Genomic DNA, 72089 nt, shown 5'->3' on the forward strand with positions numbered 1-72089 from the left:
ACAATATGGGGGTAATAGGGGCACAACAATATAAATAGGGGGTATAACTACAATAGTAATGGGGTAATCACTAGTATTATAGGGACCCAACATGCCCCTCTCCTTCAAAAAAGTGTTGTCCTCAACGCTTGAGTAGTTCTGGATACTTCTGCATAAAATTCTCATCCTCCCATGTGGAATCTTCAGCGGATAAGTTCTTCCACTTGATAAGATACTCTGAAATTGATCGATTTCGTAGCTGTCGAGTTCTTGTTTCTGTGACTGCTTCCGGTTCCAATATAATTTTTCCTTCCTCGTCAAGTTCTGGCAATATTGTTTGAATTGGGAGCTTGTCACCTATAACCTTCTTTAAACATGAAACATGGAAAACTGGGTGCAATCGAGAAGCTGCAGGAAGCTCCAATTTGTATGCCATAGTACCAATCTTTTGCAACACCTTGTACGGACCATAATACTTTGGTGATAATTTATTATCCTTCTTAGCTTGCTTTAGGGACATTTGCTTATATGGTTGTAGCCGTAGGAATACCCAATCACCTACATCAAAACTTCTTTCACTGCGATGTTGATCTGCCTGTTGTTTCATTCTATTTTGTGCCAACACGAGGTTATCCTTTAAGAGTTGGAGGACTTGTTGTTGATGTTCGATGTGATGTTCCACTGCCTGAACCTTAGAATTTTCTCTTAAATATGATGTGATGGATGGTGGTTGATACCCATAAAGTGCCATAAATGGGGTCATTTTTGTTGCTGTATGGAAGGAAGTGTTATACCACCATTCAGCCAGAGGCAACCATTTGACCCATTGTGTCTGTTTATCAGATACAAAGCAACGAAGATATCCTTCCAAACATTTGTTTACTATCTCAGTTTGCCCATCAGATTGAGGATGATAAGATGAGCTATGAGCTAACTGAGTACCAAGACAAGAAAATAATTCTGTCCAAAAATTTCCAGTGAAAATGGGATCTCTGTCACTTACAATAATCTTTGGGTTTCCATGTAGCTTTTGAACTGTTTCCATAAATGCAGTAGAAACTGTACTGGCTTTAAATGGATGTGATAATGCACAAAAGTGTGCATACTTGGTAAGTCTGTCAACTACCACCATGATGACACTCTTTCCCTCAGACTTGGGTAAACCTGTGATAAAATCCATTGAAACCTCCTCCCAACGTTGGCTTGGAATGGATAAAGGTTGTAATAGACCCGGTGTCTTAATTGTTTCAACTTTATTTTGTTGGCAAACCAAACATTCCGCCACAAACTTTTGAATATCTGATTTAAGGCCATCCCAAAAAAATTCCTTCTTAACCCTGTGGTAAGTTTTTAAAAATCCTGAGTGCCCTCCTAAGGGAGAAGTGTGCAATTCCATAAGAATCTTTTGTTTTAGCTGGGAATTCTTACAGAGGTATAAGCGATCTTTGTACCATAACGAATCATTTTGCCAGCTAAATGTATCAGAAGTACTGGAATCTTGTTGTAGCTTTCGAATAAGTGCCCACACTTCTTCGTCATTCTTCCATTCCTCCCTTGCTTCGTTTATCCAATCTGGTTGGATAATAGAAATGGCACACAACAATGCTTCCACATCCTCATCCTTTCTTGAGAGTGCATCTGCCACCACATTTTGCTTCCCTTTTTTGTAGATGATTTCAAAGTCATAACCCAACATCTTTGTGACCCACTTTTGTTGCTCTTCAGAGGATAATCTTTGTTCTAAAAAGTATTTAAGGCTATCATGATCCGTTTTTACCTTGAAGTGTCTTCCCATTAGGTAGGGTCGCCATTTCTTAAGTGCATGGAGTATTGCCAACATTTCCTTCTCATAAATAGCTTTGCTTAAAAACTTTCCCTTGATTGGACGACTTTCAAAAGCAATGGGTCTTTCATCTTGCATTAGAACAGCACCAATTCCATTTCCTGAAGCATCACATTCCACAATAAAGGTTTTTGTGAAGTCCGGTGTAGCTAAGACCGGTGCTTGGCACATTGCCTCTTTAAGATGTTCAAAGGCCTTTGTTGCTTCCGGAGTCCATGAAAATGAATCTTTCTTCAATAATGTTGTTAGAGGTGCTGCTATTCTCCCATAATTCTTAACAAACTTGCGATAATACCCTGTCAACCCAAGAAATCCTCGCAGATGCTTTATGGATGTGGGGATTTTCCATTCCTTAATGGCTTTAATTTTGCTAGGGTCTACCTTAACTCCTTCATGAGATACAATATGACCCAAATATTCCACCTCCTGGACTCCAAAGAAACATTTGGATCTTTTTGCATATAATTGTTTCTCCTCCAATAGTTGTAGCACCCTGTCAACATGTTCAACATGATCCTTCCAAGACTTGCTGTAGATTAGTATATCATCAAAAAATACTAACACAAATTTTCTAAGGAATGGTTTGAAAATTGAATTCATCAAACCTTGAAATGTTGAAGGTGCATTGGTAAGGCCAAAAGGCATGACCAAAAATTCATAATGACCCTCATGAGTTCTAAATGCTGTTTTCGGAATGTCTTCAATCTTCATTCTGATTTGATGATATCCCGAACGAAGATCCAACTTGGTGAAGTAAATTGATCCATGCAATTCATCCAGTAATTCATCAATGACAGGAATGGGGAACTTATCTTTAATAGTGAGCTTGTTGAGCTCCCTATAATCTGGACACATGCGCCATGATCCATCCTTCTTGTGCACCAATACTACTGGAGCTGAGAAAGAACTTTGACTCGGTTGAATTATACCAGCCTCTAGCATTTCTGCAACCATACGTTCAATTTCACTTTTTTGGACATAGGGATATCTGTACGGCCTGATGTTTGGAGGAACACTTCCTGGAATCAGATGAATAGCATGATCATGATCACGCATAGGTGGGAGACCTTTGGGAGTCTCAAATACCTTGGAATGATTGTCCAGGACTTTTTGGAGATCTGGAGAAATAGATGATTCCAATGTGGAAACATCTAGCGAACATAATTGTGCAATTACACCTCTTTGCTCCTTTTTTAGAAGCTTTGTCATACCATTAGAGCTGATTATCTTTCCTGGTTTCCCTGCAATACCCCTTAATTCAACTTCCTTTCCTTCCACAGAAAATTTCATGAAAAGTTCTTGAAAATTAAAAGCTATTGTACCCAAGGATTGTAGCCATTGGACTCCTAGTACAACATCAGCACCTCCCATTGGAATGGAAAGCATTGGGCTAGTCAATACATATTCTCCCATGGATAGCTTGATATTATGGCACTTTCCAGAACAATTTATTGTTCCTCCATTTGCAATCATCACTTGACACTCTGGTGCTGGATATAGGAAGCAATTCAATTCTTTTGCTACCCTACAATGAATAAAATTGTGGGTGCTTCCTGAATCAATCAACACTATTACCTTTTTCTTCTTGATTTGTCCTTCTATCTTGATGGTTTGAGGAGTGGTAATTCCCGCCAATGCATTACAAGATATGGTCGGATTTATTTGTTCTTCATCTAGGCTTTGTTCCTGGAATATATCCTCTTCTTTTGACCTTTCTTGCTCCTTTTCTTCTTCCTCTTCACAATCTATGTAGAATAATTTCTTCTCAGCACACTTATGACCTTTTGTGTATTTGCTATCACAATTGTAACAAAGCCCTTTTGCTCTTTTTTCTTCCAATTGTTGTGGTGTCAACCTTGTAGGTTGTGGAAGACTATGGGCAACAACACTTCCGTCTTTATAGTTGTGAATGGTATGCTTCCTAGTTGCCATAATTTTGCTTTCCATTTTTCTTGCTAACCTGAATGCCTTCTCTAATGAATCAGGTTCCCAAAGGCGCACATCATGTTGGATATTATCCTTTAAAGACCCTATGAACACATCAATCCTATGCTCCTCTGGAATATCTTTTACCCTTATGTTCAATTTTTGGAACTCCTCAATGTGCTCCATTATTGAACCCTTTTGTTTGAGACTTATCAATTGGCTAAAAAAAGTGTTGCTTTTTGTATCCTCATAATGTGCTATCAATTCTTCCGTAAAAATTGCCCAAGTGATAAATTGTTTACGAGAACAAAGCCATTGATACCATACAAACTGATTTGGTTCCAAATATAAAGTTGCCATACGTACCTTTTGTGTGTTTTGCACATTATTGAGATCGAAGAATTGCTCCATCTGTAATATCCATGTGGCGGGATCCTTGCCATCAAACTTCCTCATATCGATTTTTGGAACATGGTGAGTCTTCGATCCAACATTAGAGTCTATGGAATCATGATTAACATTTCTTTTGTTCTCATCATGAGTTTCCTTTACTACCTTTTCACCATTAGTGACCCTTTCTTGTAGCAACTTCTTCAATTCTTCCATGTTTGTCTTCAAATCTATCTTCAAATTTGCCATCGAATCCTCCATCTTAGCTTCCATTCCCTTTATCTTAGATTCCACGCCATTTACCTTAGATTCCACGCCACTTATCTTAGCTTCTGTTAGCTTTTGTGAGCGTGACATTTGTTGCACTTGTTCTTGTAATTTTGATATATCATGTAGCATTTCTTCCTCTTCTTCATGAGTCATGCTAGAGCTTTCAGGTTCCTTACTAGGTGTTTGCATTTTCTTTCCTCGGGGCATCAGTTACCGATAATAATGCTTTACTATGCCCTTTGAATTCCGTTAAACCAAGCTTACACAAAAATTAAAAAAAAACTACACACCTTTTTTCACTTTATAGAAGCCTGATATTGAATCTGATGTATCTCTGTAATTTCGGATCATCCAATTCTGAAATTTCTACCTGTAGTAGCCTTCTGCGTCCTCTTTCCAATGCCACAAGTCTGAGCCAAATTGGATTCTCCAAGGAAGAGTTATGTGAAATCTCCCACAGTGACTTGCTTTTAGACTGGTTCAGTAGAGCGAACTTGTACGACGTGCCACGAGTCACTGTTTCAACCTTTGAATCTGAAACACACATACAAGAAACTACAGTCCGTCCTCTTTCTGTACCTTCTTACGAAATTTCAATCCGATCCTCAGAGAGAAAGTTATGACGATTTTCCCCAGGTCACCTGTTTTGAATGTAATTCAGGAGTCTGCAAAAAGACCAACTTCCTCAGATCATATCTCCGCAAATATCGCGCGAAAAGCTCTGAAATTCGGACCCAAGGTTCAGCGCGATTTCTTCTCAAATGGGTTTTTTTTGCGACTTCTGAAACGTCACAGAAAAAAAGTTATAGCGAAAATTCCACGATGACCTGTTTGGAGCAGCGAAACCCTAGAATCCAAAGCTCTGATACCAAATGTTATGAAACCAGCTCACAAAAAGATAGAAAAGAGAGATCCACGCCTTAGAATTCAGCCTCTTCGAGGGGGCAACCTCCTTTACATTACATAAATGAACAATTCTTGGATGATACAAATGACAAAACCTCCTTTCTATATATAGGAGTCTAAGGAGTCACAATATAATCCAGCCGACCTAACAATAATAATATAAAGCCACAAAAATAACAATAGAGGGATTCTATGGGGCACATAAATAACAATATGGGGGTAATAGGGGCACAACAATATAAATAGGGGGTATAACTACAATAGTAATGGGGTAATCACTAGTATTATAGGGACCCAACACAAACACGAAAACACAACTTGATTACCAACCTACCTTTCACACAGAAAGAAAACCTGTCGCTGGTATCATCTGGAGGGGCACGAGGGGGACCAGGACGAGCTAGGGAGCCACACCACAACAGCCCATACAGCTCCAAGAACTTGGAGAGCGGAAGGGGAATTGTTCACATATGCCTCCCGGGACGAGCTTAGCCAAAATTACCGCTAATGCGATACCGAGTGGGGATGGAGAGAAGGTGAAAATCGGCCGCCCTACAGACAACCCAATGCCATCGTTCAAGCAAACGAGAAAACACAACTCGATTACCAAACCACATTTCACATGGAAAGAAAACTTGTCGCTGGTATCATCTGGAGGGGCATGAGGGGACCAGGACGAGCCAGGGAGCCACACCACAATAGCCCATACAGCTCCAAGAACTTGGAGAGCGTAAGGGGAATTGTTCACATATGACTCCTAGGATGAGCATGGCCAACATTACCACTCATGCACAACCGAGTGGGGATGGAGAGAAGATGAAAATCGGCTGCCCTACAGACGACCCAAGGCCATCGTTCAAGCAAACGTGAAAACACAACTTGATTACCAACCCACGTTTCACATGGAAAGAAAACTCGTCGCTGGTATCATCTAGATGGGCACGAGGGGACCAGGACGAGCCAAGGAGCCACACCACAATAGCCTATACAGCTCCAAGGACTTGGAGAGCAGAAGGGGAATTATTCACATATACCTCCCAGGACGAGCCTGGCCAACATTACCACTCATGCACCACACTGTGGAGATGGAGAGAAGATGAAAATCGGTCGCCCTACGAATGACCGAAGGCCATCGTTCAGGCAAACCTGAAAACACAACTCAATTACCAACCCACCTTTCACACGGAAAGAAAACCTGTCGCTGGTATCATCTGGAGGGGCACACGGGGACCAAGATGACCTGAGGATCCACATCACAACATCCCATACAGCTCCATGAACTTGGAGAGCGGAAGGGGAATTATTCACATATGCCTTCCAAGACAAGCATGGCCAACATTACCACTCATGCGCTTCTGAGGGGGGTTGGAGAGAAGATGAAAATCGGCCACCCTAGAGACGACCCAAGGCCATCGTTCAGGCAAACTCGGAAACACAACTCGATTACCAACCCACCTTTCATATGAAAAGAAAACCTGTCCCTGGTATCATCTGTAGGGGGACGAGGGGGCCAGGACGAGCCAGGGAGCCACACCACAATAGCCCATACAGCTCCAAGAAATTGGAGAGTGGAAGGGGAATTGTTCACATACGCCTCCCAGAATGAGCATGGCCAACATTACCGCTCATGCGCTACCGAGTGGGGATGGAAAGAAGGTGAAAATCGACCACCGTACAAACAACCCAAGGCTATCGTTCAGGGAAACCCAAAAACACAACTTGATTACCAACCCACCTTTAACACGGAAAGAAACCCCATCGCTGGTATCATCTGGAGGGGCACGCAGGGACCAGGACGAGCCAGGGAGCCACACCACAACAGCCCATACAGCTCCAAGAACTTGGAGAGTGGAAGGGGAATTGTTTACATATGCCTCCCAGGACAAGCATGGCCAACATTACTGCTTATGCGCTACTGAGTGGGGATGGAGAGAAGATGAAAATTAGCCACCCTACAAACGACCCAAGGCCGCCGTTCAAGAAAATGCGAAAACACAACTCGATTACCAACCCACCTTTCACACGGAAAGAAAACCTGTCACTGGTATCATCTAGAGGGGCACGAGGGGACCAGGACCAGCTAGGGAGCCACACCACAACAGCCCATACAGCTCCAAGAACTTGGAGGGCGGAAGGGGAATTTTTCACATATGCCTCCCAGGACGAGCGTGGCCAACATTACCGCTCATGCGTTACCGAGTGGAGATGGAGAGAAGATGAAAATCGGCTACCCTACGAACGACCCAAGGCCATCATTCAGACAAACTTGAAAACACAACTCGATTAACAACCCACCTTTCACAAGGAAAGAAAACTTATCGCTGGTATAATCTGGAATTTGCATGGGAGCCCGCATGACTGAAATGAAGCGATAAGGGAGAGCCGGGCAAACGAGCAGCACGAACGTGCATAAAGCCAACCTCGGGTCACAACTTATCATTTTTGATACAGGCTCATTGGCCCATCCGCACCCTCGCCTGAACGACCCACCCGAACGAGTTGACACGGATGCCCTCAAACGACCCGCCCAAATGAATTTGCATGGGTGCCCACATGACAAAAACGAAGTGACAAGTGAGAGACGGGCAAACGAGCTACACCTACATGCACAAAGCCAACCTCAGGTCATAACTTAGCATTTTTGATATGGGCTCATTCGCTCGGGCGCACCCTCGCCTGAATGGGTTCACATGGATGCCCTCAAATGACCCGCCCGAACGACCGAAACAAAGCGACAAGGGAGAGCCGGGCAAAAGAGCTGCACGAACATGCACAAAGCCAACCTCGGGTCACAACTTAGCATTTTTGATACTGGCTCATTTTCCCAGGCACGCCCTCGCCCACACGACCCACCCGAACGAGTTCACACGGAAGCCCTCAAATGACCTGCCTAGATGATTTTGCATGGGTGCCCGAACGACCGAAACGAAGCAACAAGGGAGAGCCAGGCAAACGAGCTGCATGAACATGCACAAAGCCAACCTTGGGTCACAACTTAGCATTTTTTGATACGGGCTCGTTCGCTCGGGCGCACCCTCGCCCGAACGAGTTCACACGGACGCCCTCAAACGATACGTGGGAACGACCGAAATGAAGCGACAAGGGAGAGCCGGGCAAACGAGCTAGACGAACGTGCACAAAGCCAACCTCGGGTCACAACTTAGCAATTTTGATACGGGCCTGTTTTCCCGGGTGAGCCCTTGCCCGATCGACCCGACCAAACGAGTTCACACGGACGCCCTCAAACGACCCTCCCGAACAACCGAAATGAAGCGACAAGGGAGAGCCGGGCAAACGAGCTGCATGAACGTGCACAAAGCCAAACTCGGGTCACAACTTATCATTTTTGATATGGGCTCGTTCACCCTGGCGCGCCCTCGCCTGAACGACCCACCCGAAAAAGTTCACAGAGACGCCCTCAAACGACCCGCCCCAACGATTTTGCATGGGCGCCCGAACGATCGAAACGAAGCGACAAGGGAGTGCCGGGCAAATGAGCTGTACAAACATGCACAAATCCAACCTCAGGTCACAACTTAGCATTTTTTGATACGGGTTCATTTGCCCGGTCGTGCCCTCGCCCAAATGACCCGCCCAAATGAGTTCGCACGGACGCCCTCAAACGACCCGCCCGAACGACCGAAACAAAGTGACAAGGGAGAGCCAGGCAAACGAGTTGCACGAACGTGCACAAAGCCAACGTCGAGTCACAACTTAGCATTTTTGATACGAGCTGATTCACCCGGGCGCGCCCTCCCCCGAACGACCCGCCCGAACGCGTTTACACAGACGCCCACAAACGACCTGCCCGAATGTTTTTTCATGGGCGCCCGAACGACTGAAACGATGCGACAAGGGAGAGGCAGGAAAACGAGTTGCACGAATGTGCACAAAGCCAATCTCGGGTCACAACTTAGCATTTTTTGATACGGGCTCTTCGCCCGGGAGCGCCCTCGCCCGAACGAGTTCACACAGACGCCCTCAAATGACCCATGCGAATGAATTTGCATGGGCGCCCGCACAACCGAAATGAAGCGACAATGGAGAGCCAGGAAAACAAGCTGCACAAATGTGCACAAAGCAAACCTCGGGTCACAACTTAGAATTTCTTGATACGGGCTCGTTCGCCCGGGCGCGCTCTCGCCCAAATGACCTACCCGAACGAGTTCACACGGATGCCCTCAAACAACCCGCCCGAACGATTTTGCATGGGCGCTCGAACGACCAAAACGAAGCGACAAGGGAGAGCTGGGCAAATGAGCTGCACGAACGTGCACAAAGCCAACCTCGAGTCACAACTTAGCACTTTTTGAGATGGGTTCGTTCGCTTGGGCACGCCCTTGCTCGAATGACCCACCTGAACGAGTTCACACAGACGCCCTAAAACGACCCGCTCGAACCATTTTGCATGGGCACTCAAACGACCGAAACAAAGTGACAAGGGAGAGCCGGGAAAACGAGCTGCACAAACGTGCATAAATCCAACCTCGAGTCACAACTTTAGCATTTTTTTGATACAGGCTTGTTTGCCCGGGTGCACCCTCGCCCAAACAACCCGCCCGAATGAGTTCACACGAACATCCTCAAACGACCCACCCGATCGACCGAAACAAAGCGACAAGGGAGAGGCAGGCAAACAAGCTGCATGAACGTGCACAAAGCCAACCTTGGGTCACAACTTAGTATTTGTTGATATGGGCTCGTTCGCTCGGGCGTGTCCTCGCCTGAACGTCCCACCCGAACGAGTTCACACGGACACTCTCAAATGACCCGCCCGAACGACTAAAACGAAGCGACAAGAGAGAGTTAGGCAAACGAGCTGCACGAACATCCAAAAAGCCAACCTCGGGTCACAGCTTAGCATTTTTTGATACAGGCTCGTTCACCCGTGTGCGCCCTTGCCCGAATGACCCGCCCGAACAAGTTCACATGGATGCCCTCAAACGACCCGCCCGAACGATTTTGCATGGGCACCCGAACGACCGAAACGAAGTGACAAGGGAGATCCAGGCAAACGAGCTACACGAATGTGCACAAAGCCAACCTCAGGTCACAAATTAGCATTTTTTGATATTGGCTCGTTCACTCGGGCGTGCCCTCGCCCAAACGACTCGCCCGAACGAGTTCAAACGGACGCCCTTAAACGACCCGCCCAAACGATTTTGCATGGTCGCCCGAACGACCGAAACGAAGCGACAAGGGAGAGCCGGGAAAACAAGCTGCATGAACATGCACAAAGCCAACCTCAGGTCACAACTTAACATTTTTTGATACAGGCTCGCTCGCCTGGGCACGCCCTCACCCGAACGACCCGCCCGAATGAGTTCACACGGACGCCCTCAAACGACCCGCCCGAGTGATCGAGACAAAGCGACAAGGGAGAGCCGGGAAAACGAGCTGCACGAACTTGCATAAAGCCAACCTCGGGTCACAACTTATCATTTTTTGATACGGGCTCATTTGCCTAGGCGCGCCCTTACCCGAACGACCCGCCTGAATGAGTTCACGTGGACGCCCTCAAACGACCCGCCCGAACGACCGGAACAAAGAGACAAGGGAGAGCCAGGCAAACGAGCTGCATGAACGTGCACAAAGCCAACCTTGGGTCACAACTTAGCATTTTTTGATATGGGCTTTGTTCGCCCGAGCGTGTCCTGTCCTGAACGAGTTCACACGGACACCCTCAAATGACCCGCCCGAACGACTGAAACGAAGCGACAAGGGAGAGCCAGGAAAACGGGCTGCATGGATGTCCACAAAGCCAACCTCGGGTCCCAAATTAGCGTTTTTTGATACGGGCTCATTCGCCCTGGCACGCCCTCCCCCGAACGACCCGCCCGAACAATTTCACACGGACGTCCTCAAACGACCCGCCCAAACGACCGAAACGAAGCGACAAGGGAGAGCTGGGAAAACGAGCTGCACGAACGTACACAAAGCGAACCTCGGGTCACAACTTAGCATTTTTTGATACTGGCTTGCTCGCCCGGGCGCATCCTCGACCGAACGAGTTCACACAGATGCCCTCAAACGACTCGCCGGAACGACCGAAACGATGCGACAAGGGAGAGCTGGGCAAATGAGCTGCACGAACGTGCATAAAGCCAACCTCGGGTCACAACTTAACATTTTTGGATACGGGCTCATTCGCTCGGGCGTGCCCTCGCCTGAATGACCTGCCCGAACGAGTTCACACGGACGCCCTCAAATCACCCTCCCGAACGATTTTGCATGGGTGCCCGAATGACTGAAACGAAGCGACAAGGCAGAGCCAGGAAAACGAGCTGCACGACCATGCACAAAGCCAACCTCAAGTCACAACTTAGCATTTTTTGATACGGGCTCATTCGCCCCGGCGCACCCTCGCCCGAACGACCCGCCCGAATGAGTTCACACAGATGCCCTCAAATGACCCGCCTGAACGATTTTGCATGGGCGCTCGAACGACCGAAACGAAGCGAAAATGGAGAGTTGGGCAAACGAGCTGCACGAACATGCACAAAGCCAACCTCGGGTCACAACATAGCATTTTTTGATATGGGCTCATTCACCCAAGCGCGCCCTCGCCCGAACGACCTGCCCGAATGAGTTCACACGGACGCCCTCAAACAACCCGCCCGAACAACCGAAATGAAGCGATAAGGGAGAGCCGGGAAAACGAGCTGCACGAACATGCACAAATCCAACCTTGGGTCACAACTTAGAATTTTTTATACGGGCTCGTTCGCCCAAGCACGCGCTCGCCCGAACGACCCACCCGAATGAGTTCACACGGACGCCCTCAAACGACCCGCCCGAATGAATTTGCGTGGCTGCCCGCACGACCGAAATGAAGCGACAAGGGAGAGCCGTGCAAACGAGCTACACGAATGTGCACAAAGCCAACCTTGGGTCACAAATTAGCTTTTTTGATACGGGCTCGTTTGCCTGGGCGCACCCTCGCCCGAACAACCCGCCCGAACGAGTTTACACGGATGCCCTCAAACAACCCGCCCGAACGAATTTGCGTGGCCGCCCATACGACCGAAATGAAGAGATAAGGTAGAGTCGGGCAAACGAGCTACACGAACATGCACAAAGTCAACCTCGGGTCACAACTTAGCATTTTTTATACGGGCTCGTTCGGCTGGGCACGCCCTCACCCGAACGGCTTGCCCGAACAAGTTCACACGGACGCCCTCAAATGACTCGCCCGAATGAGTTGACATGGATGCCCTCGTCCGACCCGCCCGAACAAGTTTGCATGGACGCCCTCACTCGAACGACCCACCCGAACGGGTTTGCACGGACACCCTCGCCCGACCCTCCCGAACGAGTTTGCACGAACGCCCTCGCCGGACCCACCCGAATGAGTTTGCACGGATGCCCTCGCTTGACCCGCCCGAGCATTTTTGCACGGACGACCTCGCCCGACCTGCCCGAACGAGTTCACACGGGTGCCCTTGAACGACCTGCTCGAATGAGTTTACATGAAAAACGACCCACCCGAATGAGTATTTACACGGCAAACGACCCACTCAAACGAGTTTACATGGGCTCCGACACACGACCAAAACGAAGTCACAAGGGAGATTCGGGCAAACGGGCAGCACGATCATGCACAAAGCCCACCCCTGGTCACAACTTGCATTTTTTATATGGCCACGTGTGCTCTGGGCACCGTCACATGACACAACACGACACGACCCGACCCGTTTGCACGGGCACCCACACATGACACTTCCCGACCTGCCCAAACGAAATTTGGGGTTTCCATGGGTGCACAACCTGAACAAAATTTTGGGGTTTCCGTTGGCGTACGACCCGAATGAAGGCACGAGGGAGCATCAGGCAAACGGGCCACATGAACGTGCAAAATACACACGGGTGGTCACAACTTAGCATTTTTGGCACGGCCACATGTGCCTAGGCACCCACACACGGCACGACACGACCTGACCGACCTTGTGGGAGCCGACCCAACCCGTCCGAACGTGTTTGCATAGGAACCCACACACGATACGACACGACCCGACCCGAACAAAATTTGGGGTTTCCTTGTATGCACAACCCGAATGAAATTTGGGGTTTCCATGGGTGCGCGACCCGAACGAAGGCACAAGGCAACGTTAGGCAAATGGGCTGCGCGAACGTGTAGAAGGCACATGGGGGGTCATGACTTAGCATTTTTGGCACTGCCATGTGTGCCCGAGCACCCACGCACGGCACGACCCGACCTGCCCGAACGAAGGCACGATGGAGCATCATGCAAACGGGTCGCGCGAACATGCAGGAGGCACACGGGTGGTCACACCCTAACATTTTTTGCACAGTCACATGTTTCCGAGTACCCACGTACGGCACGGCACGACCCGACCCAACTCGAATCGCTAGAATGCGTTTTCACAACACCCACACACGACACGACCTGACTCGCTCGAACGGAATTTGGGGTTTCCATGTGTGCACAACCCTAACGAAATTTGGGGTTTCCATGGGTGCACGACCTGAATGAACGCCCGAGGGAGCGTCGGGCAAATGGGCTGCACGAATGTGCAGAAGACACACGGGCAGTGACGACTTAGAATTTTTGGCATGGCCACATGTGTCGGGGAACCCACACACGGCATGGCACGACTCGACCCGCCCTGGGCGAGCCGACCCGAATCGCTTGAACAAAATTTGGGGTTTCCATGGGTGCATGACCCGACAAAGAAGGCACACGGGTGGTCATGACTTAGCATTTTCAGCACGCCCACCTGTGCCTGTGCACCCCCACACACGGCACGGCACGGGATGACCCGGCCCACCCGAAGGAAATTTGGGGTTTGAACGGGCGCACGACCCGAACGAAGGCACGAGGGTAGGAATATCTTTGACTCTAATACATAAATATACCTGGGGTAACATGCCCTTAAGGTCTTCAACATTTTCTTTTGACTCTTTATAACACTTTAACATGTGCTAGGCCTATTTCAATGAGCAAGAAACTCAATGACAAATATAATATATATATATATATATATATATATATATATATATATATATATATATATATATATATATATATATATATATATATATATATATATATATATATTTATTTATTTATTTATTTTCTTGAATAAATACAAATATCAAAAGTACATTTATGAAGACCGAACCCAGTTACACTTTCTTCAACACCCCCTCTTAACTAGGGAGGTATTCATAAATCATTACAAGGTGTTTGGCTATTTTTCAATCTTGAATAATTCACATAAGAGAAACCGGATTGGCAACCCATCTGTTATAGCATCATATTAGCCAACATTGTTCATAGCAAGGCCTTGACTAACAACTTTATCTCTCATAAGATCAGAGGACAATGTTGGCGAGGCCAATGGCTTATAAACACCTTGGTCATTGTCTCTAAAGGTACATACCCACCCAGGTGTTCCCTGAGTATGACCTTCCAGGACAATTCTTGTCTTGGGTTCCCAACCCTCAAAGAATATCGCTCCTCTTGCCTACTCTTGTCTTGGGTGCCCTACACATCCTCAAAGAGCATCAAATGCCAAATGATTGCCCAATCCTCTCGTTATTTCTTGCCAAGTGAAGACAAGAATGTTGTGTCTATCTCTTCCCCTTGATTGGGGAAGACATGCCCAAGTTTCCTCTGACAAGGAACTTTCCCAAGCTCCTTTGTAGTTGGGAACTTCTTAGAACTCCCTCTTAGCTAGGGACTTGTCCATTCATCAACAACATCTTCTTCGTGGGTCCTTCAGCCGCTTGATCTCCTTCTTTCCTTTGATGTCATGAAGTATTTGTTTGAACTTCTTCTTGGCAGGGTACCGACCATCGATCACTTTCCCCCCTGGTTTGTCATGTCATTGCTCCCTTCATGAAAAGTGGCCTTATTGATATATATCAAGTATTTTTTGTCATCTAGCTACTCCTTTGTCACCTTGTCTATCCTTCATAACACTTATCACATGGATGCTTAGTTGTACTCGCTTGTCCCCGTACTTTGATTTAGTGGCCCTTCATGACTTCATCGTGATATTTCTCTTCATCATGACATATTTGTAGAGTTGAATCAGTTATCTGTACCTTACTATCTCCAAGGCCTTCATAGGTGTCAAGGGTCCTTTATCTTTTTCTTCCTTTGGTAGAGTTGCCATGCCTTCTTTTGAGAGATGTTGAGGAATCTTATCAAAAATTTATTCTTTGTGATTGCGATGTTCTTCATTTGCTTCTTATTGGATTGATTGACCTTTACTCCACTGTAGCACATAACTCCGAGCATTTTGTTGGCGAAAGAGATCTTTTTATTCTAGAAATTTTCCCATGACCCAATCAATATATATGATGACATGACTTAAACTTTGATGCATACATACCTCATCTTGATTATGCTTTTTTCATCGCGGCTTTATTTGATAGTTCTCCTCGATTGGTGTAGCCTTTCTTGCTTCATCTACTCTCGCCTATATATCATCCTCTCTTGAATCCCATAAATGGGACCCCTAATGAGACCTCTACCCCCTTTGAAAGAAGACTTTAAGCAAAGAGGTTGACTTAGTCATAGGAGGATCTTCCTTCTTTTTCTTCTTGTCGTCTTCTTTCACTTCTTAAGTTACATGAGCTTCTTCCCTTTTTCTCTTGTTGTTGTTGTCCTTCATAAGTTTAGGGCAATCCCTTTTGTAGCGTCCATACTCTTGGCATCCAAACCATTGGACTTTGGGCATGTAGTGGTCCCAACCAATTTGTTACTTTCCTTGCAAAAAGACACTGAAGTATACTTAGAAGGGGACATATACTTACTTGATAGAGTTTGAGATGTAGTGAACTTGCTTTCTTCTTGAAGACTTGATGGCTTGCCTTGCTTAGATCTTGATGTTGTTCAAGTTGCTTTCTTCAAATGGACTTGCTTGATGACTTGACTCGTAGTGCCTTTCATTCTTCAAGATGGTGTAGCTTGATGTAGGTCCCTCTTTTATTTGTTCTTCTTGTAGGTGCCATTATACAAGGCATTTCTTCTTGCTTTTTAGTCTTCCATGATGAATGATAGATGGTAGACCTTCTTTTCCTTGATGTGATTGAGACTTCTTGGCTTGACGCTTCAACCTTGTGGATGTTCTTGAGATTCCCTTTCCTTGATGTGTCACCTTAGCTCCGATACCGCATTGAAGAATTTGGGGCAATGGGGTATAGCGGGATTCTTCTAGTCTTGATAACAATTTGTGAAGCTCTTTTGCAATTTATCATGTTATCTTAATCTTCTTCTCTTCTTATTAATGCATGTGTGTTTACTTTCATCAAAATGGTGCCAAAAACATAAGAACAAGAACACAAGATGTTGGCTATCTGCCAGGGAAAAACCTCTCTCTCTCTCTCAGAGAGGAAAACCCTTTCGTAAGATTCCTATTGGTCATTGCGAAGCCCTAGACCCTTGAAAATAATATCCCCCAAGCACAAGTCGAGTCCTTCCTCCTCTCTTCACTTTGTTTCTTCGCAGCTTCATTCCCCGACACTCTGTCCTTCTTTTAACTTTTGATAGTCCATGTGGACTAGCTCTAGAAGAGACTCCAACCTTTGATCCTTAGCGAGATCTTTTATCAATGAAGAAACCTTCATCCTCTTGAGTAACCGAGCCTTTTTCTTGTTGTGAGGTTGCAGGCTCGATGTACACCAAGTTTACTACACCTAGGGCAACTTCCATCGCGAAGAGACATTGAAACCCCAAATTTCCTGCACTTGGGATGCTTTCGACAAGGCGGGACATGGAATCTCCGGGTTCCCCACAATTTGCAACCTTTGTCGAGGAGGGACTGGGAGACCCCATGTCACGCTCCTATCCTAGTGGTAGTATTTCAAACACGCATAAGTGGGTGCGGCACTGCCGTACATTTTCCTTTTACCAATACTTGAGTACACGGTCTGCGCCTACTTCAACACTCGGTCAATTTTCCAGTAAGTGTTCTTAACAATGTAGCGAAATAACTTACCATAAATTTATCTTCTTCAATTATTCTTTCAACCTATCATGTCGTGTGGTCATGCTGCACTGCCCCGCGGCCTGCACGACACAACTCCACACCTGAAATATGAACCTGTCCACACGACTTTCCCTTCCATGGCTCCCAAACTCTACCGATCGGTGCGGTCCATAGTGAGGGCGCATGGCCCGCATGCAGTGCGGCCTGCCTGCCCGGACAGTAACCCACCCTGCTCTACCTGTTCGTGCTATCAAACCTGACCCGCCCTCTGTAATCCGCCCGCTGGTGCGGCCCTCTTACCCGCGTCCTTCTCTTCCTTCTGTTTTTGCCCAACTCCTTCCTTCGCACTTGTTCTGCGATGTGGAAGTCTGAGTTCGATGTCCCTTTGTCGAACGCCATCCTCCTTACTTATACGCATCCTTTCGACCAAGGGCGGTGTCTCTCGAGGAACAAAGGTCGACTCCATACCCTTGCATGCCCGGCTGACTTGCCACATAACCTTGACATGCCCCATTCCAACGAGCCACCGCATCCCTTCATGTGCAATGTCGCACCCATGGGTCGGCTCCAACAGCTCGCCGATTACACCTGTTGCCGCACATCACACACCTGCCCGCATCCTAACTCGTCCGCACATGGTCACCTGTTTCATCCGGCCACGCAACAAGGGTCGCCCGCGCGTCTTCCGTCTGTGGCTCGCCCATCGTGCAGGTATCAAGGGGCGTGCACCATGCCCAACATGGCGCTAGTGACATGGGAAACCCACGTGTCATGCCCCGAGGCCTACAGTAGTCTTTCAGCTGTACTTGGCGAGGTGCGGCGCCACCGAACACTTTCTTTTCACCAATATTTTTGTTCATGGACTACGCCTAACCATTAGTCTACTTAGTTTGTTTTTCGCAACCAAGTATTATTATGTTTCCTTTATACCAATGAACACCCATACACATTCATTATCATCAGTAATTATACATGAAGAACACAATTGCACAGTATAAAGGGAGGGGAAAATCCCTGAACAATGAGTCTGCCTAAATACAATATATTATTCAACTCTACAATGTTTACGAGGCTTTACAAGTATACTTGGGAAACACCAAGTTTCATACTCAGCCAATTTTACAAATAGGCAACACCTCCGTGTGCCAACCAAGTTCCTTGCCCAAGTTGGGTGGGCGCGCACTCAAACGATCTGCCAACCGTACTCCTCGATCGAACCTCGTTTACCACTGCACGACGGGTAGGTGACCTAACCCGAGTCACCCCACATTTCCTTTTGCACGACGGGCGGGTGACTTACCCGAGTCACCCGAGACACCTCCGCGTTTCTTCTTCCACAATGGGCGGGCGACCTTCCCGAGACACCCCGTGTCACACCGAACAGAGGGTGCCTTCCTTACCCGCGCCCTCACCCGATAGCCGAAACCTGTGCGTATCGTGTGTGCTTGCCCAAGAGCAAGTGCATATATGCCCATGCCTCTTTTGCGACCTACTCCACTACTTCGCACTTTTTTCTTGATCACCGAATGCTCATGTTCGAATGTCCATCTTCGAATGAATGCCAAATGCTCCAACGCCTTGCCATATTTATACGAGCAGTTGGGCGAGTCGCTGCCCAGGCCGACTCAACCACCGCGTGCGAAAACGCCCTTTACACGTCGAAAAATTTCCATCCGATTGTTGGTTGGAAAACAACCCTTTGTTCAAGTCGCCCCAACATGTAAGTCAGCCCGTGGGTTGTGCCAAACGTTCCCACGCTATAAACCAACCATCGCTCCACCTCTAATGCGCATATTATACTTATGTCCCTTCGCTCATTTCATTCGTAGAGTTCGCACTTCACACCGAAGGGGAGAAATCGAACTACAGGTCCTTACACCGCGTTTCCCATACTTGGGTAGCAATTTTTGTTGTGATGCAAAATGGAAACCCCATGTGTGTCCGCTGACTTGGGTAGCAGTTTTCATCGCGCTGTGAAATGGAAACCCCGAGTTACCCAGACTTTGGTGGCTCTTCGTGGCCCCACGACATGGAAATCTGAAGTTCCACAGACTCTTGGGCGATTCAGGGTGTGCCCCGACATGGAAACAGCGAGTTCCCCAGACTTGGGCAGTGGTTTCGAAACACCCCAAGTTCCCCGCATTTCCCTCGTGCCGTAAAATGCGGAAAACTGTGGTTCCATCAAGGGAAGGACATGGAAACCCCAAGCTTCCCAAGCTTGGGCGCCAGGATGCAACATGGAAAACCCCGAGTCTCCGCAGGCTTGGGCACCGCCGGCTTCGGCCGTGGCGCAACATGGAAAACCCAAGTTTCCCCAGGCCTGGGCGCTGGGGCATGACATGGAAACCCCCAATTTCCGCAGGCTTGGGTGCCACCGGTTTAGGTCGTGGCGCGACTCGGAAACCCAAAGTTTCCCCAGGCTTGGGCATTGGGGCACGACTCGGAAACCCCAAGTTTCCGCAGGCTTGGGCGTCACCAGTTTCGGTCAGGGCGCGACATGGAAACCCCAAATTTCCCCAGGCTTGGGCGCCACCGGTTTCGGTCAGGGCGCGACATGGAAACCATAAGTTTCCCAGGCTTGGGCGTGACTTGTAAACCCCAAAAAAATTTGCGCTGGGTGGAAACCCAAATTTTGTTTCTACGCCGGGCGGAACCCCCAAATTTTAGGCGCCGGGTGGAAACCCCAAATTTTTGGCGAGACATGGAAGCCCCAAATTTTGGGCGCTGGGGCGCGGCATGGAAACCTCAAATTTTTGGTGCAACATGGAAGCCCCAAATTTTGGGTGCCCGGTGGGAACCCCAAATTTTAGGCACCGGGTGGAAACCCCAAATTTTTGGCAAGACATGGAAGCCCCAAATTTTGGGCACCGAGGCATGACATGGAAACCCCAGTGTTCCTGGGCTTCGAAGCCTTTTCCATCACAGAGTGGAAACCCCAAATTTCCCGCCCCTAAGCAATGAAAAATTGTCGTCTAGAGGAAGAGGCAGAGGCACGAGAGGGTTGCCCAGATTTTGTTTGTGACAAGAGTGAAGCTCTGAATCGAGGCGACCAAGGGCTGAATCTCAGTGGATCGTGGCAGCAAGGCCACTCTGCCACTTGCAATACCCCGTCGTGTATTTAAGTCATCTGCAAAGGATTCTTCTCAACGACCGTTTGGAATTGAACTTCAAAGCTGCCCTGACCGAGATGCTTCACGGTCGCGGTTTGCAAATGACACGGGCCCTTGGGGGCGACAAAGCGACACCCCTACTATGGGTCGAGATACAATCGAAGAGTGACATGCACTGCTTCTAGCGTGGATTCTGACTTAGAGGCATTCAGTCATAATCCGACACATGGTAGCTTTGCGCCACTGGCTTTTCAACCAAGCGTGATGACCAATTGTGTGAATCAACGGTTCCTCTCGTACTAAGTTGAATTACTATTGCGGTGCAGTTCATCAGTAGGGTAAAACTAACCTATCTCACAACGGTCTAAACCCAGCTCACGTTCCCTATTGGTGGGTGAACAATCCAACACTTGGTGAATTCTGCTTCACAATGATAGGAAGAGCCGACAATGAAGGATCAAAAAGCAATGTCACTATGAATGCTTGGCTGCCACAAGCCACTTATCGCTGTGGTAACTTTTCTAACACCTCTAGCTTCAAATTCCGAAAATCTAAAGGATTGATAGGCCACACTTTCACAGTTTTTATTTGTACTAAAAATCAAAATCAAATGAGCTTTTACCCTTTTGTTCCACACGAGATTTTTGTTCTCGTTGAGCTCATCTTCGGACACCTGCGTTATCTTTTAACAGATGTGCCGCCCCAGCCAAACTCCCCACTTGGTTCATCCCGCATCGCCAGTTCTACTTACCAAAACTGGCCCACTTGGAGCTCTCGATTACATGGCGCGACTCAATGGAGCAGTCGCACCCTCTTACCTATTTAAATTTTGAGAATAGGTCGAGGGCGTTACGCTCCCGATGCCTCTAATCATTTGCTTTACCCGATAAAACTCGCGCGTGAACTCTAGCTATCCTGAGGGAAACTTCAGAGAAAACCAGCTACTAGATGGTTCAATTAGTCTTTCGTCCCTATACCCAAGTCAGACGAACGATTTGCACATCAGTATCACTACGAGCCTCGACCAGAGTTTCGTCTGGCTTCACCCGGCTCAGGCATGGTTCACCATCTTTCAGGTCCCAACAGGTGTGCTCGCACTTGAACCCTTCACATAAGCTCAAGGTCAGTCGACGATGTACCCCCCAAAGAGGGTATCTTGCCCGTCAGCTTCCTTTCACCTCGCAAGTTTTCAAACCCGCCGACTCGCACACATGCTAGATTCCTTGATCCGTGTTTCAAGACGGGTCGAATGGAAAGCCTGCCAACCAAAACCACGAGCACGTAGGTGCACACGGCCCGCCACAAGGGTGCACGCTTCATTCCTCAACCACTGCAGCGGCAAATCGACAGGCAGTAATCAACCTGCACTTGTGATGATGCAGCAACCCATGTTGGTTTGCACCTCAAGTCAAGCGGAGACCAGCCTGAGCTATTCCACATCCGACCAAGACGCATCGATAGCCTCCATCTGCTTCCCTCCTGGCAAATTCAAGCACTCTTTAACTCTCTTTTCAAAGTCCTTTTCATCTTTCCCTCACGGTACTTGTTTGCTATCGGTCTCTTGACCGTATTTAGCCTTGGACATAATTTACCACCCAATTAGGGCTGCATTCCCAAACAACCCAACTCGCTGACAATGCCTCGTGATGTGGCAGGGTCCCGGGCCAATGGGGCTGTCACCCTCTCAGGCCGCCCCTTCCAAGGGACTTGGCCCAGGTCCGTCGCTGAGGACGCTTCTACAGACTACAATTCAGGTGGCGCCACCGCCCGATTTTCATGCTAGGCTCTTCCCGGTTCGCTCGCCGCTACTAGGGGAATCCTTGTAAGTTTCTTTTCCTCCACTTAATTATATGCTTAAAGTCAGTAGGTGTTCTCGCTTGAGCTGAGGTCACAAAGTTGGAGCTAAATCTGCCCTACCCCATTGGAGGACAAGAGAGAGCAAAGAAAGTTCGAGCAATGCCACACAAAGCCCGCATCGGCTAACGCCGACTGCCCATCCAAGGGGACAAGATCACCGCTCGCCGACACATGCCATGATACATCGCTTGAGGTATTTCATCTGACCGCATCGCATGGGGCACAGATGACCAGCTCCGCTACTCCCTAGCATATTTCAGGAAGCGCATTTGAATGGGATGTGATGCCTAGACAGACGTGCCCTCGACCGAGGCCTCGGGCGCAAATTGCGTTCAAAAACTCGATGATTCACGGGATTCTTCAATTCACACTAAGTATCACATTTTGCTACGTTCTTCATCTTAACAAGAGCTGAGATATCCATTGCCGAGAGTCGTTTCCACGTATTACCAAAAAATCGGCCACAAAACTGAATAGGGGCACTGCCCCACAACAAATGTAAAGCCAAGGGGCAAAAGGAGGAAAAACGCATGAGAGAAAGAGAAACAAAGGTGTCTAACCCCCTCATGGGGGGAGGCTTCAAAAAAGGACAATCTCCCCCAGCCCCACGCCCTTGCAAAAAGGCAGGAAATGCGTGGAACAGCGATTGAGAAGGACTAGGGTGGCCACCCCGAGAGCTCGCACTACTTTTAGCCCTTCCCTGACACCAGCCCACAACAATTCCCCCTCTTCTCCATAGAGCTAGGGACCGAAAGGAAGAAAAGGGTAGAAAACAAAGCACAAACAAAGCACAAGCCTCCCAAGCCCCGTGCCTTCAGTAAAAGGGGGGAATTGAAGGGGATGACGATCGACAAGGATGAGGGTGGCCACCCCAAGATCTCGCACTGCGTTTCGTCCTTCCGGAACACCAATCCACAACAATCCCACCTTTTCTCCATAATGCTAGGGGTCATGAGGAAGAAGGGAAGAAAACAACAAGAGAGAAATGAATATATCAACCGTGGCTACCGGCTCACAAGGGCAGACTTCAAACAGAGAACAAGCTTCCCCAACCCCGTGCCTTCACAAGAAGGAGGGAATTGCAGGGGACGATGATCGAGAAGGACTAGGGTGGCCACCTTGGGAACTCGTACTGCTTTTCATCCTTCCCGAACACCAATCCACAACAATCCCACCTTTTCTCCATAAAGCTAGGGGACAAAAGGAAGAAGGGAAGAAAACAACATGAAAGAAAAAGAGATATCAAACGCATCCACCAGCGCACAGGGGGAGGCTCAAACAGAGAACAAGCTTCCCCACCCCCGAGCCTTCGCAAAAAGGGGGGAACTGTAGGGGATGGCGATTGAGAAGGACTAGGGTGGCCACCCTCGGAACTTGCACTGCTTTTTGTCCTTCCTGAACACCAATCCACAACAATCCCACCTTTTCTCCATAAAGCTAGGGGCCAAAAGCAAGAAGGAAAGAAAACAACAGGAAAGCAAGAGATATCAAACGTGGCTACTGGCTCACAAAGGGAGGCTCAAATAGAGAACAAGCTTCCCAAATACCGCGCCTTCATAAAAAGGGGGAAACTGTAGGGTACGGCGATCAAGAAGGACTAGGGTGGCCACCCTGGGAACTCACACTACTTTTCGTCCTTCCCGAACACCAATCCAAAACAATCCCACCTCTCCTCCATAAGGCTAGGGGCAAAAGGAAGAAGGGAAGAAAACAACACCAAAGAAACAAAGATCCCAAGAAAAGAGAGAAGCTCAACAACATGTTGAGCAGATGTTCGCTAACCCAAAATAAATCAAACAAGGCACCCAATCAAAAAAGCGCCCCACCTCTTCACACCCTCCCACATGCATTCAGCGCAACACCCTTTCTAGCTTTAGAACATAGAAAACAACCAAGCAAATAAATCACAACCCAAAATTGACCAATAGAAAAGACGAGGGCCATGATGAGACCAGTGTCTGGAGCACGTCACTGAGAGGCAAACGGCCCCCCAACCTAGTGGCATGAGGCTTCAAACGAAAAATAGACTGCTGCCCATAACACAAACCCACCCCGCTATTCCACCCCTCCGTGTACAAAACACCCAACAACCTTTCCAGCGAGAGATTCAACAGGGGTCAAAGAATCAAACTCCAAAGAGGATTTGTCACGGGTCGACAATCAACGCTAGAGAAATCCGCGGGCCACAAATACATCAATGGTGTAAGGCCACTAGAGAGAGGGATGTTCGCAAAGCGCACACCACGAAACGAAGAAATGACGAAAGTCCCACAAAAAACCCACAATCCAAAGGGAGGAACAAAGACACAACCTGCTACTTCTTTTTCCCTCAGAAGGGGAGTGACTCATGAGAGGATGAGGAATCCCCTCGATTGCAAAGGCACGAGATAAGATTGCCACCCTCATGCTCGTCGGTGGGGAAAATTGCGATCTCGATGGAGCTAAAACCGAGGGATGGGTTTTTCATTACCTGGACACCCAACCCTTCCGCGAGGGCATGTCGAGGAAAGGTCGGGAAGGACTAGGATGGCCATCCCAATGGGTTGAATCGCTCTTCATCCATCCCATACTGACTGCACTCTAACAATCTCCCCTCACGGAAGGTTTGAGCTACCAAGCATGCGCACACCCACTCCCTCGACCCAACCACCAGTGAAAAAGCTCACCCAGTCAACACATCAACCGCATCGCCTTTTCGAGAGAACCAACTATGGAAGCCCGCACCCTTGGCCCATGCTTTCCAATGAACAAAAGACCGAGCACCGCCACTATGAATGAGTCTAAATTTATCCATCGTATTTCCCAAGCACCTCAACTGCAGCAACCATGCCCGGCTGAACAGATCATCGGAAGGGCTCCCAAGAAACAAGCTTCCGAACCCCCTACAGAAACACATTGGGGGGAAGAAAAACAAAGGATGGGTGGGACAAGCACAAGCATGGCTTGCAAGCACACACGAAAAAACAAGCGTTACCTCGAGACAAGCAACCAACAATGTTCCCGCCAAACACCAAACCCGCTCCCCTAGAGACGCACCACAAAGTCCCACATTGCAATCGACGCCCAACCAACCCGAACCAAAAAAGAAAACCCTTGCTATCAATGATCTTACCGCAGGTTCACCTACTGTAACCTTGTTACGACTTATCCTTCCTCTAAATCATAAGGTTCAATGAACTTCTCAAGACGTCGACGACGGTGAACCACCATCGTCGACGCAATATGAACACTTCACCGGATCATTCAATCGGTAGGAGTGATGGGCGGTGTGTAAAAAGGGCAAGGACATAGTCAACACGAGTTGATGACACGTGCTTATTGGGAATTCCTCGTTGAAGACCAATAATTGCAATGGTCTATCCCCATCACAATGCAATTTGAGAAGATTTCCTGATCCTCTCGAACCAGGAATAAAAACTCGTTGGCTGCATCAGTGTAGCGCGCGTGTAGTCCAGAACATCTAAGGGCATCACAGGCCTGTTATTGCCTCAAACTTCCATGGACTAAATGGCCATAGTCCATCTAAGAACCTGGCCGCGAAGGGGAGCCTCCACATAGCTAGTTAGCAAGCTAAGTTCTCGTTCGTTATCGGAATTAACCAGACAAATCGCTCCATGTTATAGACATTTCTGTGCCTTACAGCATGAAGCATGAAATGTCCATAATCTAAGGGATCCAAAGTCCCTAAGACATGTTGTTCCTACCCCTAGAGGAACAAGGTCAGCAAACCACAGCACTGAATAGCAGTTCTCCACCTGAAAACACTCAAAAACAGGCTAATTCTGGATCATGTCAACTGCTCCACTGAGCATCTGCGCTGAATGTCAACTGCTCCACTGTGTACCTGCGCTGAATGTCAACTGCAAAGAAGGCTACCTATGCTGGGTGAGTTTGGACAAGTGGCACAGTCATTCCTCAAGGTGTCAATGCCCAGGAAGCTTCCAAAATGACACTTGGATCAGGGAATTCGACCGGTGATGAGTAAGAGGGTCTAGATCTCCAAGTGGAAGCAAGAACCTCCAAGTGGACTCAAGAACTGAAGAATAACTAAAGTGAGAGAGGACACTAGTCAGCTTCATGCCAAGCTCAAGCTAACTCATCCTTTCTCCAAAAATCCTATATATAGATCTCTCTCATGAGGTCTAGGGAGGCTGGAATCTTGTGAATGTAAGGAAGTGCTGTTGGTTTGAGTATAGAACTATTGGGTGATTTGCTTTGAAGGAGGTGAAGAGAAGATTTCTTTCTGCTGGGAGGTGATGCTGGATTGGGCCTCTTATGGTTGTATCACTTCCTGAACTTTACTTCTTCCATTAATAAAGCATTTGAGGTTCTTCTATATGCATGTGTCTCAATGGTGTATTGTTATGCTTGTGTATTTGATTTATTCTAATCCTTGAATCAATTATGAATGTATGCTTCTTGTAGTTTCCCTCTCTTGCCATTTTGCAGGATCTTGGTGTAGCTGGGCTAGTGAAAGAGCAAGGAGATGGGAGCAAGCAGCAAGGAGAGAAGATTGGATCAACCATTAGCGAAAGACATCGGTTAGTGGATCTCTTTCTCCCCTATTTTACTTTCATAAAGAAGAAATCTTAGATAGATTTGCTTCGATTGTTGCTGAGGTACTATCACTCTTAGAGTGGGATAGGGTCATTCCGCATTGGATACTTTTCCCAACAACAAATTGGCGACTCCGCTAGGGAACGTATCTTGTTGGTTGTTTGTGTTTTTGCTATTCATTTCATAAACACAGGGAGTACCGAATCGAACTGCATTTGGATCTTTCAAATGCAAAGTAGAGGGCAGCTACTCTAGCTAAGTTTCTGAGCATGTTTATGATTTGAAGAGCTGATCCACAAGGACTCTGAACAGCTCTTAGTGATAGCTTTTCATCCTCCTTTTCATCCCTTAGTGTGTACTTGATTGATAGCTTCTGATTTGGCCAAAAACTGTTGATTTTTGAACAATTTGTGACCCGAAAACTGAGAAAAACAAAAGTTTATCTCTTCATTGCAGGCACTGTGAAGGCAGTCTGCATTTCATCGCAGGTCCTGAAGGGGCTACCTATGCTGAATGTCAAACTGACAGTGTACCACCTGCGTTGAACCAGTTTTGCCTTGTGCAACTGGGGTTCCCTGCTGTTTATTGCCCTGTCTTCATCCTTGTTTTTGTAGCCTGTTGTCAGTCAATGTGCCTATCTGAAACCAACTTTCCTTGCCACTATTCTGCCTCGTTTGTATAAAGAAACTGTATTTGTTCTTTGTGTATTTCTTATATCATTTGCAGTTTCCCATAACGAAAGTGAACTAGTCTTGCTGTGGCCTCTTAGATCTTGACCTGTGATAAGTGTCGATTTGATATTGAGAGTTAGTTTTTTTGCTGTTCATAGATGATTGAGATTTTACTTTCATCATATGGTTTGAATTTATATATTTCTAGTGTCGAAACAAGTAAATCTTAAGGTGTCTTTTGATTTTGGACAAGCTTGTTTGCTTTCACTTGAAATCGAATTCAAAGTTATACAACAACTTTCCTTTTGTAATACATCAACATTAAGAAAGAGAAAAGAAATACCTGCATTGTGCATTTTGAATTTGATAAGTTTGTATGTTGATTTAGGAAAAAGTGCATTAGTGTGTGCTCTTTGATCTGTGTGAAAGGATGATGTCTTTCTTTTCCCTCAGTAGTTAAGATTTTCATAAGTCGAAAAGATTGAAAAAGCTTGCTTCTCATCTTAGACTGCATTTAGGAATTTGTATCATACATCTCGTGGTGAACCTTGAAAGGCAAACTTTAAAAAGATCAACTTAAAATATATTGAATGAACCTAACAACGCTTTGAAACATAACGCAAACACATAGAGGTCTAAGCTAGAGACGTGTTCCGGCGTCGTTAAATGTAGTGACTGTCGATCTCGAAGAAGGTGGGTGATTCCTCCTGAGAGTCGGTGGCACTAATACGGACTTGTGCTCCCACGTACCATCGCGTATATATTGGAAGACCCCTATAGGCATATATCTTTTATCCATAGGAAGCCGTGTCGGCCGCCCTACTGATCGCAATGCAGTGAACACAGCATTCACGAAGATCGACCACCCGTACCGTAAAACGTATTCTGTGGTTTTGCGAAAGGTTTGGCACACCCTCTGCCTAGATCTCCAGAGCAGTTTCTTTTGGCCTTTTTCAAACTCTATAACTGAAAAAGTCCATCCAAGCATTTGTCACTTCAGGCTCGTTAAAACATCGAAGGAGACTAGAGTCATCTTTAGCTTTTTCTCGACTCTTAAAAAGTGAAAAAGCAAGTTGTGTCTAAAAGCGTCTAATAAAATTCATTCAATTCGGAAACACAAATTTCCCCTTTTAATATTTTGGTTTATCGAGTAATCCACAATCGTGGAAGAAAGTCAATTGAAACCCCGTCGTTCGCGGAGGCTTACGAGTCAACCGTCTTTGTCTCCGGAATCGAAAACAGTACGGACAAAGCGAACTCGTTTAACCGGTTCAAAATCTCCTATAAAAGTTAGAACAAGTGTTCCAACTGCATCTGAGGTTCCAGTTACTCCAAACATTTCTGGAAACCCTGCCTCTATAGAAGAAGTTCAACAGCCACAGAAGGACAGTAATACTGATCCTAGTCTGGGGGAAAATACTTGCATAACTGAACCAGTTCCATCTATAACCGGTCCAGAGAGTTTTGTTCCTCAAATAACTGTCGCTGTCGAAACAACCACTTCTTCGGCACCAGAAATATTTTACAGACCTGACGGTCTTCCTCTTCCACCGAGTTTGATTGCGATAGAGGAAATTGCAGAGGATCCGCAAGCAAGTACTCCAACCCATTTTGGAGTCGGGGTCACTCTATTTCCTTCATCAGAAGTTAATCCACAACAAGTGGAAGTTCCTGTAGAATCGCTAGGCAATCTATTGGATAGACTTAAAATGTCTGAACAACCGTCATCATCTAGGACTGTGTCAAATGACACAGCGACAGCAGAAGCCCCTGCCGTCACTCCGACAATGTTTGTCGGCATACCAACTATCCCAACTAGCTCACAACCACTAGAAGGAGTCCACCAAGGGACTATTTCGATAGTATGGTCTGTTCCAGTTTGTTCATCCGGAGTAATATCCAGCAACTCTTACGTTGAAACTCGACAGATTGATCCTTATGTAGGTCAATTTGGGTCATCTAGTCCTCAAGGACTAACAATCCCTCTGAGTTCTGGATTACTACCATATGGGGGGCAGTATGCCCTTTCATTACCTCCTCCGAGAGGATATCCATATGGCAGTTCTCAACAGTATTCAGGTTATACTGGAATTGCATCAAGTAGTTGGGTACCTATGCTACCTCAACAACCAAGGGTTGTATATTCTATGCAACAGTGTGTACCTATGACGAACATCCCAACCACACCGGCTATTGTAACTGTGTCACAAGTTCAAGCGATACCTGTTACATGTCAACCTCAGATTTCTCAGGTTGTAATGCAACAGCCTCTTGAACATGGGTCACAACCACAATCGCCAACTGGTGGGGCGACACAGGTCCAAACGGGTACAATTACCCCACACCTCGGTCCAACGGTTAGCATAGCACAACAGAACATGGCTTCACAACCATGGTTAGTGCAATACCAACAACCACAATTCCAGCAAGTATACCAAGGTTCTGAGCAACAGATCTTTGCGAACAGTGGACAACCGTATATCCAAAACGGTCAAAACCAACCACTTTACAGTGGTCAAGTCCACCAACCGTATCAGTCATACCAACATCAATTACATTATGCTGGTATGCAAAGGCCCACTGCTCAAGCGATTCCATCGTACCCTAGTTATGCTTCGCCTAACCTGAATCAACAGTTACCATTCGTGGCAACTCTAGAGTTACCTGATTTACACCAGTTAACAAACGATCCGATTGCTTATTCCCCTTGGTGGCCAGCGATTCCTCATAAACTTCCATCTGACATTCCTAAATTCAATGGAAATCCAGGTGAAGACCCATCGAATCACGTGATGAATTTTCATCTGTGGTGTTCGTCGAACACCCTGAACGATGATTCGATAAGACTTCGCCTTTTTCATAGGACATTGACGGGTCGAGCGGCTAAATGGTATATTGAATTACCTAGAGCCTCTTTCGACAATTTCAGTTCCCTAGCCATGACTTTCTTAACCCATTTCCAATTACCGATAAGGTATGAAACTGGAACAGAAATATTAACCAACTTCAAGCAGACGACGGCCACACATATATCCGATCATATACATGAGTGGCGTCGTCGTCGCAGGATGGTAAAGACTTACATTCCAGATCAGTTGTTAGCTGAATGGTTTATAAATTCGTTACTTCCTGCCATAACGGAAGATGTGGCCAAGGGGGGAGTCGTAACGGAGGAGCAAGTTATTGCTCGTGCATAATATCTAGACTTAGTATATACTCAGTCTGGCACACTCTATGATAAAATACCTGACGCCCCTAGACCGGAATTTTCAATTCCTCCTCCTCCTGAATCAAATAGTGACTCTCATGCCGGCGATGGCGTGATTGGCGCAACAGACATGAAATCGACAAAGGCTATATCTAAAAAGGCCCGTATGATTTCTGGTCAAAATGCAAATGAGGAACTTCTTGCCTCGGAAGTAAGTGTCGTGTCGGACGACAAAGGCAAACGACTGAAGCAACCAGGGGGCAAGAAGAAAAAGAAAGGGAGAAAAAGGAAACCCCCTACGGGGTGTCATATATGCGATGAGGATCATTGGACAGCAGATTGTCCATACAAAGTTGAGCTTAAAAGATTCTTTAAGAGTTCGAAAACCTCAGCTGTGTTGACTGATCCGTTTCCAAGCCCGAGAACCGAACTGGTTGCTAATCAAAATGCTTGCTGATCCCAAGTGCTTATGTTGTCTGTATCAAAGCAGCAAAATGATGCTTTGACGAGGAATAAGGATTACAGGAATCCAAAGCTGTCGAACAACAAGGCTAATGAACAACCTAGTAGTTCGACAACAACTTTGACCGAAGTTGTGCCACCCATCGTCCCTGAGCCAATGATAAAGTCGCAAAAGGGAGCAGTACACAAATTGACATTTAATCCTTGTACGAAAATAGCACAGATAGAGGACCTGGCCCAATCGTCGTCCGTTATGTCGACACTTGAGGTACCGCAAAATTGCTTCTCCCAAGAGCAAGCTTTATTATCAGCAATAGGTGGAGTTGACCCAATGGATTCCAATCTTGTGGCCTTTGATCATAAAGGATATGACCCTCAGTTACCAGCTCAACTAGTTTTCCTTATTCAAGTGAAAGCCCTCAACAAAACTGTTCATCGAACAATTATTGATGAGGGGGCATCTACATGCATTATGTTGATGAGTTGCTGGAAAACTTTAGGATCTCCAACCTTGTCGAGGTCTGCGACGACGTTAAAAGCATTCGATGGAAGGACATATACCCCATATGGTATACTAAATAACTTGAAAGTTAAACTAGAGGGAAAAACGGTAGAAATAGATGTTGAAGTCATCGATGGGAATCTTGATTACAACATCCTACTAGGAAGACCATGGATATATGCCATGGCAGCTGTTGTGTCGACCTATTTTAGGAAGATTGCATTTCCCTTCCAAGGAGGAATTACAATCGTTGACCAACAAACTTTTCTCCCCAATAGTTCGCAAGTTACGGGAAGCATTCCAATGATCCATGGAAGGAATCATTCGCTCCAAAATATCGGAGTAGGTCTCCTAAAAGACCCTGCCTTAATGGGTACTTTTGCCCTACCGCCTCCGAGTAATCTGGCGGAAGTGGCCACAGTGGAATATGAAACCTTCTACATCTAATGGATTTGGATGCCGAGGACGGTTCTTATCTTGTGTCAACCTCATTAAAAAATGAAACAAATCCCCTTTCTCAAAGGTAAACCTTCATTCCAACCACCGAGTTGAATGCAATGAAGCTTGGGGGGCATGTGCCTCGATTTGCGTTATTATGCTGGGGGCATGCAAACTTATCATCGAGCAGTTTTACTGCGGAATTTATGCTTGTTAAAAAATAAAAAGCGAGATCCGAGCAGTTTTAGCACATAGTTCATGCTCATTAAAAAATAAACATAAGATTGAGTAGTGTTTTGGCGCATTCAAGCTCGTTAAAAAATGAACCCATCCCGGTAAATAACCATTGAGTACGTAACCTGATCAACCATAAAAGCCTTGGTCGTGTTTGTGTACCGTCACCTCCACTTTTCATTTGGCCAATCGTTTACCTCCATATGATTGTTTACCCATTTTGAGGAACAGCTGCGAAGAGTGATTTCACCTAGCCATCCTTGTGACACTACCGTGATTGGAAAATTCCAACCTGTACCTGGAATCATCTGCTAACCCTGTTCATCACTCGTTCCTCAGAAGACAAGTCTTCTTTAAGCTCTTTTCAACTGACTCGTAAAATATGAAAAGTTTGCCGAGTTTTGGCCTTCCAGCTCGTTAAAAGGACCGGAAGAGCTATCCCTCCTCTAGATTTTAATCTTTTTGGACCTGAGGGATTATTGCACAAAAAGGTCGAGCGCTTGTTTTATTCGGCTAGTTAAAATTATCGAAAACTCATCCCTTCTGTATTGTTTTATACTTTTTCGGACTTAAGGGATTAGATGACAAAAAAAGAATTTTGGAGTTAACTTTCTGTACCTTTTCAGACTCTCTAAAAATGAAACGGACCGAGTTTTCCTTGTCGTTAGACTCGTTAAAAGGATTAAATAGCGACAAACTTGTCTTTAGACGAGAACGAGTTTCCCTATCGCTAAGCTCGTTAAAACATAGCGATGGGCCTGCCCGAAGGGCAGGTTATAGAACAAGCATATGTTATCCTCCTCAAGCTTGACAAAAATAAAGAGGTACTGGTCAGAAATGACTGGGGAAAAATTGGGAGAACCTCAAAGCTTTAATGGTAGCAAGTCGCTCTTGAACATGACACTTTTCCTCCGTACCACATCGGGTTGGGTTGTTTCATTCACCGGTCTCATCACCATGGTCTCGCCAAACCATCCACATTTGGGGTAATGCTACCGATCCATCACATCAGTGTCGTTATATGTTCAAGAGATGTTGTTCAGAAAGAGTCAACCGTGTCCCGTCCACTGCCATACATTATCCTTCATCCATCCATGATCGCCACCCTGAATCATATTTCACAGATTGTTTTCACCTCCATTAAAATCATTAGCTCCGTTCCGTGTCACTGATGTGGGATTCATTAAGGCCCTCCTTTGACGGATCGCTTCTTGTCGACTTCAGCTCATTATCCAAGAAGTTGATCTAGGAACACCCCCCTCAGTACTTTGAAGCTTGCATGCCTCAATGGCAAGTTTCTCACTTCCGGCGATAGGTATACATCAATGACCTTCGACTAGAAGATTTTGCGTGGTGTTCGACGCCAAGTCCTATATTCACACCACGTGAATTGTACTGCAGTACCTTGAGGGTCATTATCATTATCAGTGATTCCTCTCGCGCTTGTTAACGGTTTACATTATTGACCGGTAATCAAGCGATGTCTTTCCATGTTCGACTTCAGCGCAATTCTCACATGGATCGACTTGTACTTAGAGTGAAGATCGAACGAGTTTGAAGACCCCGGATCTAATTTCATCCATCCGGGCTGCGATATATATTCAGGAAATATAAAGACATTTGATATGTACATCATTACAGCAGATGATCATCCTACTCAAAGGATGATAATTTCAGCAGAGAATTATCAGTCTACCATCAGACGATCGTCTGTTATATGTACCAAAATTAATTTATAAAGCTGAGCATGGGAATGCCCGCCTCAGCTAGATCATGAAAGCAGAATGAAAAATAATGTATTGTATTGTATTTTATTACAGGTCACCTCTCAGCGATTGAATGAACTTCGGATCCTCCTGATAAAGCATTTCACCCGATAAACGACCTCATACTTTAGGGGGCAACTGTTATCGACATTTTTGTGCCTTACAGCATGAAGCATGAAATGTCCATAATCTAAGGGATCCAAAGTCCCTAAGACATGTTGTTCCTACCCCTAGAGGAACAAGGTCAGCAAACCACAGCACTGAATAGCAGTTCTCCACCTGAAAACACTCAAAAACAGGCTAATTCTGGATCATGTCAACTGCTCCACTGAGCATCTGCGCTGAATGTCAACTGCTCCACTGTGTACCTGCGCTAAATGTCAACTGCAAAGAAGGCTACCTGCACTGGGCGAGTTTGGACAAGTGGCACAGTCATTCCTCAAGGTGTCAATGCCCAGGAAGCTTCCAAAATGACACTTGGATCAGGGAATTCGACTGGTGATGAGTAAGAGGGTCTAGATCTCCAAGTGGAAGCAAGAACCTCCAAGTGGACTCAAGAACTGAAGAATAACTAAAGTGAGAGAGAACACTAGTCAGCTTCATGCCAAGCTCAAGCTGACTCATCCTTTCTCCAAAAATCCTATATATAGATCTCTCTCATGAGGTCTAGGGAGGCTGGAATCTTGTGAATGTAAGGAAGTGTTGTTGGTTTGAGTATAGAACTATTGGGTGATTTGCTTTGAAGGAGGTGAAGAGGAGATTTCTTTCTGCTGGGAGGTGATGCTGGATTGGGCCTCTTATGGTTGTATCACTTCCTGAACTTTACTTCTTCCATTAATAAAGCATTTGAGGTTCTTCTATATGCATGTGTCTCAATGGTGTATTGTTATGCTTGTGTATTTGATTTATTCTAATCCTTGAATCAATTATGAATGTATGCTTCTTGTAGTTTCCCTCTCTTGCCATTTTGCAGGATCTTGGTGTAGCTGGGCCAGTGAAAGAGCAAGGAGCTGGGAGCAAGCAGCAAGGAGAGGAGATTGGATCAACCATTAGCGAAAGACATCGGTTAGTGGATCTCTTTCTCCCCTATTTTACTTTCATAAAGAAGAAATCTTAGATAGCTTTGCTTCGATTTTTGCTGAGGTACTATCACCCTTAGAGTGGGATAGGGTCATTCCGTATTGGATACTTTTCCCAACAACACTCCACCAACTCAGAACGGCCATGCACCACCACCCATAGAATCAAGAAAGAGCTCTCAATCTGTCAATCCTTACTATGCCTGGACCTGGTAAGTTTCCCCGTGTTGAGTCAAATTAAGCCACAGGCTCCACTCCTGGTGGTGCCCTTCTGTCAATTCCTTTAAGTTTTAGCCTTGTGACCATACTCCCCCCAGAATCCAAACACTCTGATTTCTCAAAAGGTGTTGGCAGAGTCCTTAGAGCAACATCCACTGATCCCTGGTCGGCATCGTTTATGGTTGAGATTAGGATGGTATATGATCGTCTTCAAGCCCCCAAATTTCATTCTTGATTAATGAAAACATCCTTGGCAAATGCTTTCACAGTGATTCGTCTTTCATAAATCCAAGAATTTCACCTCTGACAATGAAATACGAATGCCCTCGACAGTCCCTATTAATCATTACTCCGGTCCCGAAGGCCAACACAATAGGACCAGACTCCTATCACGTTATTCCATGCTAATGTATTCAGAGCATAAGCTTAGTTTGAGCACTCTAATTTTTTCAAAATAATAGCGCTGGAACCGTGACCCAGCCAATTAAGGTCAGGAGCACACCGCTGACAAAAGGGATGGAAGGGCAGGTGCACACAAAGTAGGCGGACCTACCTTTACGACACAAGATCTAGCTACAAGCTTTTTAACTGCAACAACTTAAATATACGCTATTGGAGCTAGAATTACCATGGCTGCTCACACCAGACTTGGCCTCCAATGGATCCTCATTAAGGGATTTAGATTGTACTCATTCTAATTACCACACTCGATGAGCCCGGTATTGTTATTTATTGTCACTACCTCCCCATTTCAGGATTGGGTAATTTGCGCGCCTGCTGCCTTCCTTGGATGTGGTAGCCGTTTCTCAGGCTCCCTCTCTAGAATCGAACCCTAATTCTCCATCACCCGTCACCACCATGGTAGGCCTCTATCCTACCATCGAAAGTTGATAGGGCATAAATTTGAATGAAGCATCGCCAGCAAAAGGGTTGTGCGATCCGTCGAGTTATCATGATTCACCGGAGAACCGGGCAAGCCCGCACCGGCCTTTTATCTAAAAAATGCATCCCTTCCAAAGAGTCGAGACTTGGTGCACGTATTAGATCTAGAAATACTAAGGTTATCTGAGTAGTATGGTACCATCAGAAAAACTATAACTGATTTAATTAGCCATCTGCAGTTTCACAGTCTGAATTAGTTCATACTTAGACATGCATGGCTTAATCTTTGAGACAAGCATATGACTACTAGCAGGATCAACCAGGTAGCACCCTCCCACTTCAAAGGGAATTCTGGGTTCTCTCTTACCGAGAGCCAACCTGAACACCCATCAAGTCAAAGAGATGTCAAAATATCATGTAAAACTTTTATGCCTTGCACCTCTTACATCCCAAGAAGGAAGCACACGCAACATGGCAAGGACATGTTGAAACAATGGGCAGACCTGCCAAGCCACAACGCACCAAGGCCACTTCGGAGTTTGCAGCCATGGCCCAACCAACAAGAAAATGAGCGATCACTCACCCACTCCCTTAGAAATGCCTCTAGAGGCCTCCATGCCCCGCACAGAGGCCACCTAGGAGTCCATCCAAACAGCAACGACGATGGACCTCGATCTCCCGACCGCCTGCGGCAGCCTCAATGCGAAGGAAAAGGAAGGAAATAAAAAGAGGACGACCAACCACACAAATCCTATCATATAAAGGCCATACAAACCTCCCCGCGCCGCACCGATGCCACCTAGGAGTCCACCCGGACAGCAGCAACAGTGGACCTCGATCGGATGATCACCCGCGGCAGCCTTGACACAAAGGCAAGGGAAGGAAATCATACAAGACAAACTGAGCCCACAAACTCCCTTAGAAATTCCCCCCAACCCACCCCTCGCCTCCCCGCACAGGGGCCACCTAGGAGTCCACCCAGACAACAGCAACGATGGACCTCGATCGCATGATCACCTGCGGTAGCCTCAATGCAGAGAGGAAACGGAAGGAAATAAATCAAGACCAACTGAGCCCACAACCTCTATTAGAAATGCCCCCTGACCCTCCACGCCATGCACCGAGGCCACCTAGGAGTCCACCCGCGATAGTAGCAACAGTGGACCTCGATCACTTGACCACCTGTGGCAACCATGATGCGAAGGCAAAGGAAGGAAATAAATGAAAATCAAGAGGGTTGCTACACAATACAAGAACACATATCCGAACAGGAGGAGGGATCTGGCAGCTCCACACAACACGCACCCTACATACAGGCAACCTAGGAGATTTCCCACAACTTTACCGAATGGACGATGAATAATTTTCCCCTACGACCACCTCCATGCAAAGGAGGGAGGTCGAAGCATTCCACCTCGAAATCCTTCTTCCAGATAGCCCCCACCATCGGTGACTATAGTAGCAAGCCTCCTCCCCATTGGACCATGAGCGCATACACAATTGATACAACAAGTACCCCCCAACCCTCCCCGAAGAGAGGCCACCTAGGAGTCCACCCGGACAACAGCGACAATGGACCTCGATCGCATGATCGCCTATGGCAGCCTCAATGCAGAGAGGAAATGGAAGGAAATAAAACAAGACCAATCGAGCCCACAACCTCTCTTTGAAATGCCCCCCGACCCTCCACGCCATGCACCGATGCCACCTAGGAGTCCACCCACGACAGCAGCAATGGTGGACCTCGATCACTTGACCGCCTGTGGCAACCACGATGTGAAGGAAAAGGAAGGAAATAAATGAAAATCAAGAGGGTCGCTACACAATACAAGAACACATATCCGAATAAGAGGAGGGATCGGGTAGCTCCGCACCCAATGCACCCTACATACAGGCAACCTAGGAGGTTTCCCATAGCTTTACTAACCGGACGATGAATAATTTTCCCCTACGGCCACCTCCATGCAAAGGAGGGAGGTCAAAGCATTCCACCTCGAAATCCTTCTTCCAGATAGCCCCCACCATCGATGACTATAGTAGCAAGCCTCCTCCCCATTGGACCACGAGTGCATACACAATTGAAACAAAAAGTACCCCCCAACCCTCCCTGCAGAGAGGCCACCTAGGAGTCCACCCGGACAGCAGCAACGATGGACCTCGATCGCATGATCACCTGTGGTAGCCTCAATGCAGAGAGGAAATGGAAGGAAATGAAACAAGACCAACCGAGCCCACAACCTCTCTTAGAAATGCCCCCCGAACCTCCACGCCACGCACTGAGGCCACCTAGGAGTCCACCCACGACAACAACAATGGTGGACCTCGATCACTTGACCGCCTGTGGTAACCATAATGCGAAGGCAAAGGGAGGAAATAAATGCAGATCAAGAGGGTTGCTACACAATACAAGAACACAAATCCGAACTGGAGGAGGGATTGGGCAGCTCCGCACCCCACATATAGGAAACCTAGGAGATTTCCCACAACTTTACCAACTGGACGATGAATAATTTTCCCCTACGGCCACTTCCATGGAAAGGAGGGAGGTCGAAGCGTTCCACCTCGAAATCCTTCTTCCAGATATCCCCCACCATCGACATAGCAAGCCTCCTCCCCATTGGACCAGGAGCGCATACACAATCGAAACAATAAATGCCCATAAACATTGTGATTTAACATTTCCAACCGTAAAAGCCTACCACACATGCAAGATTCAAGGGAAAAGTCGACACCTCGATCAAACATATGGGCCAACACATCTATCAAAACCTCAAAGCCAACGCAACCATGAATGATGTGCACTTTGAAAGGAATGCCAACCCTTGACTTTAAAATAAGGAGAACAGTGCCTCACATCGCCCGACGGAAAGAGAAAGCAAGAGGGAGGGTAGGTGGTTTACAACCAAAACCCTTCCACGTCCCTCTTAAATGTATGCATCTCAATCGACAATGCCAACATGGCAAGAGTACAAGCACAAGACACCGGCACTATAAACAGCTGAACAATGAAGAGGCTAGCCATCACAAGGAGCCACACCACAACAACCCATACAACTCCAAAAACTTGGAGCAGAAGGGGAATTGTTCACATATGCCTCTGGGGACAAGCATGGCCAACATTACCGCTCATGCACTATCGAGTGGGTATGGAGAGAAGATGAAAATTGGACACCCTACAAATGACCCAACGCCATTCTTGAGGCAAACCCGAAAAACCAACTCAATTACCAACCCACCTTTCACACGAAAAGCAAAACCCTCTGCACCAAATAGGGAGGAGGTGAACAATATAGCGAGGAGCCAATTTCAATGGAGCCACAAATGGCTACCCAGCCCAATCAAAATTCTCTATTTGCAACAACCGAGGGGCACGATAGCAACATAGGCACGACAGAGTTTTTGGGCTTCCATCTGGGACCACAAAAACGAAGGCTCAAAGGAGCTCTGAGAAAACTTTCAACATTCTTATCGTTGGGATGGGAAAGAGGGATGGGGATGAGCATGGCCCACATTACCGCTCATGTGCTACTGATTGGGGATGGAGAGAAGATGAAAATCAGCCGCCCTACAAATGACCTAAGTCCATCGTTTGGGCAAACCCGACAAAGCAACTCGATTACCAACCCACCTTCCACACGGAAAGAAAACCTATCACCAGTATCTTCTGGAGGGGCACGGGAGGGACCAGGACGAGCCAAGGAGCCACACCACAATAAGCCATGCAACTCCAAGAACTTGGAGAGTAGAAGGGGAATTGTTCACATATGCCTCCCGGGATGAGCATGGCCAACATTACTGCTCATGCGCTACCGAGTGCAGATGGAGAGATGATGAAAATCGGACACCCTACAAATGACCCAAGGCCATCATTCAGGCAAACCTAAAAACACAACTCGATTACCAACCCACCTTTAAAACAGAAAGAAAACCTATCACTGGTATCATCTGGAGGGGCACAAGGGGACCAAGACGAGCCAAGGATCCAAACCACAATAGCCCCTACAGCTCCAAGAACTTAGAGAGCAATTGTCCACATATGCCTCTCGAGACGAGCATGGGCAAAATTACTGCTCATGCGCTACTGAGTGGGGATGGAGAGAAGATGAAAATCGACCACCCTACAAATGACTTAAGGCCATCGTTAAGGCAAACGTGAAAACACAACTCAATTACCAACCCACCTTTCACATGGAAAGAAAACCTGTCGCTAGTATCATCTAGAGGGGCACGAGCGGGACCAGGACGAGCCAGGGAGCCCCACCACAACAGCCCATACAGCTCCAAGAACTTGGAGAGTGGAAGGGGAATTGTTCACATATGCCTCCCAGGACGAGCCTGGCCAATATTATCACTCATGTGCTACTGAGTGGGGATGGAAGGAAGGTGAAAATCGGTCGCCCTACAGATGACCCAAGGCCATCGTTTAAGCAAACACAAAAACACAACTTGATTACCAGCCCACCTTTCACACGGAAAGAAAACCTATCGCTGGTATCATCTGGAGGGGCACGAGGGGAGTAGGACGAGCCAAGGAGCCACACCACAACAGCCCACACAGCTCCAAGAACTTGGAGAGCGGAAGGGGAATTGTTCACATATGCCTCCCAAGACAAGCATGGCCAACATTACCGCTCATGCGCTACCGAGTGGGGATGGAGGGAAGATGAAAATCGGCCACCCTACAGACGACCCAAGGCCATCGTTCAAGCAAATGCGAAAACAAAACTCGATTACCAACCCACCTTTCACACGGAAAGAAAACCCATCACTGGTATCATCTGAAGGGGCACGAGGGGACTAGGATGAGCCAGGGAGCCACACCACAATAGCCCATACAGCTCCAAGAACTTGGAGAGCGGAAGGGGAATTGTTCACATATGCCTCCCAGGACGAGCCTGGCCAACATTACCGCTCATGCGCTACCCAGTGGAGATGGAAAGAAGATGATAATTGGTTGCCCTACAAATGACCCAAGGCCATCGTTCAAGCAAACCCAAAAACACAACTCGATTACCAACCCACCTTTCACACGGAAAGAAAACCTGTCGCTGGTATCATCTAGAGGGGAATGCAGGGACCAAGACGAGCCGAGGAGCCAGACCGCAACAGCTCATAGCTCCAAGAACATGGAGAGCGAAAGGGGAATTATTCACATATGCCTCCTAGGACGAGCATGGCCAACATTACCACTCATGTGCTACCGACTATGGATGGAGAGAAGATGAAAATCGACCGCCCTACAGATGACCCAAGGCCATCGTTCAGGCAAACCCGAAAACACAACTCGATTACCAACCCACCTTTCACACGGAAAGAAAACCTGTCACTGATATCATCTGAAGGGGCACGAGGGGGCTAGGACGAGCCAGGGAGCCACACCACAATAGCCCATACAACTCCAAGAACTTGGAGAGTGGAAGGGGAATTGTTCACATATGACTCCCAGGAGCGTGGCTAACATTACCGCTCATGCGCTACCTAATGGGGATGGAGAGAAGATGAAAATTGGCTGCCCTACAAATGACCCAAGGTCACCGTTCAAGAAAACCCAAAAATGCAACTCGATTATCAACCCACCTTTCACACAGAAGGAAACCCCATCGCTGGTATCATCTGGAGGGGCACGTGGGGACTAGGACGAGCCAGGGAGCCACACCACAACAGCCCATACAGCTCCAAGAACTTGGAGATCGGAAGGGGAATTGTTCACATATGCCTCACAGGACAAGCATGGCCAACATTACCGCTTATGTGCTACCGAGTGGGGATGGAGAGAAGATGAAAATCGGCTGCCCTACAAACGACCCAAGGCCACCGTTCAAGCAAACGCAGAAAAACAACTCGATTACTAACCCACCTTTCACAGGGAAAGAAAACCCATCACTGGTATCATCTGGAGGGGCACGAGGGGACTAGGACAGGCCAGGGAGCCACACCACAACAACCCATACAGCTCCAAGAACTTGGAGAGCGGAAGGGGAATTGTTCACATATGCCACCCAGGACGAGCGTGGCCAACCTTACCGCTCATGCGCTACCGAGTGGAGATGGAGAGAAAATGAAAATAGACCACCCTATGAATGACCCGAGGCCATCAATCAGGTAAACTCGAAAACACAACTTGATTACAAACTCACTGGTATCATCTGGAATTTTCATGGGCACCCGCACGACCGAAATGAAGTGACAAGGGAGAGCCAGGCAAACGAGCAGCACGAAAATGCACAAAGCCAACCTCGGGTCACAACTTAGAATTTTTGATACGGTCTCATTGGCCCGTGTGCGCCCTCGCCCGAATGAGTTGACACAGACAGCCCTAAACGACCCACCCGAACGAATTTGCATGGGCACCCGCACAACCAAAACGAAGCGACAAGGGAGAACCGGGAAAACGAGCTTCACAAACATGCACAAAGCCAACATTGGGTCACAACTTAGCATTTTTGATACGAGATCGTTCACCCGGGCACACCCTCACCCAAACGAGTTCACATGGATGCCCTCAAATGACACACCCGAACGACTGAAACAAAGCAACAAGGGAGAGCTGGGCAAACAAGCTACACGAACATGCACAAAGCCAACCTCAGGTCACAAATTAGAATTTTTGATACGGGCTTGTTCGCCTAAGCGCGCCCTCGCTCGAACGACTCGCCCGAATGAGTTCACACGGAAGCCCTCAAATGACCTGCCCGAACAATTATTCATGGGTGCCCGAATGACCGAAACGAAGCGACAAGGGAGAGTCGGGCAAATGAGCTGCACGAACGTGCACAAAGCCAACCTCAGGTCACAACTTAGAATTTTTTGATACGAGCTCATTCGCCCAGGCGCGACCTCGCTCGAACGAGTTCACATGGACACCCTCAAACGATACACGAGAACGACCGAAACGAAGCGACAAGGGACAGCCGAGAAAACGAGCTGCAAGAACATGCACAAAACCAACCGCGGGTCACAACTTAACAATTTTGATATGGGCTCGTTCGCCCGGGCGCGCCTGTTACACTAAAATTTGTCACCATGACTATTTACAGTTAGTATGGCTCCATCAACTATCATACTATCCTCCTTGGCAAGTCTTATACCTCTGCTCTTCATGTCAAACTCCAAGAAAGAGAGAAAGTCTTTAAAAATCTATATAACTCTGGGTACGCAGTTTCTCTTAGCCTTACCTGCGTGTACGCACCTCAAGTTCACATTCCATGCATACTTGTACGCTCTGTCTGTAAAGGGGTGGGTGCGTACCCCTGTAAAGGTCAAAAGGCACGAGTTTTACTTCAAAAAAGTTACTTGCGATCGATTCTAGAGCATTCTAGAAGTTTGTTTGATGTGTATTGAGCACCTCCAGATGGTTCATGTATCCCTATGAAAGAGGAACTTATCCCATCGAGAGGGGAGCTATCGCATTCAAAGAGGGGCTTATCCCATTGACGGTGGACCTGATTAACTTCCTCTAGAGCACTATAAATACAGGCATTGGGCCAAAGGGAGGGGAGGTTGAAAGCTGAACATTCCTAAGGGTAGATGCTGCTGGAATTAGGACTCCCTTATAGAGCTTGAGAGGAGAGATTCCCATCCTTTCCTAGCTTTATTTGGAAGTGGGTGAGCTGATCAAAGTAAAGGAAAACTCTTGCTGGACCCTAGGAGGGACCTGCACAACACCAAGGCTCAGGTTGTAATGGTTTCTTTTGTTTCCACTTAATACAATTAAGCTCACTTTTCTCAACAGATTGTTATACATGATTTGTTTCATATACTCCTTGGTATGTATGATGAATATGTGTTATTTTATAAGTTATTCAGGTGCTATGTAATCTTTTGGCTTGTTAGTGAATGCAGGTTTCGAAGAGAAGGAGGAGCTCATCTGGATCGGTGATGCTGGACTACTACAAAGCGTTGGACTAAAGGTATGTTATAAACAACTGATTACTTGTATTCTAAATGCATATTTAGAGAAAGGTAGTGTTTACTTGTCTTGTTTGTCACTAGAAAGCCTTAGCTTCTAGGGAGGTCGGTTTTGTCCGCAAAATTGACTCTTTCCAAATGACAAAATGGTGACTCCGCTGGGGAACTCCATTGATGTGAATGATTTTTCCTTTGTGTGAAACTTTGATTTGAGAAAAGTCGTTTGTTTTCTGGTTTTTGGCTGTTTGACTGTGCATTTGGGTGGGATAGCTTAGGGTTAAATTAGATTTTAGTTTTTCTTGGTTTTGCTAGAAGTACGCAGCCTCTGCGTTGAGCACAGTGCGTACCTGTACGCACTGCAGCTTTGTACACAGAGCGTACCCGCACCTGTGCAAACAGGCTGCCTGCGTACCCCTGTCAAAAGCCTAGGAAATTTCAATTTTTTCTTTTTTATCTTTTAGATTTTGTTTATAGCTTGTTTTTTCTGCCCAGATCCACTGGCTACCTGTCAGAAACTTTCCTTGGTTAATTCCATTGGCATTCCTGCTTTAAGCTTTCATCAATTGGGTGTTTTGAGTCTCTTTTTTGAGAATTTCTTAATTTGATTTCCTTTGGTCATTACTTGGAGGTTTGTCTCAGTCTTTTCACAATTGTGTATGAGTGTTAATCGCCTTTGAGTGTTTTTATTTTTTGATATTTGGAACTCTCGCCCAATTTTCTCGACTTGCACTTGATTGGTTCTTAGATTACATTAGAATCATCTTGTGTTTGAGAATTCTCTTGCATAGATCACATTTGCATAATTAGAATTCTCATTTTCAGAATATGAATGAAAAATGTGCATAGATTACATTTGCATACTTTTCAAGTGAATTGTGCATCGATTACAATTGCATAGTTTACATTCTGGAAAATCAATAGTAGATTTAGATTAGTTTTCTTTAATTTGAATTTACACAAAAATAAAAATAAAAAAACTATTTTGGAATTGATTTGCATTATTTTTTCTTGATGAAATTAGTGCATTAGAGAATTTGTTATATTTTCTCTTAGTGATCAATTTTTTGCATTGCTGGAAGTGAATGGAAACTCTATCCTTACTTTAGTTAGGATTCATCGAATTGAAAAGATTACATTATCATATTCGATTGCATTCAATTGAGTTGGGTCATAACACCATTGGTTTCGTATCCATTTACCCATTTGAGTAATAACAGCCTTAATAACACAGCGCTTAATTAAAATTCATCTAGTAATTTTTACATTTCTAGGGCTCTGAAACACCAACATAACTTAGGCTAGTGTCTTGGAGTAGGAGAGTAATTAACTCTCCAAGATAGCAAAACCAAACAAGTAGCTCATCTTGTGGTAGGATAAATCCAATTGTTACATTTATGCTCTGGGAAAGCTCCTCTTAAAGGAGAAGCACGAGATCGTGTCCGAACCAGTGAGGGGATCAATCCTCGTTCATTGGGAACGACGCCAGATACGCACGTACTACAAACGATAAACCTCGGATTAACCATTATCAAGGAGCCTAGGGTCACTTGTCGGTAAACCTTGGATTATTGTCAAGGAGCCAGCAAGGGGATTGAGCTTGTTACTCTGCCCTTGCGTGCTATCAGATCGTAGACTGTTCCCCCGGGTATATTTGTTGCTTTTGGTGACCTTAGTGACCATTATCTTTAGGGTTCTACCCAAGGTGATGGTGGAGGGAAGATCCCACTGTACCTGGAGCAGATGTCGACTAGACTCACTTGGATTTTCTGGGGGGTTCACTTCACTCGAGACGGTTAATGTGGAGGAACTTGGTCCAGTCTATTCATTAAGCAGGTTGCCGGGGTAACTGTTCCACCCGCCATTTCTGTACTGAATTCTGCGATGTTGGATTTCATCACCAACTAGTGTTTTCGGTCTGGAAAGTTACTGTTTGTGTGTGGTTTGACTCCTAGATTTGATAGCGCGTGTTAATTTGTTTGTTTTTACTTTTAGAGACCATAGGTGTGAATTGTGAATTTTAATTGTTAGGTGTGAATTGTGAATTTTAATTGTTAGGTGTGAATTGTGAATTGTTAATTTTAGTTATAAATTGTTAATAAAATTCACTGAAGTTGAATATAATGGCAAATGTTCTGGAATTTACCAACCTAGGAACCCCTCCTAACGAGAATCCTAGTACTTTTCCTTACTTTGGAAATGTTGGTCCTCCTTATATGGCTACTTTGTCATTACCTGGATTTAAAATAGGTTTACTGATATGGTTATTTTCAACTTCGTTGGCCCCAAATGCTCCAATTGTTCCACCTCAACCGAATGCTTCACCTCAACAGAGTTCACCATCTCAACATCACCAACCTTTCGTTGACCCTTTACCTTCTTCGCCTAATTTTTCTTCCTCCATTTCTTCCTCTTCGCTTGGTAAAAGCCTTGATGCTAGTAACCAGGTGTCTAAGAAGAAGAAGAAAGGGAAGAAGAAGAAGAAGAAGAAGAAGAAGCAAGATAAGAAAGAAGTCAACCAACCAACCATGACTGTAAGTGTTAGTTGTGTTGAGGAAAACTCCGACATGCATCGTAAACCCAAATACCCTTGCAGGCTTTGTAAGGGTGACCACTTACTTGTCAATTGTCCTGGTATTCCAAAGGTCTTGGAAGTATGGTCAGAAAAATCTCATCAACTTTCCATTGATCCATCAACCAGTGATAGTCAGGTTCCTGGGAAAAAGGGTAAATTTAGGTTTCCTTGTAAGTTATGCAAAGGGAGTCATCAAACTCACATTTGCCCTCACATGGATGAAGCCTCAACATTGTTGGAAAACCTTACTGTTCCACAGCAAGAATTTCCAACTGGTTACCGTAAACTTTCTCCGAACCTACCGTCAACTGACGGAGTGATTGATCTAAATTCAAGTACAGTCGATCACACTCTTCCATTGGAGAGTGAAACTCATGTCACTCAGGTTGATGATCCATTAGTTGATCAAGTGGTCGATTCAACTTCACATTCGGTCGATCCCACTTTCCCTTTAGAGAGTGAACTTCATACCACTCAGGTTCTTCTTGTTACATCAGATTCTTCTACGCCGGGGGGCATTTCACCTGTTTCTACAGAACCCCCTCCAAGTACTGAGGTCTTTTCCTTTGATTGGAATAGACTGACAGAACCTCGTCTTCCTTCCTCCATCCCTTTCCAAATCATTGTCAAGACTGGTAGTAGGGACATACATCGTACTCAGGTAGATGAAGGTGCTTCTGTCAGTATTTTATCCTCAACTGTTTGGAAAGCTTTGGGTTCCCCTCAGCTTTCGCCTATTACGCAGAATCTGAAAGCTTTTAACAGAACCATTAGCGAACCTTTAGGAATCCTTCCTAAGTTTTCTATTACCTTGGAAGGTAAAATTGTCTGTATTGATCTTATGGTAGTTCAAGGTCCCTTGGACTTCAATTTACTCCTTGGGCGAGACTATGTTTATGCAATGAAAGCTGTCGTATCGACACTCTTTCGCGTGATGTCTTTCCCTCACAATGGCAGTATTGTGACTGTAGACCAGCTTTCGTTCCCTAGTCTTGTTTCAACTACCAATAATATGACACCCCTAAATGTTTTTGATTCTAAAGTGGTATCTACCCCGCCACGGGTTAATTATGTGGCAACTGGTCCCATGTTTTCAGTTACCGATGTAAGTGAGCCTCTCACTGTTTGCTCATCTTCCTTTGATTTAGATCTGGTAATTGACATGGAAAACTCTATGGGATTACTTGAACACGATGTTCTTATCCCTTTTGAGTCCCTTGACATGTGTTCCTTCCAGAGAACTATTCTTCCTTCTGATGAAGACCTCTTGGAAGCCATGATCAAGGTGTGTCCATTGACATGTCTTTCTTCTAGTTGGAAGCCATGATCAATGTTGCGAGGATAGTTTTGTTCCTGTGTCAACCTCATTAAAAAATGAAACAGGGTGTAACGAGGATGGTTTTTTCCTGTATCAACCTCGTTAAAAAATGAAACAGGCTAGCATGAGGATAGTTCTTTTACTGAGTCAACCTCGTTAAAAAATGAATCAGGTAGATTTTAGGATATATAGGTAGATTGTAGAGAGTAGTTATGAGCATAGTTCCTTGTCTTGTGTCAAGCTCATTAAAAAATGAAACAAGGATTTTATGAGCATAGTTCCTTGTCTTGTGTCAAGCTCATTAAAAAATGAAACAAGGATTTTAGAGCATAGTTCCTTGTCTTGTGTCAAGCTCGTTAAAAAAAAAAAACAAGGAGTCATGAGCATAGTTCCTTGTCTTGTGTCAAGCTCGTTAAAAAATGAATCAAGGTTTTTAGAGTAAAGTTTTTTGTTAGGTAGATTGTAGAGAGTAGTCATGAGCATAGTTCCTTATCTTGTGTCAAGCTCGTTTAAAAAATGAAACAAGGGTTTTGAGGATAGTTCTTTTCCTGTGTTAACCTCACTAAAAAATGAAACAACTCCCACGAGTCTTTCCAAGATTGTGAAAGTAAGCCTTCATTTCATCTGCCTGGTTGAATGCAATGAAGCGTGGGGGGCATGTACCTCGATTTGTGTCATTATGCTGGGGGCATGTGAACTTATAACAAGCATAGTTTTTCATTTCAATCTTGCGTAAAAATGAAACTGAATCCGAGCATAGTTCTTTTCCTGTGTCAAGCTCGTTAAAAAATGAAACAAATCCTCCTCTAATTGGGTCAAGAGTTTGACTAGATCTCATAAATGTTAAGTTGTATATTTAGGTTAGTTATTTCAGTGTTTTGCATAATTTTCTTACAGTTTTAGGTCGAGTCTTTCAAACGATCTCGTACATGAACCTTCAGTCCATCCAGCTTGTACTTAGTTAAATGAAATGAAGCTGGGGGGCATGCGCTCTAGCAGTTACGCTTAGGGGGCATCAAGCATAGTTTCTGTTTCAAGCTTGTGTAAAAATGAAACTACTTTGAAGCATAATTTTTCTCTATTTCAAGCTTTTGTAAAAATGAAACCTATCTCGAGTCAATTTCGATTATTTTTAAGACTCGTTAAACTCATGAAAATCTCAAGATTATTTTGCTATCTTTCATTCTCGTAAAACAAATGAAAATGCCGAGTTCTTTCCGTCTTTTCCTGCTCGTAAACTAAATTGAAAGTCGGCCATATGAGTACATTTTTATCATTTTTTCGAACTCGTTAAAACTTACGAAAAAGTGAAAACCATGAGTACATTTTTATCATTTTTTCGAACTCGTTAAAACTTACGAAAAAGTGAAACCTCAGAGTCATATTTTAAGCCCTTTTCTGACTCCTAAAACATGAAAAGATTGCCGAGCGTTTCTTTTACACTCATTAAAACGGATTTAAAAGACGGTCCCCTTATAGCCCTTTTCTGACCATAAAAACAGGAAAAGATTGCCGGATTTTTGTCGTTTCAAATTCGATACTGGAAATAAAACGACGTGTCCTTGATCGCTTTTTACTTTTCAGGTCAAAGACACTAATCATGAAAGTACTCCTTGGTCGCAAGATCAAGTGGTTCTCTCAAGTATTATTTTATACTTTTTTGGGCTTGGGAGACACAAATTTATGAAAACGTTCAACCTTGGAGTCTTCTTAAGTTTTTCAAACTCTTTAAAATTGAAAAACGCCGAGTTTCTCCTATACTGGACTCGTTAAAATTTCACAATAAAGGACCTGTTCAATTACAAACAGGAACAGACCACTCCTTCTTAGGGTTCGAATCTAAACTAAGTTGGACTCATCCGAAGGATGAGCTTATAATCAAGCATATGTTATCGTCCTCAAGCTTGTAAAAAATAAAGAGGTACTTGCCAGAAATGGTGGGGGAAAAGAGAGAAAAATGAGCCTATTTTTTATCCTTTGTCTCAGAAGAAGCCTTATCACCACTCTTGAACACGACACTATTCATTCACCTGGGTTGGGAAATCCTTTGCCTAACAGTTGATCAAACCACATTGAACATCTTCAACCGGTTCCAGGTATTAACTTTGGGTCAATTGTCACCAAGCCATCTGTCGTGTCATTATGTGTTCAAGAGGTCACTGCAAATAAACCATTCATCTGCAAAATACCTGTCATCCATCTTGACCATCCCTGAGTCAGTCCTTACAGCTACATTTCTTCAACTTGATCTATGATTTCGTGTTGTGGGCTTGCCTGCAACGGGTCACTTTCTATCGACATCAGCACATTATCTAGAAAGATGACCTAGAAATCTTCAGTACCTTGAAATCTGCATGCATCAATGGCAGGTTTCCCGCCTTTGATGACAGTTTACATCATTGACTTTCGATCAAAGGATTCCGTGAAATGTTCGACATCAACTCATTCATTCACATCTCATGGATTGTACTGGGTACTTTGAGAACCATTGACATCACTGGTGGTCTCTCTCACACTTGTTAACAGTTTACATCATCGACTGGTAATCAAGTGGTTTCTACCATGTTCGACATCAACTCATTTATTCGCATGGATAGAATTGTACCTTTTCGGGAAGTAGAAATGAAGACCCTAGATCTAGTTTCCACCATCCAGGCTGCGAGGAGTTTTGTATTCATTGTACAGTATACTAATCATAAACAGATGGTTTCATCCATACTGTGTATACAAGAGTCTATGATTATGATGTATTACGAAATCATTCCTATATCAGAGCAGTAGTTAGTTTGTTAGTTAAAGTTTTCAATCTGAGTATGAGAATGCCTACCTCGGCGATGATATGATATTATATATGTATTTTGTGTTGAATATTTGCAGGTTCCAACTGGGCTCTCCACAAGATAATCCTTGAAATGATAAAGTACTTCACCCTTCCTAGATGATATGAAACCCTAATCTACTACAGGCTTCGCACTTTAGGGGGAAATCTGTTACACTAAAATTTGTCACCATGACTATTTGCAGTTAGTATGGCTCCATCAACTGTCATACTATCCTCCTTGGCAAGTCTTATACCTCTACTCTTCATGTCAAACTCCAAGAAAGAGAGAAAGTCTTTAAAAATCTATATAACTCTGGGTACGCAGTTTCTCTTAGCCTTACTTGCGTGTACGCACCTCAAGTTCACATTCCATGCGTACTTGTACGCTCTGTTTGTAAAGGGGTGGGTGCGTACCCCTGTAAAGGTCAAAAGGCGTGAGTTTTACTTCAAAAAAGTTACTTGTGGTCGATTCTAGAGCATTCTAGAAGGTTGTTTGACGTGTATTGAGCGCCTCCAGATGGTTCATGTATCCCTATGAAAGAGGAACTTATCCCATCAAGAGGGGAGCTATCCCATTCAAAGAGGGGCTATCCCATTGATGGTGAACCTGATTAACTTCCTCTAGAGCACTATAAATACAGGCATTGGGCCAAAGGGAGGGGAGTTTGAAAGCTGAATATTCCTAAGGGTAGATGCTACTGGAATTAGGACTCCCTTATAGAGCTTGAGAGGAGAGATTCCCATCCTTTCTTAGCCTTATTTGGAAGTGGGTGAGCTGATCAAAGTAAAGGAGAATTCTTGCTGGACCCTAGGAGGGACCTGCACAACACCAAGGCTCAGGTTGTAATGGTTTCTTTTGTTTCCACTTAGTACAATTAAGCTCACTTTTCTCAACAGATTGTTATACATGATTTGTTTCATATACTCCTTGGTTTGTATGATGAATATGTGTTATTTTATAAGTTATTCAGGTGCTATGTAATCTTTTGGCTTGTTAGTGAATGTAGGTTTCGAAGAGAAGGAGGAGCTCATCCGGATCGGCGAGGCTGGATTACTACAAAGCGTTGGACTAAAGGTATGTTATAAACACCTGATTACTTGTATTCTAAATGCATATTTAGAGAAAGGTAGTGTTTACTTGTCTTGTTTGTCACTAGAAAGCCTTAGCTTCTAGGGAGGTTGGTTTTGTCCGCAAAAATGACTCTTTCCGCATGACAACGCCCTCGCCCGAATGACCCGCCCGAACGAGTTCACACGGACGCCCTCAAACGACCCGCCCGAACAACTGAAATGAAGCGACAAGGGAGAGCCGGGCAAACAAGCTACACGAAAGTGCACAAAGCCAACCTTGGGTCACAACTTAGCATTTTTGATATTGGCTCATTCACCCGGGCGTGCCCTCGGCCAAACGACCCGCTTGAACGAGTTTAGACAGACGCCCTCAAACGACCTTCCCAAACGATTTTGCATGGACGCCTGAACGGTCGAAACGAAGCGACAAGGGACAGCCGGGCAAACGAGCTGCACGAATGTGCACAAAGCCAACCTCGGGTCACAACTTAGCATTTTTTGATACGGGCTCGCTCGCTCAGGCGCGCCCTAGCCCGAACGAGTTCACACGGATGCCCCAAACGACCCGCCCGAATGACTGAAACGAAACTACAAGGGAGAGCCAGGCAAACGAGCTGTACGAACGTGCATAAAGCCAACCTCGGTTCACAACTTAGCATTTTTTTATACAGGCTCATTCAACTGGGCGCGCCCTCGCCCGAACGACCCACCCGAACGAGTTCACACGGATGGCCTCAAACGACCCGCCCGAATGACTGAAACGAAGTGACAAGGGAGAGACAGGAAAACGAGCTACACGAACGTGCACAAAGCCAACCTCAAGTCACCCGGGAGCTCCCTCGCCTGAACAAGTTCCCACAGACGCCCTCAAATGACCCGCCCGAACGAATTTTCATGGGTGCCCGCACGAGCAAAAGAAAGCGACAAGGGAGAGCCGGGAAAAAGAGCTGCATGAACGTGCACAAAGCCAACCTCGGGTTACAACTTAGCATTTTTTGATACGGGCTCGTTCACTCGGGAGCGTCCTCGCCCGAACGAGTTCACACGGACGCCCTAAAATGACCCGCCCGAACGAATTTGCATGGGCGCTCACACGACCGAAACTATCCCACCCCTACACCTGCAGTAGTATTCCAACCGCTTATATCATTGTGCAGCACCACCGAACACTTTCTTTTCACCAATACTGATGTTCGTGGACTACGCCTATTACACTTTTCCCTTACTTAGTTTGTGTTTCACAACCAAGCAATATTATGTTTATCCTTTATACCAATGAACACCCATACTCATTCATTATCATCAGCAATTATAAAAGAGAATAACAATTGCACATTATAAAGGGAGGGGCAACTCCCTGAACAATGAGTCTGCCCGATAATATATTAAGAATATCAATTCACAAGTATGTCTTGGCAAGACCAAGTCTCATACTTAACCAATTTTACAATCATAGGCAAACATGCTTTTTACAACCTTGTGCACACCTTGCACGATGGGCGGGTGCTCACACGAGCCACCAAGACACCCTCGCCAAGTCCTGGCACAATATCATAACCGTACAACCAACCCGGGCACGTCTTTCCCAACATCTTCACCTCTCACTGTGAGCAATATTCACAAGTGCGTCCTCAAGGAGTGCGCATGAGCTATGCGCTCAAGCCTCCTTCTAAACTACGCACTTATCTCCAAGATCGTAGAAGATGTGTTGATCGAACTTGTTGAATGCAAATGAGCTCCAAAACACTCCAATATATATGCCTGTTTGGAGTGGGTGGTGGCTTGCCCAGCCGACCCCCAAATACAAGTTTACACACCCCTTTAAGCGTCTTGTCATGTCGGCCAGCCCTCCAACATGAGTCGGCCTCCATCTACTTCACCCACGCTTCGTTTGGGTATAAACTTCCAAGTGTCGTAAAATGTCGTTCAGTCTTTCGTCGCACTCAGCTCGCTGAAACGTCGCATTCTCGTGTGCGTCCACTCGCCTGCGTGCCCATCATGTGCGCTCGCCTGCGCGCCCACCATGTGCACTCGCCTGCGCACCCGCCCGCGTGCACACCATGTGCGCTCACCCACGCACCCGCCCACACGCCCGTAATGTGCGCTCAACCGCGCGCCCACCCATGTGCCCGCCGTGTGCGCCCTCCCACGGCCGGTCTACCCGGCGCCCAACCGAGTCATCAACCCGAGGACCTTACAGAAACGAAGCGACAAGGGAAAGCCGGGAAAATGAGCTACACGAACATGCATAAAGCCAACCTCGGGTCACAACTTATTATTTTTTGATACGGGCTCGTTCGCTTGGGTGCACCTTCGCCCGAACGAGTTCACACGGACGCCCTCAAACGACCCGCTTGAAAGATTTTAAATGGGCGCCCGAATGACCGAAACGAAGCGACAAGGGAGAGCCAGGCAAACAAGCTGCACGAACGTGCACAAAGCCAACCTCGGGTCACAACTTAGCATTTTTTGATACGGGCTCATTCGCCCGGGTGCGCCCTCACCGAAACGACCCACCCGAATGAGTTCACATGGATTCTCTCAAACAACCCCCTCGAATGATCGAAACGAAGCGACAAGGGAGAGCCGGGCAAACAAGCTGCACGAACGTGCACAAAGCCAACCTCGAGTCAAAACTTAGCATTTTTTGATACGGGCTCGTTCGCCCAGGCGCGCCCTCACCTGAACGACCCACCCAAATGATTTCACATGGACACCCTCAAACGAACCTCCTGAACGACTGAAACGAAGCGACAAGGGAGAGTCGGGCAAACGAGCTGCACGAACGTCCACAAAGCCAACCTCGGGTCACAACTTAGCATTTTTTGATACGGGCTCGTTCGCCCAGGCGTGCCCTCACCCCAACGACCCGCCTGAACGAGTTCACATGGATGCCCTCAAATGACCCACCCGAACGATTTTGCATGGGCGCCCGAACGACCAAAACGAAGCGACAAGGGAGAGCAGGGCAAATGAGATGCACCAACGTGCACAAAGCCAACCTCAGGTCACAACTTAGCATTTCTTGATATGAGCTCGTTTTCCCGAGCGCCCCATTGCCTGAACGACCCGCCCGAACAAGTTCACACGGACGCCTTCAAACGACCCGCCCGAACGATTTTGCATGGGCGCCCGAACGACCGAAATGAAGCGACAAGGGAGAGCCGGGCAAACAAGCTGCACGAACGTGCACAAAGCCGACCTCGGGTCACAACTTACCATTTTTTGATACGGGCTCATTCGCCCGGGCGCGCCCTCACCCGACTGACCAGCCCGAACGAGTTCACACGGACGCCCTGAAACGATCCGCCCGAACGACCGAAACGAAGCGACAAGGGAGAGCCAGGAAAACAAGCTGCACGAACGTGCAAAAAGCCAACCTCGTGTCACAACTTAGCATTTTTTGATACGGGCTCGTTCGCCCAGGCGCGCCCTCGCCCGAACGACCCGCCCGAACGAGTTCACATGGACGCCCTCAAACGACCCGCCCAAATGACCAAAACGAAGCAACAAGGGAGAGTCGGGCAAACGAGTCGCACGAACGTGCACAAATCCAACCTTGGGTCACAACTTAGCATTTTTGATACGGGTTCGTTTGCCCAGGCGCACCCTCACCTGAACGAGGTCACACGAATGCCCTCAAATGACCCGCCTGAACGACCGAAACAAAGTGACAAGGGAGAGTCGAGCAAACAAGCTGCACAAACATGCACAAAGCCAACCTTGGGTAAAAACTTAGCATTTTTGATACGGGCTCGTTCGCCCGGGCGCTCCCTCGCCTGAATGATCCGCCTGAACGAGTTCACACGGAAGCCCTTAAACAACCCACCCGAACGATTTTGCATGGGCGCCTTAACGATCGAAACAAAGCGACAAGGGAGAGCCAGGAAAACGAGCTGCATGAACGTGCACAAAGCCAGCCTCGGGTCACAACTTAAAATTTTTTGATACGGGTTCATTCACCTGGGCGTGTCCTCGCCTAAACAAGTTCACACGGATGCCCTCAAATGACACGTGGGAACGACTAAAACGAAGTGACAAGGGAGAGCAGGGCAAACGAGCTGCAAGAACATGCACAAAGCCCGGGCACACCCTCGCCCGAATGAGTTCACACGGATGCCCTCAAACAACCTACCCGAATGACGAAAACGAACCGACAAGGGAGAGCAGGGCAAACGAGCTGCATGAACATGCACAAAGCTAAACTCGGGTCACAACTTAGCATTTTTGATATGGGCTCGTTCACCCAGGCGTGCCCTCGGCCAAATGACCCGCCTGAACGAGTTCACATGGATGCCCTCAAACAACCCGCCTGAAGGATTTTGCATGGGCGCCCGAACAATCGAAATGAAGCGACAAGGGAGAGCTAGGAAAAAGAGCTTCACGAATGTGCACAAAGCCAACCTCAGGTCACAACTTAGCATTTGTTGATACAGGCTCGTTCGCCAGAGCGCCCTCGCCCGAACGACCCGCCTGAACGAGTTCACACGGATGCCCTCAAACGACCTGCCCAAATGATTTTGCATGGGCGCCCGAACGAACAAAATGAAGTGACAAGGGAGAACCGAGCAAACGAGCTGCACGAACGTGCACAAAGCCAACCTTGGGTCACAACTTATCATTTTTTGATATGGGCTCGTTCGCCCGGGCGCGCCCTCACCCGAACGACCCGCCCGAACGAGTTCACACAGACGCCCTCAAACGACCCGCCCGAATGATTTTGCATGGGTGCCCGAACGACCGAACGAAGAGACAAGGGAGAGTCGGGAAAACGAGCTGCACGAACATGCACAAAGCCAACCTCAGGTCACAATTTAGCATTTTTTGATACGGGCTCATTCACCCGGGAGCTCCCTCGCCCAAACGAGTTCACACGGACGCTCTCAAACGACCTGCCCGAATGACCGAAATGAAGCGACAAGGGAGAGTTGGGCAAACGACTTGCATGAACATGCTAAAATCCAACCTCGGGTCACAACTTAGCATTTTTTGATATGGGCTCATTCGCCTAGGGTGCCCTCACCCAAACAACCCACCCGAACGAGTTCACACGGATGCCCTCAAACGACCCGCCCGAATGACCAAAACGAAGTGACAAGGGAGAGCCGCACAAGCAATCTGCACGAACATGCACAAAGCCAACCTCGGGTCACAACTTAGCATTTTTTTATACGGGCTCGTTTGCCTGGGCACGCCCTCGCCTGAACGACCCGCTCGAACGAGTTCACACGGACACCCCCAAACGACCCACCCGAACGACCGAAATGAGGCGACAAGGGAGAGCCGGGCAAATGAGCTGCACGAACGTCAACAAAGTCAGCCTCGGGTCGCAACTTAAAATTTTTTGATACGGGCTCGTTCGCCTGGGTGCACCCTCGCCCGAACGAGCTCACACGGACGCCCTCAAATGACCCACCCGAATGACCGAAACGAAGCGACAAGGGAGAGCCTGGAAAACGAGCTGCACGAACATGCACAAAGCCAACCTCGGGTCACAACTTAGCATCTTTTGATATGGGATCATTCGCCGGGGCACACCCTCGCCCGAACAAGTTCACATGGACGCCCTCAAATGACCCACCCAAATGACCGAAACGAAGCGACAAGGGAGAGCCGGGCAAACGAGCTGCACGAACGTGCACAAAGCCAATCTCGGGTCACAACTTAGCATTTTTTGATATGGGCTCATTCGCTCAGGCACGCCCTCGCCCGAACAACCTGCAGGAATGAGTTCACATGGACGACCTCAAACCACCTGCCCGAACGATTTTGCATGGGCTCCCGAATGACCGAAATGAAGTGACAGGGGAGAGCCGGACAAACCAGCTACACGACCATGCACAAAGCCAACCTCAGGTCACAACTTAGCATTTTTTGATACGGGCTAGTTTGCCCGGGCGCACCCTCGCCTGAACGACCTGCCCGAATGAGTTCACATGGACGCCCTCAAACAATCCACCCGAACGATTTTGCATGGGCGCCTGAACGACCGAAACGAAGCGACAAGGGAGAGCTGGGCAAACAAGCTGCACGAACGTGCACAAAGCCAACCTCGGGTCATAAGTTAGAATTTTTTGATATAGGCTCATTCGCCTGGGCGCGCCCTCGCCCGAACGATCTGCCCAAACGAGTTCACATGGATGCCCTCAAACCACCTGCCCGAATGACTGAAATGAAGCGATAAGGGAGAGTCAGGCAAACGAGTTGCACGAACGTGCACAAAGCCAGCCTCGGGTCACAACTTAGCATTTTTTGATACGGGATCGTTCACCCGAGTGCGTACTCGCCCGAACGACTCGCCCAAACGAATTTGGTGGCCGCCCGCATGACCGAAATGAAGCGACAAGGGAGAGCTGGGTAAACGAGCTGCATGAACGAGCACAAAGCCAACCTTGGATCACAACTTAGCAGTTTTGATGCAGGATCATTTTCTTGGACACACCATCGCCCGAACGAGTTCACACGGACACCCTCAAATGACCCACCCAAATGAATTTGTATGGCTGCCCGCATGACCAAAACGAAGCGACAAGGGAGAGTTGGGAAAATGAGCTACACAAACGTGCACAAATCCAACCTCGGGTCACAACTTATCATTTTTGATACGGGCTCCTTCGCTCGGGCGCGCGCTCGCCCAAACGACCCACCCGATCGAGTTCACACAGATGCCCTCAAACGACCCACCCGAATGAGTTCACATGTACACCCTCAAACGACGCCCTCGCCCGACCTGCCCTGCCACGCCCCTACACCTGCGGTAGTCTTCCAACTGCTTATAGCGAGGTGTGACACCACCGAACACTTTCTTTTCACCAATACTAATGTTCATGGACTATGCCTATTACACTTTTCATTTCTTAGTTTGTGTTTCGCAACCAAGCAATATTATGTTTATCCTTTATACTAATGAACACCCATACTCATTCATTATCATCAGCAATTATAAAATAGAACAACAATTGCACAGTATAAAGGGAGGGGCAACTCCCTGAACAATGAGTCTGCCCGATAATATATTAAGAATATCAATTCACAAGTATGTTTTGGCAAGACCAAGTCTCATACTTAACCAATTTTACAATTGGAGGCAAACCTACCTTTTAAAACCTTGTGCACACCTTGCACGATGGGCGGGTGCTCACCCGAGCCACCAAGACACCCTCGCCAAGTCCTGGCACAATATAAGAACTGTACAACCAACCCGGGCACGTCTTGCCCAACACCTTCACATCTCACCATGAGCAATCTTCACAAGTGCGTCCCTAAGGAGTGCACACAAGCTATGCGCTCAAGCCTCCTTCTAAACTATGCACTTATCTCCAATATTGTAGAAGATGTGTGGATCGAAATTGTTGAATGCAAATGAGCTCCAAAACGCTCCAATATATATTCCTGTTTGGAGTGGGTGGTGGCTTGCCCAGCCGACCCCCAAATACAAGTTTACACACCCCTTTAAGCATCTTTTCATGTCAGCCAGCCCTCCAACATGAGTCGGCCTCCATCTACTTCACCCAAGCTTCGTTTGGGTAGAAACTTCCAAGTGTCGTAAAATTTCGTTTAGTCCTTCGTCGCACTCAGCTCACTGAAACATCGCATTCCCATGTGCATCTGCCCGCCCGCGCGCCTGCTGTGTGCACTCACCCGCACGCTCGCCATGTGCGCTTGCCCGCATGCCCACCCGCGTGCCCACCGTGTGTGCCCGCCCACGCCTGGTCCACCCGGCGCCCAACCAAGTCATCAACCCAAGGACCTTACATCCTCCTCCACCTGAAATAATTGTCATCCTCAACAACATACCATCCTGGTAGACATCCACCAAGATCATCATTATCCATGATGTCAACTCCTCCACATAAGGCAAACATCCCTGCAACATATGTAGAACTCCATCTCCATCATGTCTCCAACTTAGTGACCAACTGCCACCAAGCTCACCATACCAAGGTATACACCTCATCGGTATATCCTCCATCAGATATCATCTCGATCCATGATCATCGACCCCTTTGCCACAATCTTCACTGCAACATCTTGTGTCGACCTCATCATGTGTCCCCATGTGAACCTCTGTCATGATACTCCAACACAATGCTAACATATCTGTGCACACTTCGCAACCCCATGTCTGAACTAGTTGGGTAGCTAATCTCAAACCATGAGAGTGAACATCCTCATGTCATCATCACTTGTTCCTCAAAACATCCTGCCACATTCTTGACTCATCAAGAATCTATCTCCATAATCCATGCTCAGGTCCATGGAAACTCTATCCATCTCATCTGCAACATGTCATGATGCTTGATGCCAAGCCATCCCTGTACCATCAATCATACCTGCTCAACATGTTTAGGGACTCACTGCCATGAGCAAATAACAATGAGCCCCATCTTCTCATCCATCTAATAAGATGTAGAGGGAGTAGAGCCTGAAGGCTCTCCCTCACTAATCAATTCGATCCATCTATCAGGATCCTCAATCTCCATCCTTTGTAGATAAGCAACCCGGTCTTCCTTCTGGACATCTGGCCTCACATACACCTCTTCATCATCATCATCATCCTCAACCAACTCTAACCTTCTTGACAAATCGAAGATGCTATCTGAAAGTGACCTGATGACCAATGACTGCTCGGTAAGCTTTGCCTCAACAGTAGACAACCACTTACTCATGTCTCCCATTCTCTTCTCATCCTCCATTTGCATCACTCCCAATTTACAATCAGGTCTTGTCACACCAATGCTTGGCACACCAATGGGTACATCTTCCCTTCCATCATAAATGTAGAGCTTCTTCAAATGTGGAACAATCATAACATTAAATTGTTTCATGAATTCCATCCCCAATACAACTTCATAGTCATCAATCCACACTATAGTGAAATCAACCTTCCCTGTCCATTCACCAAGTGTAGTGTCCACTCTTTCAACTATACCAAGAATTTCAATAGGAGGAGAATTCACTGTCTTCATTTGTGCATTTGCGGGTACAAATTTCATCCCAATTGTTCTCGCAGTATCCTTGCCCATGAAGTCATGAGAAGCCCCACTATCCACCATAGTGAGTACATCAGCACCTCCAACCTTCATTCGAACATACTCCAATATGTTCCTTTCGGGATCCCTCCTAGAGACCACCTCCGTAGTAGCAGAAGCACCAAGTATCTACATCATCCCCACAGAATCATTTTCATTCTTCTTATCTTCTGCAGCTTTCCCCTTACGAGTCAAAGCTATGGAATGCTTCACTTCAAGAGTTAGCCATTCCCACTTCTTTTGAATCAGTTTCCGCCTTATCTCCAATTCCTTGAGTTCTGCTTCAAACAAGTCCACTTCCTTCGCAAGTCGATAGGCTTCGTCCCTATTCCCATCAGAAATCCCTTCCTTGGCCAAGGCACGAAGAGCATCCTTTGCTTTGAACAAGCCTTTGCCCCATTCTGCAAACTTTTGTTCAACCTCCCTTGATTCTTCAAGTAGACTCCCTTCAAATTCCTTGAAGGTTGCAAAACCCATTTCCTACAAGATAGATATCCTTCACGATTCTTTACCATTCACCAGCTTCACCAAGTCACCTGCAACCTAAACCAACCCTTGTTCCACTTGTGTGAAATGGCTTCCTTCGCCTGCAAGTACCTGTCACGAGAAACCCTGCTCACCGGCTTCAAACCGACGCTCTGATACCACCTGTCACGCCCCTACACCTACGGCAGTCTTCCAACCACTTATAGCGAGGTGCGGCACCACCAAACACTTTCTTTTCACCAATAATAATGTTCATGGACTACGCCTATTACACTTTTCCTTACTTAGTTTGTGTTTCGCAACCAAGCAATATTATGTTTATCCTTTATACTAATGAACACCCATACTCATTCATTATCATCAGAAATTATAAAAAAGAACAACAATTGCAAAGTATAAAGGGAGGGGCAACTCCCTGAACAATGTGTCTGCCCAATAATATATTAAGAATATCAATTCACAAATATGTCTTGGCAAGACCAAGTCTCATACTTAACCAATTTTACAATCAGAGGAAAACCTACCTTTTACAACCTTGTGCACACCTTGCACGATGGGTTGGTGCTCACCTGAGCCACCAAGACACCCTCGCCAAGTCCTGGCACAATATCACAACTGTACAACCAACCCGGGCACATTTTGCCCAACACCTTCACCTATCACCGTGAGAAATCTTCACAAGTGCGTCCTCAAGGAGTGCGCATGAGCTATGCGCTCAAGCCTCCTTCTAAACTACGCACTTATCTCCAAGATTGTAGAAGATGTGTTGCTCGAACTTGTTGAATGCAAATGAGCTCCAAAATGCTCCAATATATATGCCTGTTTGGAGTGGGTGGTGGCTTGCCCAGCTGACCCCCAAATACAAGTTTAAACACCCCTTTAAGCATCTTGTCATGCCAGCCAACCCTCCAACATGAGTTGGCCTCCATCTACTTCACCCATGCTTCGTTTGGGTATAAACTTCCAAGTGTCGTAAAATGTCGTTCAGTCTTTCGTCACACTCAGCTCGCTGAAACGTCGCATTCCCGTGTGCGTCCGCCTGCATGCGCGCCCGCCATGTGCGTTCACCTGCGCGCCCGCCTGTGCACCGGCCTTGTGCACTCGCCCGCGCGCTCGCCGTGTGTGCTCACCCGTGTGCCCGCCCGCGCGCCCGCCGTGTGCGCCCGCCCACGCCTGGTCCGCCCGGCGCCCAACCGAATCATCAACCCGAGGACCTTACATGCCTGAACGAGTTTGCATGGACGCCCTCGCCCGAACAACCCGCCCGAACGGGTTTGCATGGACGCCCTCGCCCGACCTGCCTGAACGAGTTTTCACGGATGCCCTCATCCGACCCGCCCTGTAAGGTCCTCGAGTTGATGACTCGGTTGGGCGCTGGGCGGACCGGGTGCGGGAGGGCACACACGGCGGGCGCACGGGTGAGCACACACGGCGAGCACACGGGCGGGCGCGTGGGCGAGAGCACACGATGGGCGTGTGGGCAGGCGCATGGGTGAGTGCACACGGTAGGCGCGCAGGCACGCAGGCAGGCGGATGCACACGGGAATGCAACGTTTCAGCGAGTTGAGTGCGACGAAATACTGAACGACATTTTATGACACTTGGAAGTTTATACCCAAACGAAGCATGGGTGAAGTAGATGGAGGCCGACTCATGTTGGTGGGCTGGCCGACATGACAATACGCTTAAAGGGGTGTGTAAACTTGTATTTGGGGGTCGGCTAGGCAAGCCACCACCCACTCCAAACAGGCATATATATTGGAGCGTTTTAGAGCTCATTTGCATTCAACAAGTTCGATCAACACATCTTCTACAATCTTGGAGATAAGTGCGTAGTTTAGAAGGAGGCTTGAGCGCATAGCTCATGCACACTCCTTAAGGACGCACTTGTGAAGTTTGCTCATGGTGAGAGGTGAAGGTGTTGGGCAAGACATGCCCGGGTTGGTTGCAGTTGTGATATTGTGCTAGGACTTGGCGAGGGAGTCTTGGTGGCTCGGGTGAGCACCCGCCCATCGTGCAAGGTGTGCACAAGGTTGTAAAAGGTAGGTTTGCCTTTGATTGTAAAATTGGTTTAGTATGAGACTTGGTCTTGCCAAGGCATACTTTTGAATTGATATTCTTAATATATTATCGGGCAGACTCATTGTTCAGGGAGTTTCCCCTCCCTTTATACTGTGCAATTGTTGTTCTCTTTTATAATTGCTGATGATAATGAATGAGTATGGGTTTTCATTAGTATACAGGATAAAAATAATATTTCTTGGTTGTGAAACACAAACTAAGGAAAAGTGTAATAGGCGTAGTCCATGAACATTAGTATTGGTGAAAAGAAAGTGTTCGGTGCTGCCGCACCTCACTATAAGCGGTTGGAAGACTACCGCAGGTGTAGGGGCGTGACAGGTGGTACCAGAGCTTCGATTTGAAGCTGGTGAGTGGGGTTGCTCGTGACAGGTACTTGCAGGTGAAGGAATATGTTTCACACAAGTGGAACAAGGGTTGGTTAGGTTGCAGGTGACTTGGTGAAGCTGGTAAAGAATCGTGAAGGATGTCTATCTTGCAGGAAATGGCTTTTGCAACCTTCAAGGAATTTGAAGGGAATCTACTTGAATAATCAAGGGAGGTTGAACAAAAGTTTGCAGAATGGGGCAAAGGCTTGTTCAAAGAAAAGGATGCTCTTCGTGCCTTGGCCAAGGAAGGGATTTCTAATGGGAATAGGGACGAAGCCTATTAACTTGCAAAGGAAGTGGACTTGTTTGAAGCAGAACTCAAGGAATTGGAGATAAGGTGGAAACTGATTCGAAAGAAGTGGTAATGGCTAACTCTTGAAGTGAAGCATTCCATAGCTTTGACTCGTAAGGGGAAAGTTGTAGAAGATAAGAAGAATGAAGATGCTTTTGTGGGGATGATGCAGATACTTGGTGCTTCTGCTACTACGGAGGTGGTCTCTAGGAGGGATCCTAAAAGGAACAAATTGGAGTATGTTCGAATGAAGGTTGGAGGTGCTAATGTACTCACTATGGTGGATAGTGGGGCTTCTCACAACTTCATGGGTGAGGAAACTGCGAGACGAATTGGGCTGAAATTTGTACCGGAAAAGGCACAAATGAAGACAGTGAATTCTCCTCCTATTGAGATTCTTAGTATAGCTGAAAGGGTGGACACTACACTTGGTGAATGAATAGGGAAGGTTGATTTCACTATAGTGTGGATTGATGACTATGAAGCTGTATTGGGGATGGAATTCATGAAACAATTTGATGCTATGATTATTCCACATTTGAAGAAGCTCTACATTTATGATGGAAGGGAAGATGTACCCATTTCTATGCCAACCATTGGTGTGACAAGACCTGATTGTAAATTGGGAGTGATGCAAATGGAGGATGAGAAGAGAATGGGAGACATGAGTAAGCGGTTGTCTACTGTTGAGGCAAAGCTTACCGAGCATTCATTGGTCATCAGGTCAATTTCAGATAGCATCTTGGATTTGTCAAGAAGGCTAGAGTTGGTTGAGGATGATGATGATGATGAAGAGGTGTATGTGAGGCCGGATGTCTGGAAGGAAGACCAGGTTGCTTATCTACAAAGGATGGAGATTGAGGATCCTGATAGATGGATCGAATTGATTAGTAAGGGAGAGCCTTCAGGTTCTACTCCCTCTACATATTCTTAGATGAACAAGAAGATGGGACTCATTGTTAGCTACTCATGGCAGTGAGTCCCTAAACATGTTGAGTAGGTATGATTGATGGTGTAGGGATGGCTTAGCATCAAGCATCATGACATGTTGCAGATGAGATGGATGGAGTTTCCATGGACCTGAGCATGGATTATGGAGATAGATTCTTAATGAGTCAAGAATGTGGCAGGATGTTTTGAGGAACAACTAATGATGACATGAGGATGTTCACTCTCATGGTTTGAGTGTGACAGTTGGATTAGCTACCCAACTAGTTCAGACATGGGGTCGCGAAGTGTGCAGAGATATGAGCATTGTGTTGGAGTATCATGACAGAGGTTCACATAGTGACACATGATGAGGTCGACACGAGATGTTGCAGTGAAGATTGTGGCAGAGGGGTCGATGATCATGGATCGAGATGATATCTGATGAAGGACATACCGTTGAGGTGTATACCTTGGTATGGTGAGCTTGGTGGCAGTTGGTCACTAAGTTGGAGACATGATGGAAATGGAGTTCTACATATGTTGCAGGGATGTTTGCCTTATGTGGAGGAGTTGACATCATGGATAGTGATGATCTTGGTGGATGGCTACCAGGATGGTATGTTGTCGAGGACGACAACGATTTCAGGTGGAGGAGGATGTAAGGTCCTCGGGTTGATGACTCGGTTGGGCGTCGGGCGGACCGGGCGCGGGCAGGCGCACACGGCGAGCGCGCGGGCTGGCGCGCAGGTGAGCACACACGGAGGGCGCGCGGGTGGGTGCGCGGTCGAGCGCACACGACGGGCTCGCGGGCAGGTGAGCACACACGACAGGCACGCGGGTGGGTGTGGGGACACATAGGCAGGCAAACACACATGAGAATGTGATGTTTCAGCGAGCTGAGTGCGACGAAAGACTGAACGACATTTTACGACACTTGGAAGTTTACACCCAAACGTAGCGTGGGTGAAGTAGATGGAGGCTGCCTCATGTTGGAGGGCTGGCTGACATGACAAGATGCTTAAAGGGGTGTGTAAACCTGTATTTGGGGGTTGGCTGGGCAAGCCACCACCCAGTTGAAACAGGCATATATATTGGAGCATTTTGGAGCTCATTTGCATTCAACAAGTTTGATCAACACATCTTCTACAATCTTGGAGATAAGTGCACAGTTTAGAAGGAGGCTTGAGCGCATAGCTCATGCGTACTCCTTGAGGACACACTTGTGAATATTGCTCATAGTGAGAGGTGAAGGTGTTGGGCAAGACGTGCCCGGGTTGGTTGTACAATTGTGATATTGTGCCAGGACTTGGTGAGGGCGTCTTGGTGGCTCGGGTGAGCACCCGCCCATCGTGCAAGGTGTGCACAAAGTTGTAAAAGGCAGGTTTTCCTCTTATTGTAAAATTGGTTAAGTATGAGACTTGGTCTTGCCAAGACATACTTGTGAATTGATATTATTAATATATTATCGGGCAGACTCATTGTTCAGGGAGTTGCCCCTCCCTTTATACTGTGCAATTGTTGTTCTCTTTTATAATTGCTGATGACAATGGATGAGTATGGGTGTTCATTAGTATAAAGGATAAACATAATAATGCTTGGTTGTGAAACACAAACTAAGTAAGGAAAAGTGTAATAGGCGTAGTCCATGAACACTAGTATTGGTGAAAAGAAAGTGTTCGGTGGTGCCGCACCTCGCTATAAGCGGTTGGAAGACTACTGCAGGTGTAGGGGTGTGACACGCCCGAACGGGTTTGCATGGACGCCCTTGGACGACCTCGCCCGACTCGCCCGAACGAGTTCACACAGGCGCCCTTAAATGACCTGCCCGAATGAGTTTACATGGCAAACGACCTGCTCAAATGAGTTTACATGGGCTCCGACACACGACCCACAAAGCCCACCCCCGATCACAACTTAGCATTTTTTATACGGCCACGTGTGCTTTGGGCGCCACCACACGACACGACACGACATGACCCGACCCGACCCGACCCGACCCGACCCATTTGCACGGGCACCCACACACGAGACGTCCCGACCTGCCTGAACGAAATTTGGGGTTTCCATGGGCACATGACCTGAACGAAATTTTGGGGTTTCCATGGGCACACGACCCAAATGAAGGCACGGGGGAGCATCGGGAAAATGGGCCACACGAACGCGCAGAAGACACATGGGCGGTCACAACTTAGCATTTTTGGCATGGCCACGTGTGCCTAGGCACCCACACACGGCACGACACGACCCGACCGCCCTTGTGTGAGCCGACCCGACCCACCCGAATGCGTTTGCATGGGCACCCACACATGACACGACACAACCCAACCCGAACAAAATTTGGGGTTTCCTTTTATGCACAACCCAAACAAAATTTGGGGTTTCCATGGGTGCACAACCCGAACGAAGGCATAAGGCATCGTCTGGCAAATGGGCCGCACGAATGTGTAGAAGGCACACGGGGGGTCATGACTTAGCATTTTTGGCACTACCACATGTGCCCGAGCACCCACACATGGCACAACCCGACCCGCCCGAACGAAGGCACGATGGAGCGTCGGCCAAACAGGTTGCGCGAACGTGCAGGAGGCACACGGGTGGTCACACCCTAACATTTCTTGCACGGCCACATGCTCCCGAGCACCCACGCACGACACGGCATGACCCGACCTGACTCTACTCGCCCAAACGCGTTTGCACGACACCCACACACGACATGACCCGAACTGCCCGAATGGAATTTGAGGTTTCCATGTGTGCACGACCCGAATGAAATTTGGGGTTTCCATGGGTGCATGACCCGAACAAAGGCCCGAGGGAGCGTCGGGAAAACGGGCCACACGAATATGAAGAAGACACACGGGTGGTGACGACTTAGAATTTTTGGCATGGTCACGTGTACCGGGGCACCCACACACGGCACGAAATGACCCAACCCGCCCTTGGCGAGCCGACCCGAATTGACCGAATGAAATTTGGGGTTTCCATGGGTGCACGACCCGAACAAAGAAGGTACACGGGCGGTCATGACTTAGCATTTTCGGCACGCCCACGTGTGCCCGCGTACCCCCACACACGGCACGACACGGGATGACCCAGCCCGCCTGAAGGAAATTTGGGGTTTGAACGGGCGCACGACCCGAACGAAGGCACGAGGGTAGGAATATCTTTGACTCTAATACATAAATATACCTATGGTAACATGCCCTTAAGGTCTTCAACATTTTCTTTTGACTCTTTATAACACTTTAACATGTGCTAGGCCTTTTTCAATGAGCAAGAAACTCAATGACAAATATATATATCTATATATATATATATATATATATTTATTTTCTTGAATAAATACAAATATCAAAAGTACATTTATGAAGACCAAACCCAGTTACACTTTCTTCAACACCCCATCTTAACTAGGAAGGTATTCATAAATCATTACAAGGTGTTTGGCTATTTTTCAATCTCGAATAATTCACATAAGAGAAACGGGATTGGCAAACCATCTGTTATAGCATCATATTAGCCAACATTGTTCATAGCAAGTCCTTGACTAACATCTTTATCTCTCACAATATCAGAGCACAATGTTGGCGAGGCCAATGGCTTATAAACACCTTGGCCATTGTCTCTAAAGGTACATACCCACCCAGGTGTTGCCTGAGTATGACCTTCCAGGACAATTCTTGTCATGGGTTCCCAGCCCTCAAAGAATATCGCTCCTCTTGCCTACTCTTGTCTTGGGTGCCCTACACATCCTCAAAGAGCATCAGGTGCCAAATGATTTCCCAATCCTCCCGTTATTTCTTGCCAAGTGAAGACAATAATGTTGTGTCTATCTCTTCCCCTTGATTGGGGAAGACATGCCCAAGTTTCCTCTGACAAGGAACTTGCCCAAGCTCCTTTATAGTTGGGAACTTGTTAGAACTCCCTCTTAGCTAGGGACTTGTCCATTCATCAACAACGTCTTCTTCCTGGGTCCTTCAGCCGCTTGATCTCCTTCTTTCCTTTGATGTCATGAAGTCTTTGTTTGAACTTCTTCTTGGCAGGGTACCGGCGATCGATCACTTACCCCCCTGGTTTGTCATGTCATTGATCCCTTCATGGAAAGTGGCCTTCTTGATATATATCAGGTCCTTTTTTTCATCTAGCTACTCCTTTGTCACCTTGTCTATCCTTCATAACACTTATCACATGGATGCTTAATTGTACTCACTTTTTCCCGTACTTTGATTTAGTGGCCCTTCATGACTTCATCGTGATATTGCTCTTCATCATGACATATTTGTAGAGTTGAATCGGTTATCTGCACCTTACTATCTCCAAGGCCTTCGTAGGTGTCAAGGGTCCTTTATCTTTTTCTTCCTTTGTCAGATTTGTCGTGCCTTCTTTCGAGAGATGTTGAGGAATCTTGTCAAATAGTTATTCTTTGTGACCACGATGTTCTTCATTTGCTTCTTATTGGATTGATTGACCTTTACTCCACTGTAGCACATGCCTCCGAGCATGTCGTTGGTGAAAGAGATCCTTTTATTCTAGAACTTTTCCCATGACCCAATCAATATATATGATGACATGACTTAAATTTTGATGCATACATCCCTCATCTTGATTATGCTTTTATCATCGCGGCTTTATTTGATAGTTCTCCTCAATTGGTGTAGCATTTCTTGCTTCATTTTCTCTTGCATGTATATCATCCTCTCTTGAATCCCATAAATGGGATCCCCAATGAGACCTCTACCCGCTTTGAAAGAAGAGTTTAAGCAAAGAGGTTGACTTAGTCATAGGAGGATCTTCCTTCTTTTGCTTCTTGTCATCTTCTTTAACTTCTTGAGTTACATGAGCTTCTTCCCTTTTTCTCTTGTTGTTGTTGTCCTTCTTAAGTTTAGGACAATCCCTTTTGTAACGTCCATACTCTTGGCATCCAAACCGTTGGACTTTGGGCATGTAGTGGTCCCAACCAATTTATTACTTTCCTTGCAAAAAGACACAGAGGTATACTCAGAAGGGGACATATACTTACTTGATAGAGTTTGAGATGTAGTGAACTTGATTTCTTCTTGAAGACTTGATGGCTTGCCTTCCTTAGATCTTGATGTTTTTCAAGTTCCTTTCTTCAAATGGACTTGCTTGATGACTTGACTCGTAGTGCCTTTCATTCTTCAAGATGGTGTAGCTTGATGTAGGTCGCTCTTTGATTTGTTCTTCTTGTAGGTGCCTTTATACAAGGCGTTTCTTCTTGCTTTGTAGTCTTCCATGATGAATGATAGATGGTAGACCTTCTTGTCCTTGATGTGATTAAGACTTCTTGGCTTAACGCTTCAACCTTGTGGATGTTCTTGAGATTCCATTTCCTTGATGTGTCACCTTAGCTCTGATACCGCGTTGAAGAATCTGGGGCAATGGGGTATAGCGGGATTCTTCTAGACTTGATAACAATTTGTGAAGCTCTTTTGCAATTTATCATGTTATCTTAATCTTCTTCTCTTCTTATTAATGCATGTGTGTTTACTTTCATCAAACTGGTGCCAAAAACATAAGAAGAAAAACACAAGATGTTGGTTATCTGCCAGGGAAAAAACTCTCTCTCTCAGAGAGGAAAAACCTTTCATAAGCTTCTTATTGGTCATTACGAAGCCCTAGACCCTTGAAAATAATATCCCCCAAGCACAAGTCGAGTCCTTCCTCCTCTCTGCACTTTGTTTCTTCGGTGCTTCGTTCCCCGACACTCTGTCCTTCTTTCAATTTTTGATAGTCCATGGTGGACTAGCTCTAGAAGAGACTCCAACCTTTGATCCTTAGCGAGATCCTTTGCCAATGAAGAAACCTTCATTCTCTTGACCAACCGAGCCATTTTCTTGATGTGAGGTTGCAGGCTCGATGTACACCAAGTTTACTACACCTAGGGTGATTTCCATCGCGACGAGACATGGAAACCCCAAATTTCCCGCACTTAGGATGCTTTCGACAAGGCGGGACATGGAATCCCCCGATTCCCCACAATTTGGCGACCTTTGTCGAGGAGGGACTGGGAGACCCCATGTCACGCTCCTATCCTAGTTGTAGTATTTTAACCATGCATAAGCGGGTGCGGCACCGCCGTACTTTATCCTTTTACCAGTACTTGAGTACACGGTCTGTGCCTACTTCAACACTCGGTCAATTTTCCAATAAGTGTTCTTAACAATGCAGTGAAAATAACATACCATAAATTTATCTTCTTCAATTATTTTTTCAACCTGTCGTGTCATGTGGGCATGCTGTACTAGCCTGCGGCCTGCACGACACAACTCCACACCTGAACTGCGAACCTGTCCGCCCGACTTTCCCTTCCGTGATGCCCAAACTCTACCCGTCGGTGCAATCCATAGTGAGGGCGCATGGCCCACATGAAGTGCGGCCTGCCTGCCCGGATGGTAACCCGCCTCGCTCTGCCTTTTTCTTGGTGTGAGGTTGCACGCTCGATGTACACCAAGTTTACTACACCTGGGGTGATTTCCATCGCGATAAGACATGGAAACCCCAAATTTCTTGCACTTGGGATGCTTTCGACAAGGCGGGACATGGAATCCCTGGGTTCCCCGCAATTTGTTGTCCTTTGGGAGGAGGGACTGGGAGATCCCATGTCACGCTCCTATCCTAGTGGTAGTATTTCAACCACGCATAAGTGGGTGTGGCACCGCCGTACTTTTTCCTTTTACCCATACTTGAGTACACGGTCTACGCCTACTTCAACACGGTCAATTATCCAATAAGTGTTCTTAACAATGCAGCGAAAATAACTTACCATAAATTTATCTTCTTCAATTATTCTTTCAACCTGTCGTGTCGTGTGGTCGTGCTGCATTGGCCTGCAGCTTGCACGACACAACTCCACACTTGAACTGCGAACCTGTCTGCCTGACTTTCCCTTCCACGGCGCCCAAACTCTGCCCGTCAGTGTGGTCCATAGTGAG

At 46.7% G+C, this 72089-nt stretch overlaps 1 non-coding gene and 3 pseudogenes across 1 annotated transcript; all 4 read right to left on the reverse strand.

The window, feature by feature from the left end:
• Positions 1–20311: 20311 nt before the first annotated feature.
• On the reverse strand, positions 20312–21083 carry LOC149195339 (25S ribosomal RNA; annotated as a pseudogene; the record flags this gene model as incomplete).
• Positions 21084–22252, reverse strand: LOC149195340 (25S ribosomal RNA; annotated as a pseudogene).
• Positions 22253–22522: 270 nt separating this feature from the next.
• On the reverse strand, positions 22523–22676 carry LOC149195341 (5.8S ribosomal RNA). Its single transcript, XR_016255278.1, has one exon. It is a non-coding gene; the product is annotated as a 5.8S ribosomal RNA (ribosomal RNA).
• A 12796-nt stretch (positions 22677–35472) lies between these two features.
• Positions 35473–36582, reverse strand: LOC149195342 (18S ribosomal RNA; annotated as a pseudogene).
• Between the last annotated feature and the right edge of the window lie 35507 nt (positions 36583–72089).

The sequence above is a fragment of the Pinus tabuliformis genome, chromosome 2_2, assembly GCF_031772625.1.
Source record: "Pinus tabuliformis cultivar Carrire ecotype Pingquan chromosome 2_2, CPIR1, whole genome shotgun sequence".
Lineage (NCBI taxonomy): Eukaryota > Viridiplantae > Streptophyta > Pinopsida > Pinales > Pinaceae > Pinus > Pinus tabuliformis.